Consider the following 72,089-nt stretch of genomic DNA (forward strand, 5'->3'; position numbering starts at 1 on the left):
TGCACAATATGAATGATTTTACGGACACGAGAGCCCAGAAAATTATCTCTTCTTACTTGCACATTCGGGGATGCAGTGCCCCATGTGTGCAGTTAAGAAGGTGATATGGACCTTCCGGCTTCCCGTGACAAAAGACGAGACCAACATACAATGCATGCGTGATGACATGATGCAGATGCACAAAAGCGCAACAGGGGGATGTACACAGCATGGCAATATCCTCAAATAATCATACAACAAAGGCGTACATGAAATTTAGGTTATATGCATGCCAGTGTTTAAAAGGCATGCATCGTGTTCACTTCGTGCCCCTATTTTAGGGACCTAAACGGGAGGAACTAAAAGGCTTTTAGTGATAATTCTCAAGGTGGTCATATCTCTCTTGATGGTTTCTAGAGGTATCATCCCCTTCAAAAAAACATATTGCGGTAGTAGGGACTACCAGCAACAACATGCTATCAAAGAGAAAAACTCTAGATGAGGGTTCACTGTTATCAAGCCAGTTGGAGACCTAGCATGACCACATATTCACCTCCACTCCTTATGTTCCCATGGACCCAGGTATATGGCCCCTTTTCAACTCATCGTGTGTACAAATAGTGTTGGTGTTTGTGTGCATCAAATGAATAAATATCTATCTCATGCATACATTTCAAAAACACACTAAAAGCATCAAAGAGTTACATACAAGAACGTATGAGAAATAAAAGGGAACCGACAAAAGAGGAAGTCATGATATTGCACGAGATTAGAAGGCCTAACTCTCTAAAAACAGTCCCCAGTGGAGTCGCCAACTGTCGCAACCTACCCTTCGGCGGGAGGGCGACGCGGGGCTCACAGTGCATCATCCAAGGGAGGAAGGGGCGCGGAGTCGCCACCAACGTTTATTCGAGGAAAACGTCAGAAAAACAAGAAAGGTGTGGTCTATGAACTTTAAGTGTGAAAGGTTCGGGAGTTGTTTTTACGCACGGGGAAGGTATTAGCACCCCACGCGTCTGTTAAAAAGGACGGCAGCCTTTAACAAAGTGTGCAGTATCATGTCTTCGATTGGTTTTATTTTCCCTTTTTTACGTTTTTATGTCTTTTTATGCCTTTTGTATTTTTTTTATCTTTTTGTGGTCGACAAGGGTGTTTCCTTCGCTCCTACGTATCCTCAATTGCGATGAGGAAATCAGACCTACGTAGTTCTTTAGAACTAAGTGTTGGTTAATTTGTTTTTATCCTTTTTTTTTTTGCAAGATATATTTTAATTGAACAAAGGTCATTTAAGGTGTTGGACGATTAAACGATCTCTTGTTTTTGAAAGGAGAGGAACGTTAAGGCATTAGACCATTAACGATCTCTTGTTTTTTAAAGGAGAGAAATGTTAAGGCGTTGGACCATTAATGATCTCTTGTTTTTGAAAGGAGAGAAACGTTTAAGGTGTTGGACCATTAACGATCTCTTGGGGTGGTCGAAAAAAGCGGGGCTTTTGCTCCTATGTATCCTCAATTGTAATGAGGAAATCTGACCTACGTAGTTCTTGCAAAAGCGGTAAAGTTACATGTTGATTTTATGCTTTTGAACGGTCCATGTTAACCGATAAAAGCAAAGAGGACCGTTTAAGGCGTTGGACCTTAAAACGGTCTTTAGTGATTTTTGCGGAAAAAAGCTTGATTTGTGAGTTGATTTTAGCCTTAGTTTCACTTTGGTTATTAATCAATTCATTCAAGGAAACTTCCAAAGAAAGACGTCCGATGGATTTTTTTGATTATTTTATTCAAAGATATTTTGATTATTTTATTATTATTTTTTCAATATATTTTGATTATTTTATTATTATTTTACCTTTTTTGGTTTAATCGTTGTTACAGCGTGAACGATCGGTTAGATTTTGTTTTAGCAGTGATTAAACGAGATTACAACACAAATGATCGGTTGAAATTCATTTTTCATTTATTAGGTGAGAAAACGGCTTAAATAAACTGTTAAAAGCTCGTTAAAGCAGAAGAAAAGAAAACTGAAAGTAAGCGAAATTAAAGTGAAAGTACACAAAACAAGTAGGGACCACTAAGGGTGCATATAATGAATTGAAAGATTCGATTTCGGGAACTTACCAGTTGAAGACTGAATAACGACGAAGAACGAACGAAGAGTGGTGAAGAACGATGAAGAATTTCCACAGAATCGCTTACAGAAGCGTTACGGAAGCACTTCGACTCGATTTTTCTTCACGAAAACGTGTTTTTTGCCCAAAATAGCCGGAATGCATAGCTTAGGGGTCATGAATATTTTTGAAACAGCCCCCCTCCCCTATTTATAGGGAAAAAGAGAGGTGTTTGCTGCCCAGAGGCTTCTTGAGGAAGATTTCTAAGCGCACCCCAATTACTAAGTTCAGCCCCCTTTTCATACTTTACGGAAAAGTTACGGAAGCCTTATGGAAGTGTTTCGGATTTGATTTTCATCTTTTTTTATCTTCCCTTTCACCAATGTTAAGTGAAATATGTTTACCCAAGGTTTTCGGAAATTTTATGGAAGCATTACGAAAGCCACAGAAGTCCCGGAAACCATTTTTCAACAACGTGGAGGAGCTTGCCGCCCAGTTGCTTCCTCCTTAAGCAATCCAATTTCCAAAACGTTCCCGAAGGGCCTAGATTCAAATTGCTATTTACACCCCTATCTTGATAAGTTGACCCCCATTTTTGTGTTTTTGGTCGTTTTCTTTCTAAAATCTCACGAAACTTTATAGATTCCATCTTGATGAGTGTTAAGCCTTCCGAAGCGATCAAAAATGGTCCTTGGATGAAATTAGAGTGTAACAGTTTATTTACACACACCCCACTTTGCTAAATACACTCTCGTTTTCGTATTTTTGACCGGTTTCTTCTCGAAACATCTCAGAACTTTACGGATTCCACAACGATGGGTGTTAAACATTTTGAGGTGGTCAAGCGAAAGTCGCATGCCAACAAAAAATGGTCCCTGGACGAAATTAGGGTATGGCAATAGTAATGAGGACTTGGTATGTAAACTAAAGAGGTCAATCTATGGCTTGAAACAAGCTTTTAGGCAATGGTACCTGAAATTTGATGAAATAGTGGCCTCCATGGGATTTAAGGAGAATAAGGTAGATCAATGCATATACCTCAAAGTCAGTGGGAGCAAATTTATCTTCCTTGTGCTATATCTGGAGGATTTATTGTTGGCTTCTAATGACCTTGGCATGCTGTATAAGACAAAGCATATGCTAACGACATCTTTTGACATGAAGGATCTTGGTGAGGCCACTTTTGTGTTGGGGATTGAGATTCATAGATATAGATCACGTCATTGACCTGGGTTATTTCAAAAGGCTTACATTGATAAAGTCAGAGAGATTCAATATGCAAAATTGTAAACGTGGAAATGTTCCAGTTGTCAAAGGTGATAAATTCGACAAGGACCAATGTCCTAAGATTGAGATTGAGCAAGTAAAGATTAATGACATACCTTTTGAGAGTTCTCTGGGCAGCCTCATGTATGCTTAGGTATGCACTAGGCATGACATTGCTTTCATAGTTGGCATTCTTGGTAGATACTAACCGAACCATGGAAATTATCATTGGATAACTACTAAGAAGGTGATTAGGTACTTGTAGGAGACTAAGGAGTATATGCTTGTGTATAGGAGAGTTGACAACTTGGAGGTTGTGGGGTACACATTCAAATCTTGGTGGGTTCCCTAATGATAGGAGATCGACTTCTAGATACATATTTATGATGGTTGGGGGTGCAATATCCTTGAAGAGTTAGAAACTAACTCTTGTTGCCTCTTTTACTATGCAAGTAGAGTTCATTGCTTGTTTTTGTTTTCTCTACTTATGTTGTTTGGTTGAGGAATCTATAGAAGCATATAAGATATGAAGTTTTGATGATGCCAAAGATGAGCGCGATTCAAGTCAAGAATCCAGAAATTCAAGAAGAACGACATACTTAGTTCCTAAGATCTTAGAAAGAATTCCTTAATTGATGCTGCACAGGTTTGGCTAAAGGATATTTTACAAAAGATTTTTGAGATTTAAAAATATGATATTTTTCTCTCTGGTAATTGATTACCAAAGGATGTGATGCAATCCTCCCTAGGAAAGGACCAGTTACCGGAGCCATGAGCAAGAGGCTCCAAGAGGATTGGGCTAGAGTTGATAAAGAAGGCCTTAGGGTTCTCATGAACCTTAGGGTAGATTTTTGAGCCCATGGGCCAAGGTTGGGTCCACTCTTCTCTGTAAATAGTAGAATAGGTTGTTTTCTTCTTTTGGGCCTTGTATTTTGGCCATTCTAGTAGTATAGGGTTTTAGCCTTGTATTTCAGGGCATTTTGAGTAGTCTTTGTAGTAGGATTTTTTTTGTATTTTCATGTTTTTTTGTCATGGGGGTGAGCTTAGCTATTATAGGGGTGTGTAGCCAAGATCTAGCTTCTCAAGGAGGTGAGCTTAGTTTTTAGATGGGTGTGTGTAGCTAAGCTCTAGCTTCTCAAGGAAGCTTCTCAAGGAGGTGAGCTTAGTTTTTAGATGGGTGTGTGTAGCTAAACTCTAGCTTCTCAAGGAAGTTTTCTCAAAGAAGCTTCTCAAGGAAGTTTTCTTAAGAAAGCTTCTCAAGGAAGTTTTCTTAAGAAAGCTTCTCAAGGAAGCTACCTAGTCTATAAATAGAAGCATGTGTAACACTTGTTGTAACTTTGATGAATGAAAGTATTATGAGATACACTTCAAAGTTCCACTTCTTTCCCTCTTTTATTCCTTCAATTTCGTGCTCCCCCCTTCTCTCTTTCTTTTCCTCCATTAAAGCATCCTCTTCAAGCTTCTTATCCAAGGCAATTCTTGGTGGTGAAGCTCCTTCTTCCATGGCTTATTCCTTAATGGATGGTGCCTCCCCTATCCTCTTCTCCTTTGCCTTCCGCTGCATCTCCATGGTGAAAAATCACCATTGAAGGACCTCATTGAAGCTCAAAGATCCAGCCTCCATAGAAGCTCCACAAGCAAGCTTCCATCAGGATGTAATTGATTACCAGTGGCCAAATTGATTTCTGAAACAGTTTTACAAATTTTGAATTTGATTTTAAAAGGCTGTAATCGATTACACACAGTATGTAATCAATTACCAGAAGTTAAAACTGTTTGTAACAGCTTTTAGAAATTTGAATTTAAATTTTAAAATCCTGTAATCGATTACAACATTTGTGTAATCGATTACCAGACATAAAAATTCAAATTTCAAGTCTGAAGAGTCACAACTCTTCATAAACTAACTGTGTAATCGATTACCACATTTATGTAATCGATTACCAGTAAGGAATCTTCGAAAATAACTCTCAAGAGTCACAACTGTTCAAGAAGTTTTTGAATGGCCATCAAAGGCCTATAAATAGGTGACTTGGGATACGAAATTCCTTAGAGTTTTTCTGAACAACATTGTCTTATCCTCTCAAAACCAAATTGCCTTATAACTCTCAAAATATTCCTTGGCCAAAACACTTGCAAATTCAATAAGGAATCTTGAGCGATCTTCCATTGTAATATTTTTCTCTTAAAGAGAGAAAAATCTTCTTCTTCTTATTCAAAGAGATCTATTTAAGAGACCGAGGGTCTCTTAAGTTATAAGGATATCTGAGCACAAGGGAAGGGTGTCCTTGTGTGGTTCAGAGTTTGTAAAAAGCTTTTTACAAGATAGTGAAAATCTCAACCAGGTTGCTTGGGGACTGGACGTAGGCACAGGGCGTGACCGGACCAGTATAAATTCTGAGTTTGCATTCTCACTTTCCTTAAACTTCTTTTATTTATTGTTATTTATCTTTTGCTTTAAAGAAGTTTATTTTTGAATTTTCTTTTGAGTAATTCATATTAAGGGTGCATTTTTAATTCAAAAAGAGAGTTAAATTTTAATTGGGAATAATTTTTATATCTTAATTCAACCCCTCTTCTTAAGATAACTGAGGCCACTTGTCCAACAGAATCTTGTGATAGGACTTCGCATTATGGACTCCATTGCTAGGCTACTAAAGATTTTCTGTGATAACAACATTATTGTGTTTTACACAAAGAATAATAGGACTTCTAGAGTATTTAAGCACTTGGAGTTAAAGTACTTGACTGTTAAATATCTTATGAAAGATGGTTCCATAGCGGTGGATCATGTGGACATAGATTCCATGTTGGTTGATCCCTTGAAAAAAATTGGAGCTGAGGTATAATGATATTAAATCTCGGTGTAGTTAGGATCACTATGTCTATCATCGACACCAGGATTGGAGTTGAGGCATTGATAAACCATGTAATTTCTCTGCCTTTCAAGCACTTGAGAGAAATTGAGGTCTGACAAAGGAAATGGCGGTGTGACTTTTTAAGCACATTAGTATGCCATTTCTTGCTACACTCTACATTGATGACTAGTCGACGAAGTTGATAATATTTGTAACCATGGAAGGTGTTGCACCAATGAGAGATGTATTACCACCATGATTCGGTGTTACATGGCTTTTGTTGGATGGAGTCTTAATTAGGTGTTGTATCTTGGAATCATTTGTTTTGTGGCCACAGTATGTTATTAACCTAAAAGCCATTTTCAAAAACATTTTTAAAATTAAAAATGCACAATTAATTTTGCCTAAGTGGGAGAATGTTATAATTTTTCCATATATTCTTGTGGGCTACAATTAATTGTAATATTTTATTTTACCAACAACAAGCTAATATTATGATTCATTTGGTGATACTTAAGCCTACTAATAATGTGATTAATTGTTTAGGGACTTTAGATACCTAATTCTGGTTAGTGTGGGTCTAACCACTGAGCCCATAATGGGAGGTGCCTAGGTTTAATAAATAGCAAGGTTAGGTCCCCTTTGTCGTCATGTTATCAATTGCTCTTAAGGGTTTGCCCCATTGAAAAATCTAGAATAAAGAGAGTGTGATCAGGCAAAGGAAGACTTGACTTTTGGATTTCTACAAGTCGCACTACGTACAAACAATTCTCATATTCTTGATTATGTCTTCAAGAAGTAAGTGTTATGTTGATGTTTTAAACTCATATAAATTCGTTCTTTGTAAATTTATTTATCCTACATAATACATATTTTCAAATTTTAAAAAATCATATATCTTTTGTATCTATAAATAGGATCCTCTCGGAAAGAATAGACACAATTTTCATTCTCTCAACTTTTTTCTTCTCTACCTTCTCTCTATTATTATCTTTTGAGTTATATTATATTTAACATGTTATCAACACGATTTCCTTTCTTCCTTGAGTTATTGACAAATGGTATTGCAACTTACAAGAAGAAGTCATGAAAAGAATTTGATCAGAGAAAACTGCTCTTTTAAATTCGTATTGCATGGTTAGATTTTTCCTTTCTCTAATTTCATTATCCATACTATGTGTGTTCTATTTACATAATTAAGGTTATGAGGATGTTGGAAGATCCATTTGACATAATTATATATTTTGGTTCCAAAAGATCTCAGGTATCTAAAATTAGTGAAAATAAAGAGATTTTATATTATGTCATAAATGGAATACATTGGAACCAAAATAAAGTCAACGTCGATAATGTATTTGCATATAATGTAGCGATAAATGTAATAAATGATAATAAGAATCAAGAACCAAAGTCTATAAAGGGTTGTAGACAAAGAAATAATTGGTCACAATAGAAAGGTTCAATTAAGACAAAATTAGACTCGTTTCTCAAAGTGAATGATATTAGGACCTACAGTCTATACAATTGAAGATGTAAAACACGGTTAGGTATTTGGACATGTAGTCCATACACCTGAAAATGAAAAGCTGGTTAGATTTTTGGACATGTAGTCCATTTTGAACAAGTGGTCTCAATAACTTAAAAGGGAGGGGGGGTGAATTAAGTTTTAGAGGATTTTTTCTATTAACAAGTTTTAATTCCCTTTTTAAAATATTTGTGATAGGTTTGAAATATAAAAGATGAAGAAGCAATTAATTCAATAATGTTCTTCAATTATGCAAGACAAAATAAGTGCAATAAAAATAACCAAGACAAGGAAGAGAGAATTGCAAACTCATTTTATCTTGATTCGACCACTTCCCGTGCCTACGTCCAGTCCTCAAGCAACTCACTTGATATTTTCCACTATCTTTGTAAACTCTTTACAACTTTTGAACACACCTTGGGATCCCTCACCCTTGTGTTCAAGATTCTCACTAGTCAAGAGACAAACAGTCTCTTGACTACAACTGTGTTTATAAGATGTACAGAAAAATTTCTCTCCTTTAAAGCAGATGATACAAATTGAAGATCTTAGAAAAATTCTCAATTCATTTGCAAGTATTTGGCCAAATAGTAGTTTTTGAGAGAATTTGACAGTTAGCTTCTACTTTTTTAAAATCTCTGAATATTTTCAAAGTCAAGACACACATATATATAGGCCCTTTGGTGGCTGTTCAAAAACAATTTTGAAGAGATGTTTCTTTTCAAAATATTTTCTGAAATTCTTTCACTAGCAATTGATTACAGCTCTGGTAATCGATTACACAATTAAATTTTGAAGAGTCGTGACTTTTGAAAGGATTTTCTGAAGTCTCGTTGCTGGTAATCGATTACAAGAATTTGAAAATTCAAATTTCCAAAACTTTTGAAAAGCCATGTGCAATTTGTCTCTAGTAATCGATTACTAGTTCAAAAATACTTATTTTGAACTGATCAATCTTGGTTTTAAAAACATTTCAAAAATAAACTGAGGCCAAAACTTATATCAATCAATATGATATTCAATTAACATATGGACTAAGGCCTTATCTTTTCTTGATCTTGTTTACTTGACCTTGAATCAATCGAAGCTTATTAAGTGAATACTTTGGCATCATCAAAACCTGTATACTTATATTCACATTCTCCCCCTTTTTTATGATGACAACCATCTGTAGGAAAGGAGTAAAGAAAGTATCCATTTGTGTTCCCCCTAAATTTTTAAATGATTGCATAGTTGAATAAAAATATGTTCAGAATATATTTCCAAATAATTCCAACAAAAAATTCCCTTACCTTTTAGCTATTTCTCCCCCTTTGGCAACATAAGAAACAAGGAAGGAGCAAAAAAATCATACACAAGACTTTAAAGCAAATAATTTAAAGTTCCAAGTCCTAAACAAATAATATAGCAATACCATAATGGGATTAATAATAATTAAAAGTACCAAGTCCTAAACATTCAAACAAAATAATTTAAAGGCAACATAACAGAAACTAAAATGTACCAAAGTCTAAATAATCATAGGCATGAAGTCTGAAATGCTAAGAAACATAAATTTATAAAGTGCTAAAAATGATGATATTGGATAAACTCTAAGGATCAGCCGGAGGATCAAAGCAACGACGAATAAAGCTCATATCGTCCGCAAGTCGCGTAATACGTGAATCCATACACGAAGGTCCCAAAGCTCACTAAGAACATCATTCATCAATGAAGAGGAGGGATCCCTTGGTGGTGGAGATGGAGTGCGTTCATTCGAAGCATTAGGTGGAAGGTCTTGTTTACAAACCCATTGACCAATCAGATCCTTCCTATACCCAAAGGATGCAACAACAATGGCTCCAATGGCAAAGGAACGTTTAACCTTAACAAAAGGTTCATTAACCAGAGGAATGTTGAAGTGCCGTAAAATTAGAGTAACAAGGTGGGGATAAGGGAGAGGTGCATTTGCCCATAATGCCTTATGCATACGGTAGCGAACAAGATGGGCCCAGTCAATTTGACGACCAGTTTGCAGGGCCCATAACAGGATTAAATCTTCCTCGGAGGCTTGAGCAAGATTTGCAGAACGAGGAAGCAAGACTTGACATAAAATATAATGCATGATGCAACACTCAAAGGTAAAAGAACCAGCAAGCAAACGACCAGTCATATCATCATTTTCAACACAGACTGTTTTTCGAGTATCATGACTAGAATAAATGGATTTCCAATCATCAACTAAGGTTCCCTCAAAAGGTACACCTTGACTACTTAATTTAGTCAGAGAATAGAATAGTGACTTATCAACAACAATAGGTATTTTGTGTACCTCAGAGAATATGACTCCATCACAAATTTTCAAATTATTATAGAAGAGTCAAACTAATTCAGGAAAATAAGTAAATTTTAGAGTCATATAATTTACTAATTCAAAGTTTTGGAATACTTGATAACAGTCGAAGGTTTCTCCCTCAAAGAAATCAAAATCTAGAAATTTAGGATCAAGAATGACACGATTTGAAAAGGAGGAGTAATGCCTTTGACGTTGATCATTGGAGGAAAATAGAGTTAGTGGGCATGGTGAGGAAAGGGAAGGATTTGGTGGTGCTGGAGAGTCACCAGAAGCACCATGGCGGCGTTGGCCTACAGTGGTGGTGGAGGAAAATGAACCCTTGCGTTTCTTGGATGATTTTTCCATTTCGTGAATTTTCTGAAGATTTTGATTGGTGAAGTTTGTGGAGAATTGAAAATGATGAATTTCACACTTTGTTTGATGCGATTTGGTGAAGAAATGAGAAAGTTATGAGGTTTGGAAGATTTGAGAAGAAGGGGCGTCGTTAGAAAGAGGGGGAAGTTGGAGGTTCTGCAATTAGAGAGAGAAAATGTTGTTTTTATAGGCAGGGATGAGTTGTAATTGATTACGGCCTTCTGTAATCGATTACAGAGGTGAGAAGAAACTGCCTAATTGCCTCTAGTAATCGATTACAACAATTTTATTCTATGGTAATTGATTACATGTGTTGGAAATCGATTACCAGACCCTAAAAACATGAAATATTCAAGACAAAAAACATCATAGGCAATTAAATGGATTAGGAATCTAAGTCATATAGGTCCATAAGTCCTAATTCTCTTCTAATAGCAAAGAAAATTTCTTTGGGAAGAAGTTTCGTAAAGATATCAGTCAATTGATTCTTTATGTCAACAAACTCTAATATGCAATCCCCCTTTTGAACATGATCTCTAAGGAAGTGATGCCTTATTTCAATATGTTTTGTTCTAGAATGCAAGATAGGATTTTTTGATAGGTTGATTGCACTTGTATTGTCACAACGGATAGGTATATGATCAAGCATTAAGCCATAATCAGAAAGTTGTTGTCTCATCCAAAGGATTTGTGCACAACAACTTCCAGCAGAAATATATTCCGCTTCTGCAATTGATAAGGCAACATTATTTTGTTTCTTGTTATGCCATGATACTAGTGCAGAACCAATAAAGTGACAAGTCCCACTAGTGCTTTTTCTATCGGTTTTGCATCCAGCAAAATCAGAATCAGAGTATCCTACTAAGTTTTATGAAGAATTCTTAGGATACCATAATCCTAGAGTTATAGTGTGATATGAACCTTCATTGCTCAAAGGTTGACTTAGGATCGTCTAGGATTAAACCTTGATGGAAAATGCAGAAATTGATTAAGTAAAGGATGGAAAATTGGCAAGATTTAAGGGTTAGGCGGTGGCTAAAAAGGTAGTTCTTGGCATAAAATGGAAGAATGAGATGATAAAACGTAGGTTAAGTGGTGGCTGGACAAAAATATAGAAATGACAATAACTCAAGCTACATGGCTCCAAATGAGGTGATTCCAAAACGAGGTGAAAGATCTCGTTTTGAAATTCAATTTAGGCTCAAGAATCACTTAATTTGAGCACGTAAAATGGGAGTTATGTCCATGAGATAATTCTGGGTAGAAGTGGATTTTCTGGAATTGTGGTTTGAAATAACAAGGTTGAAGATGAAAGGAAGGAAAGAATCACTCTTTCCGGCGAGGGAAACACACAAAGGTTGTGAAAGTCCTTTGATATAGACAGGGTGTTCTTGAATCACTCAAGAACTTAGGAGAATCACTCTCACTAACATAAAAGAGATAAAATCTAATTTTTTGAATAAAACTCAACTTGTGTTTATTGATAAAATGGTTCAGCTTATATAGAAGCTTTACATCAGATTTTAGTAATGATCCACTAACCTAGAATTAAAAGAACTTAATGTCACTAACCTAGGGAATTAAAAGAACTTAATGGCTGAGTGTAACTGAAATTGTGACAACCAAAAGTCACCCCCAACAGCCATCAAGCCAGCCACCATTTGGTCTCCCAAAAGGCCGATGCCTAGGTTGCCAATTGGGCCCTTATTACAACTTGAACTAAACCAAACTAAAGCCCTTTTGGTTGATTAACCCAAAACATATTTTTGGTCAGCCAACTTTACAAGGATTGGGCCATTATTTAGACAAACTAAACACTCTAAAGTTGAGACAAAGTGGTGTCATTTAGTCCTCCTCCATTTGGGCCATGATACAACTCACAACCTTGAACTTTTCTCCTTGAAACTTGGGCTTGTATTCAAATAGTATGGACAACACTTGTTGAAGAGCTTCCTTGGCTTTCCTTGCTCTAGCCCTTGTCATAGGTCCTCCAAGTCCTTCAAGTGGATCCTTGCCCTTGCTCTTGGTCATGTCCTCATCATAGTGCCTAATAAATATTTCATTATTCTTTTAATGGTACTTAGGTGAGATTATTTGGGATTGGCTTGATATCTAGTACACATACAAACACTAAACATGATATTAGGTCTACTTACTAATAAATAAAGAAGAGATTCGATCATTCCTCTATATTTCTTTATGTCTACTGATTCACCGGCTTCATCTTTATCCAAATAGCAAGTAGTGCTCATAGGGGTGGCCATTTGTTTAGCATTTTCCATACCAAACATGTTAAGCAATTCTTTGCAATATTTTGCTTGCTAAGAAAGATTCCATTTTTGGTTTGTTTTATTTGTAGTCCAAGAAAGAAATTCAACTCACCCATCATGGACATTTCAAATTCACTTTGCATATCTTTAGAGAATTCTTTGCACAAGGAATCATTAGTAGAACCAAAGATTATATCATCTACATAAATTTGAACTACCAGAATATCATGCATTTTTCCTTTAATGAAAAGTGTGGTATCAACATTTCTCCTTGTAAAGCCCTTTTCTAAAAGAAATTTGCTCAATCATTCATACCAAGCACTAGGGGCTTGTTTTAAACCATAAAGAGCCTTTTTCAATTTAAAAATATGATTGGAAAAATCTGAATTTTTAAATCGAGGAGGTTGATCAACATACACTTCTTCTTGAATAAAACCATTTAAAAATGCACTTTTAACATCCATTTGATAAAGTTTGAAATCCATTATGGATTCAAAGGCTAGTTACATTCTAATGGCTTCTAATCTAGCCCCTAGAGCATAAGTTTCTTCATAATCTATTCCTTCTTGGTTATATCCTTTAGCCACTAATCTAGCCTTATTTCTAATAACTATTAATTCCATGTTCATCCAATTTGTTTCTAAATACCCATTTAGTTCCAATAATTGGATGATCATTAGGTCTATCAACTAATTCCCAAACTTGATTTCTTTCAAATTGATTTAATTCCTCTTGCATAGCAATAATCCAATGTTCATCAGTTATGACTTCATTTATGTTTTTAGGTTTAATTAAAGAGACAAAAGCCATATTATTGCATGCATCTTTAAGAGAGTGTCGAGTTGTTACCTCTTTTGAGATGTCAACTATGATATTATCAAGAGGATGATACATTGAAGTTCTCCACTCCTTTGGAAGATCCATATTTGTTTGATTTTCTTTGAATTGAGAGTCTTTATTATTTCCATCTTCTTTGCCTTTGTGAACTTTTCATGAATATGCATATCTTCTAAAGAATTTGGAATATCATCAAGTATTTCCTTTCTTGGCCTTATAGGGTTAGTCTCATAAAAAACAACATGAATTGATTCTTCAATAATCATAGTTCTTTTATTATATATTCTAAAATTTTTACTATTCAAAGAATAGCCAAGAAATATACCTTCATCTGATTTTGCATCAAACTTGCCCAAGTTGTCTTTCCCATTATTTAACACAACATTTACATCCAAAAATATGATGGGAAATATTTGGTTTTCTTCATTTGTATAGTTCATATGGTGTTTTCTTTAAGATATATCTAATTAATGCTCTATTCATTATATAACATTGCAGTATTAACATCTTTGACCCAAAAATATTTAGGAAGATTTATATCATTAAGTAAAGTTCTGGCTAATTCTTCTAATAATTTGTTTTTCCTCTCAACTATTCCATTTTGTTGAGGAGTTCTAGGTGCAGAAAAATTATGTTCTATCCTATTTTCATCACAAAATAATTCAAAATCTTTATTTTCAAATTCTCCTCCATGATAACTTCTAATGGATGCAATGTTGAGATTTTTCTTATTTTGAATGATTTTAGCAAGTTTCTTAAAAGCATGAAATGCATCTCTTTTGGGAGTAAGAAATAAAGTCCATGTGAATCTAGAATAATCATCTACTATGACGAGAGCATAATAGTTTCTACCAAAACTCATAGTTCTAGAAGGACCAAAGAGGTCCATGTGCAAAAGTTGTAAGGGTCAAGTGGTAGAAACAATATTATTTGATTTGAAAGAGACCTTTACTTGTTTTCCCTTTTGACATGCATCAGATAATCTATCCTTTTCAAATCTGAGTTTTGGAAATCCAATTACTAAATCTTTTGAAATTAATTTATTTAAATGTTTCATAGTTATATAAGCAATTCTCCTATGCCACAACCATGATTCATCCTCTTTGCTTAGAAATCATTGAGCATGATTTAGGGTTTTATCTAGATTTATCATGAATACATTATTAGTTCTATGTCCTACATGTTTTATTTTCTTGTCATGTTTACTTTCAATAAAGAAATTGTGAGAATCAAATGACACCAAAAAGCCTTTATCACATAATTGACTAACACTTAGTAACTTATGCTTAAGACCATCAACAAGTAAAACATTTTCTATGGAGAAAGAAGGATCCGTACCTATTTTTCCAACTCCAAGAATTTTACCTTTGTTGTTGTCTCCATAGGTCACATGTCCACTACTCTTAGGAGAAATATGAGTAAACCTTGATGCATCTATTCGAACCCGACAAGTGCACTGGATCGCGCAAGTAGTATAAAATGGTAAGAACCGAGTATCAAACTCTCAGGGAACTTGTGTTACTTGGTAAAACTATATTCAGTTAATAGGTGTCTAGTCGGAAAAGATATGTGTGGACTATGAACAGGTATGTAAACTAACTATTAAAAGGAAAATCACGTGAGTAATGATGTGTAAAGACAAGTAGACAACATGTTGGTCTTCCTATTAGGTGCCTGATGTTATAAGAATATTCTCTACTTAACAATGCACATGTGTTCTATGGTGTCTCCTGAAATGCTAAACCTTGATTCCTCATGATAGTCTAGCCTAATCCTAATCAAGCATCATCCTCAGATTCCTCTTGTTGGACTAAACTCAACTAGAACTGCATTAAGACAAACATACAAACAACTAGGTTACCGTACCTCAATCCCTCGTGATAATACGATAAACTAACCCTGTCCTATCAAGTTCTAAGAATCAGACCAGTTTCCACTATTGAATGATCCTAATAAAGCATGCATCTACGTGATCAAGGCAAAAGCACACTGAAATGACGTACTGATAGCACAGAGAACACATAAAACATCATTAAATAGATATACAGGTATTTACATCAAGTACCTACCAGGAAGAACCAACAGAGGATTTAGCTCTCCATATCTGGGAAGCTTCCTTTACAACAAAAAGAAGAGAAAAATGAAGGATTGAAGAAATACAATTAGTGGGGATGTCTCCTCCACCTCTAGAACCTCACAATCACTCACAGACTCATTTCATGCTCTCAGGATGGCTTCCTCTTCATGCTTAGTTCTCTACCGGTCTTTGCACAACAAAAGCTGTCAAAACTCTCTGGAACTTGGACTTTTCTCTCTCTAGAAATCTCTAAACATGCAAAGGCTTCAAGAATTTCCGAAACTCTCTCTCCATTTATGATTTTAGGCTTAAATAGGTGGCCTTGTTGGTGCTTGCACGCTTAGCACAACTCTGGCTCGCTTAGCGCGCATTAGTGAATTTCAGCTTAGCACGCATCTTTTCGCTCAGCGGATGGACTCAAGTGGTGCGCTTAGCGGGATGATACCTTGCTCAGCGAACATGTACAGCTCATCCTTCTTCCAGATTCTTCCTCGCGCTCAGCCAAAGAAGTGTTGCGCTCAACGGATGGCTCGCTGAGCCGGCAGATTGGCTTAGCGAGCAGATCAAAATCAGCACTTCACAAACTTGCCTAATTAACCTAAAATTGAGAGGAAATGATTATTAAATACACATAATGGGAGTACTAATTATTTATTACCTATCTTTAACAAAAAGTAATTACAACACTACAAAATAACCATAAATTGGAGGAGTTTGATACAATTTACACAGGTTTCTTACACAAAAGTTAGTCGTATTCATTGACTAACAGCATCTCCCGTCATGTGTTTAGAGCAACCGCTATCAATGTACCAATTTTTATTCAAAGAATCCTTCATTCATATAATCATATTTTTTATTTAGGTACCCAAATTTTCTTGGGTCCTTGAATGTTAGTTTTGACTAAAGATCCTTTTAGAACCTATACCATTTTTCCAATGCTACTACTATTTTTCCTAAAATAACATGTTGATGCACTATGTCCTTTCTTACCAAAGTAAAATCATGTCAAGAAAGGAGAACTAATCTTTAGAGTAGATGCAAACAAATTTTTATACATCTTTTGTTGTTTTTCAGGTTTATACCCCAATCCAGCCTTATCAAAAATGCATCTTTGTTTTCCTAGTACAAAATCTAAATTATTTTTGCCAAGACTAAATTTTGCAAGAGAATCTTTTAAATCTTTAATTTCTTCTTTAAATATGTTACAACATTTACATGAGTGAGATGCTTCATTGCTTTCTTGTATTAAACATTTAGTAGAGGATTGGTTTGTATCTATTGTTTTAATGTTTTAACTTCAGATTTAAGATTTTCTAATTCTACATTTAATTTCAAAACTTCCTTTTCTAAGTTTGAAATATTTTTCTTAGAAAATGAAACTAATTTGGCAAGTTTGACAGATTCTTTATGCAATAGTTTTAATGTTGGAATGCATCTTGAAGTTCATCAAAAGAAATAGATAAGTCATAGTTAGAAGATATTACCTCTTCTTGGCTTTCATAGTTTTTGGCCATGAGACTTAGATTTATGACTTCATTTTCTGAATCGCCTAATGAATCCATGTCATTATCTTCCCTAGTGATATAAGATTTCTTTCCTTCCTTATCTTTGAAGGTTTTCTTGTCAGATTTTTTCCATTCTTCTTTTGATCGCATTCATAGCATTTTGGAACAGAGGAGGAATATTCTCCTTTCTTATTTGGATTGAAGTTTGATCTTATTCGATTTACTTTGTTCCTTAGAAATTTATTGAATCTTTTTTACGAAGAGACTGAAATAATCATCTTCTTCTATATTGTTATGTTCATTCAAGTCCTCTTTGTCATTTTCTTCATGAATAGAAGATGAGGCTTTAAGTGCAATTCCTTTCTTCTTTTTGTAATGTTCTTCATGTTGGTTGAGTCTCATAAGTTCCATTTCATGTTCTTGAAGTTTCCCAAAAAGAGTTGCAAGAGACATGTTGGTGAGATCTTTTGATTCTGCAATTGTAATTACCTTTGGTTGTCATTGCCTGCTTAAACATCTAAACACTTTGTTAATGAGATCTTCATTAGGAAAAAAAATTCCTAATGATGCAAGATGATTAACTATATGTGTAAATCTCTTTTGCATATCTTGAATGGTCTCATTTTGATTCATTCTAAAAAGTTTATATTCATGTGTGAAGGTGTTTATTCTAGATCTTTTCACATCAGTTGTGCCTTCATGTGTTACTTGTAATGTATCCCACATTTCTTTTGCATTTCTACAATTTGAGACTCTAAAATATTCATCCATACCTAATGCAGAAGTAATTATATTTTTGGCCTTTAAATTATATTGAACCCTTCTTCTTTCATCTTCATCTCATTGTTCTTTAGGTTTTTCTATAGTTTCATTTCCTACTACCATTGTAGGGATGAAAGTACCAATTTCAATGGCTTCCCATATATATAAATCTATAGCTTCAATAAAAATTTGCATACGGGTTTTTCAATAGTGATAATGTAACACCCAGAAATATTGCTAATTATAAATCGGTGTTTAATTGTATTTATCATGTTATTTAACTATATGATTGACTTGGATGAGTTGAGGTATGGCTTGAATTAGTCATGTGTGATTTGCTTGATGTGAATGTTGAGTTATGTGGAGTTTTATTGACCTAAGTTTAAATTATGAGATTTCAAATTTTACCTAAACCTTTTTCGGTAAAACCATAATTATGGATTCTTTCACCGTTGGATCGTCTTCACTTTATTTTTTGGAGATTCGTAAGACAATTCTCCATATTTTGACCGTTCGGATTATGAAAATAACAACTTTAGATCTTTTGCTTAGTGCGAGAAGCGCACTAATTGCAATTCTAACCCGAGAGGGAATTGCACTGAGCAAGAATTGTTGCGCTTAGCGCAACGGGAGTTGCGCTTAGAGCGAATTGTCGCACTAAGAGCGAATAGTGGACTCCCGCTTAGCGAGACGAGCTCGCTAAGTGAGATCTACAGATTATAAATACGTTTTTCAGCATGAAAACCATGATTTTTTGACTCTCCTCCTCTGCAGACGCCCACCCAAACCCTAATACCTTTTTCTCCATCACCCACGACCACCGGTGGCCACCACGAGCCTCCATTGCTTGCCGCCAAACCCCCACACCAAGAGGAATGTTTTAATCGAAGCAGAATCCTCCTAATACACCTTAAGGGTTCGGTGGAGAAAATTCCCTCAATCCTTCCTTTTGTAGCTTCTCTGAGGTAATCTTGACTTCTAAGTCTTTCTCTTAGTTAGTTTGAGTTTCTCTTAGTTAGTTTGAGTTTCTCTTAGTGTCTCTTGTGTTTTGGGTACTATAATAGGGTGTTTTTACCCTTCCATGGAAAAACTCTTGAAAATGAGACGTTGTAAAAGTTATCTTTTTATAAAATTGATGTTATTTTCATGACCTTTACTGAACCCCGATCACATTGACGTGATCGAAATTTTAAAATGGCATCTCCTTTTCGTAGAATCCTAAAAAAAACCCCTTAGCCCTTTACGTTTTGGCAAGGGTAATTAATTAACCCCGAATGTTGTCATTAACTTTATTTCTGAAATCTATACTAAATTTCATTCAATTTGGTATATAGAACCTTGTTTTTGGATAGATGAACGTGAACGAGATAGGTCTCTGAGCGACACAAAGAGGAATTGACGTAGAGCTCATGATAGGTGAGGGAGGTTTATTATAATTTACGACTTTTAATACCATAGTTGGGGTTGGGGAACCTAACTATGGCAATGTATGCATGTCCCTGTTGCATGTTTGTTTTTAAGAAAAACAATGTTTTCGATTAATGGGATGCGATACGTCTATTATTGATAAATGACATTGTTGTTTTTATTAGAGTTGTGTTGTCTGAAGACCTGGGGAGTGTGAACCTCAAGCATGAATTATATATGTATGTATATGCGAAATGTGACTTAATGATGATATTGTTATTGATGATATTAATTGATATGAGGTGATGTTGATGTTTATGATAATGTTGATATAGAGAAAGATGTTGTTATTAGAGATGATATTGATAATAATTGGTATGAGACTATGTTGGGTTTTATGATAATATTGATATGAGATGACGTTGTTATTAATGATTATGTTGATATGAGATGTTGTTACTGATGATTATGTTAATATGAGATGATGACGTTGTTGTTGTTGATAATGTCATTGAGATGAGATGTTGGTGATGTTGAAAATGTCATTGTGATGATGTATGTTGTGTATGTGCATGAGGGGTGTAGTGACCTCATTGTATCCCTGGTAGGCTGGTAGGGGAAATAGAGTGGTTAAAGAGTTTTAAGCATCTCTAAAGGGTGGTGGCATAGAATCTTTAATTATTCACGGTCAATGCATTGATGGTGCCCATGTTTCATACTTCATATTGCATTGAAATAGTATAAACGTCCGTAAGTATTTGTAGTTTCTCATGAGGAGGAATACTTGTTGATGTGATCCTTACTAGGAGCGGATCGCTTGATATAGGTTACAGAGTTTTGGATGATGCCACTTCCAGTGAAGGAAGATAAGTTAGGGTAGATGCCACAAGGATTACCTTGATAAGTCTGAGATTGGTTCAATAAGGAACTCAAAGAGAAACTCTCACCAAATTTTTATCAAATGCCAAAAATCCCTTTATTGAAAACGAAAACCAATACATATAGTGTATCTGAACAAAAAGATGAAAATAGACGTGGACCTTCAAATTAGTCTGAGCCTTCAACAACAATTAATAGTCTTGGTAGTGCTTCTGCCTCTGGGCCTTCATCCTTCTCCACTTGGACCTTGTTAAGTATGCCTACTACCATTTGTTGGAGGGTATCCACTGACTTTTTGGTCCTACTCCTGGTCATAGGTCTCTGTATTTGGGTAGTTTTAGGATTCTCATCATTCCCTCCTTCTTGGAAAGCATTTGACCTCAAATGTCCAAGATCATCATCGGGTTCAAGTACCACTTCCTTCCTGTTCTTGTTGGCTTGCTTGGCACAGCTTTCATTCTTCTTTGCAATTTACACCTTCACTTGGTCATACAATCTTTTCACATACTCAACTTTGGCATGTGCATCCTTATGCTGAGTCTTTTGGGGATTGCTTTTGTAAGCTGGCCTGTTAGGCAATGCAGCTTCTGGAAGGAGATCAATTTGATGTTCTATGTCTCTTGAAGGTGGCAATTCATGAGGAATCTCCTTGGGAAAGACATCTTTAAATTCCTGCAATAAGAGTTCAACACTAGGAGAAACATAAATAGTTAACTCATTAGAATTGTCAGTAGAAATTTTATTGTCTTTGCAATACAGTAGATAGAGTGGTTCATGAGCAAGTAACATTTTCCTTATTTCACTCGCCTCTGGAAAACAATTAAAATTTCCCTCATGTGTATCACTCTTCTTCTCATATGTATCACTCTTTCTCTCAGGTGTATCACTCTTCTTTTTCCTATTCCTTTGTGGTGCCTCACTATTTTCTTTCTCTTGTTCTCTCTTTTCTCTCATTCTGATTTAGTCATCACACACTTCTCTAGGGGATAGAGGTTTTAGAATAATTTTATGGTCATGGTGCTGAAAAGAAATCTTGTTGGTGAAGCCATCATACACTGCTTTGGTGTCTTCTCCAATGTTGCCCCTCACTAGTGTCATCTCCATCTCCTTGTAGTACTCCTCCACACTCAAATTTCCCTGGGACAACCTCTGGAGTTTCTATCGCATGGTTCTACTGTAGCTAGTTGGAGCATACCTTTTTCGCATAACCCTTCTCATCTCAGTCCATGTATTTATCTCCCTCCCTTCTTCTCTCTTCATCTCTCTTTGATTTTTCTTCCACCAAACAAGGGCATAGTCTAAGAATTTAGTTGTTGCTAACTTCACCTATCGCTCTTCAGGATAATCATTGCAGGAGAATGCATGCTGAATCTTCATCTCCGAGTCAAGGTAGGCGTCTAGGTCACTCCTGCCTTTAAAAGATGGTACATGGAGTTTTACTCCTTCAATTCTATCCTACCCCTCTATTCGGTTTGGTCCATCATTGACCCTTCTGTTGCCACCATAAGGTCTCCCAGCATTTGGATTCATTTAGTGCTCTAATCCTTCTATTCGTCTGTAGAGCTTTTCATTGTTACGGTTTAGCAAACGTTGCATTTGTGTAGTCATCACGTCCAGTAATAAGCATCGAGATTCGTCCAGTTGATGATATTCACCACCACCGTCATTAACTCCTACCATGATTAAGGAACAAACAATTCTACAGTAATTTAAACAAAGATTACAGGACCTCACCACACTCTACTCATGTGTTTCTCTCTTTGATGGTATTTCACTCGTGTTTAATACTCTCAATATAGGCTTTTGTCTGATTTTTTTTTTACTCTTGCCTTTTACCACTCAATCCTTCTTAAATTCTTGGGTGAATCAAATTAGACACACAAGGTAATATAACAGGAAATACAATTTAATCATCACAAATTCAGTAATAGATTTGGATAACAGATATCATAACAAATAAGATAACAGATAGGATAACAAATAAGATAACAAATAGAATAAAAGATTTGAATAACAGATTTGGATAACATATTTGAATAACAGATTTGGATAACATATTTGATGGAAGCTTGCTTGTGGAGCTTCTATGGAGGCTGGATCTTTGAACTTCAATGAGGTCCTTTAATGGTGGTTTTCCACCATGGAGATGCAGCGGAAGACAAAAGAGAAGAGGTGAGAGGAGGCGCCATCCACTAGGGAATAAGCCATGAAAGAAGGAGCTTCGCCACCAAGATGAGCCTTGGATAAGAAGCTTGGAGAGGAGGCTTCAATGGTGGAAAAGAAAGAGGGAGAGAAAGAGAGAGGGGGGAGCACGAAAGTGAAGGAAGAAAAAGGGAGAGAAGTTGAACTTTGAGTTATGTCTCACAAGACTCTCATTCATCAAAGTTACAACAAGTGTTACACATGTTTCTATTTATAGACTAGGTAGCTTCCTTGAGAAGCTTTCTTGAGAAAACTTCCTTGAGAAGCTTCTTTCAGAAAACTTCCTTGAGAAGCTAGAGCTTAGCTACACACACCCCTCTAATAACTAAGCTCACCTCCTTGAGAAGCTTCCTTGAAAAGATTCCTAAAGAAGCTAGAGCTTAGCTACACACACCTCTCTAATAGCTAAGCTCACCTCCTTGAGATAAGAAGCTAGAACTTAGCTACACACCCCCTATAATAGCTAAGCTCACCCCCATGACAAAATACATGAAAATACAAAAAAAGTCCATACTACAAAGACTACTCAAAATGCCTCGAAATACATGGCTAAAACCCTATACTACTAGAATGGCCAAAATACAAGGCCTAAACGAAGGAAAAAAAACCTATTCTAATATTTACAAAGATAAGCGGGCTCATACTTAGCCCATGGGCTCAAAATCTACCCTAAGGCTCATAAGAACCCTAGGGTCTTCCCTTGGATCTCTGGCCCAATCTACTTGGAGTCTTCTATCCAATGCCCTTGCGGGGTAGGATTGCATCAATATTTGCCAAAAAGTGCCTCTAACTGCCTCAAATTTGCATTCAAAGATCAAACACCCATTTGTTTTTCAAACTTTCTGTGGTTTTTTTATTTCTTTTTCAAAATTCTTCTAGGATAATAGACTGTTTTTCACTCAATCAATTTCACTGGTCCAAATTCAATAGGCAATTGGGCAATTCATTCAATAGTCAAACAAACAAATATGAGATATTCAATGGCCTACTAAACCCTAAACCCCCTAAATTCTTCTGGTAAGCCAAATTGTCTCCAAACAGAATTTGTAACAGATTTTGTTGGTAACAAAATTTGTAACAAACATTGTAACAGAATTATTTTTTTTGTTGACACAAAATCTGAAAGAAACAAGAACAAGAACAAAAATAAGAATGAAAACAAGAACACAAACAAGAACAAAAACAAGAACACAAACAAGAACACAAATAAGAACGTAACAAGAACGAAATAAGATGCAAACAAGAAACTAAGACACAGATTACAAAGGAGAAAAAAATGGATAGGATAGAACCTATAACAAGAGTCAAAGCTCTGATACCAGATGATGTGATCCTTATTAGGAGCGGATTGCTTGATACAAGTTACAGAGTTTTGAATGACGCCACTTCCAGTGAAGGAAGATAAGTCAAGGTAGACGCCGTAAGGATTACCTTGATAAGTCTGAGATTGGTTCAACAAGGAACCCAGAGAAAAACTCTCACCAAATTTTTATCAAATGCCAAAAGTCTCTTTATTGAAAACGAAAACCAATACATATAGTGTATCTGAACAAAAAGATAAAAATAGACATGGGCCTTCAAAACAGTTTGGGCCAAAATTACAACGACAAAAATTATAAATAAATAAAAGAATATATTTGGCATGGGCCTTCAAATTAGTCTGGGCCTTCAGTAACAATTAATAGTCTTGGTAGTGCCTCCACTTGGGCCTTCATCCTTCTCCACTTGGACCTTATTAAGTATGCCTACTACCATTTGTTGGAGGGTATCCACTGACTGTTTGGTCATACTCCTGGTCATAGGTCCTTGTATTTGGGCAGTTTTAGGATTCTCATCACTTGTACTTGGGGGCATGTCACTAGGTTTGGAACTCCCTTGAGACTTAGGTTGATTACTGAGGGGGGGAGTTGCCTGTGCACGACAGGGTGACCTCAACACTTACTGCCTAGTTTTCCTAAGTGAGAGTGTCATGTGGACACGCTTAGGCTATTTCCTGGAGGATGGTACCATATTGCATTTGATAGTTGAGGTCAAGTGCATGCATCATATTGAGCATGATTAACTGGAATTATGGATGGATGATGACTACTTGTTGAATGTATGTTGGACTAATGAATGTTTATGTATGCTTATGATATTTGTTAATATTTTCTTACTAATTGTGGTTATTTGATTTTCTTTTTGTATTAATTTCTTTTATAATAAACTCACCCCTCACAATTTTTGTATCGTGTAGTTGGTACCTGTGATGATCGCGAACCTTTGTTCATGGGAGCAGAATGACAATAGTAGAGTATGTGAAGTGAGATTCTTTTGTGGAGCCGCCAAGCCGACGTTGGGATTATTTTGGGAGAGAGTCATGTTTTGTTAATCAACTCTCCCGTAGTTGGTTCCATAATTCTTTTTTTGAATTGAGGATGTAAATTACAAATTTAATTATATGTACAAACAAATTTACTTTCCATTATGTGAATAATGTGTACTGAGTTACTATACATATATATATGTGTGTGTGTGTGTGTGTGTGTATTCATTTAAGTAATGATGCATTGTTTGGTGATTGTATATTGTGAAAAATTTACTTTCATTTTTCATAAGCAAATAAATGGAGTTTTCAATTAAAAATTTAAATTTTTGCGGTTTAGAGTGGTGATATTGTAGCGACGAGGCGGATCGTTAGAGATAACCCTCACCATTAAAAATAGGAGGCCTATTAATGGAGTTTCCCTCTGGAAATAGAAAGTCTGATGAGGCCATAACTATTCTTGAAGTTTTTAAACTTTAGACAAGAATCCTTCTCTAATACCACTTGTTGAACAAGTGCCCTCAATAACTTAAGTGGGGGGGGGGGGGGGGTGAATTAAGTTTTAAAGGATTTTTTCTATTAAAAAGTTTTAATTCCCTTTTTAAAATATTTGTGATAGGTTTAGAATATAAAATATGAAGAAGCAATTAATTTGATAATGTTCTTCAATTATGCAAGACAAAATAAGTGCATTAAAAATAACCAAGATAAGGAAAGAGAGAATATCAAACTCGATTTATCCTGGTTCAGCCACTTCCCGTGCCTACGTCCAGTCCTCAAGCAACCCACTTGAGATTTTTCACTATCTTTGTAAAGTCTTTATAACTTTTGAACACACCTTGGGATCCCTTACCCTCGTGTTCAGGATTCTCACTAGCCATGAGACGAACAGTCTCTTGATTACAATTGTATTTATAAGATGTACAGAAAGATTTCTCTCCTTTAGAGCAGATGATACAAATTGAAGATCTTAGAACAATTCTCAATTCATTTGCAAGTGTTTGGCCAAATAGTAGGTTTCAAGAGAATTTAACAGTTAGATTCTACTTTTTGAAAATCTCTGAATATTTTCGAAGTCAAGACACACACATATATAGGCCATTTGGTGGCTGTTCAAAAACAATTTTAAAGAAATGTGTCTTTTCAAAATATTTTCTGAAATTATTTCACTGGTAATCGATTACACAATTAAATTTTGAAGAGTCATGACTTTTTAAAGGATTTTTTGAAATCTTGTTGCTGGTAATCGATTACTGAAACTTGGTAATCGATTACAAGAATTTAAAAATTCAAATTTCAAAAACTTTTGAAAAGCCATGTGCAATCTGTCTCTGATAATTGATTACTAGTTCAAAAATACTTATTTTGAATTGATCAATCTTTGTTTTAAAAACATTTCAAAAATAAACTTTGAGGCCAAAACTTATATCAATCAATATGATATTCTTTTAACAAATGGACTAAGGCCTTATCTTTTCTTGATCTTGTTTGCTTGACCTTGAATCAATCGGAGCTTATTAAGTGAATACTTTGGCATCATCAAAACCTATATACTTATATTCACAATCCATATACTTGAAGATGTAAAGCTAGTTAGGTTTTTGGACTTGCATTCCATATACTTGAAGATGTAAAATCAATTATGTTTTTGGACCCGTAAGTTATGTACACTTGAAGACGTAAAACCAGTTGGATGCAAATAGATTTTTGTGCAAAAACAAAATGAGAACAATGAAATTGAGCGATAGAAAACATGACTTGACATTAATTTTGAAGACATATATTCTCACCTATAGTAGATGTGAGTACTTTTGATACTTAATGACTTTCGTAGAACATGAAGGACTTAGTTTACATCTAATTGATATTGTTTCAGCTTACTTATATGATGCTCTTGATAATGATATTTGCATGAAACTCCCTAAAAGATATAATTTGTCCAATAATGCATATTTTCGAGAAGAATACTCTTTATGAACTAAAGCAATCAAGTTGCACATGTATAATCGACTTAGTGAGTACTTGTTAAAAGGAAAGATATAAAAATGATCCTATCTGTCCATGTCTTTTTCATCAAAATCTGAAAATAGATTTTCCATAATTTTTGGTTATGCATATGGCGTAAATATTGTTGGAACTCTTTAAGAGCTTCCAAAAGAATAGAAATTTTGAGCACCAAAGAAATAATTTGAAATGAAAGACCTAAGAAGCACAAAGTTTTGTTCGGAAAATTCAATATTCAAAGAATAGAAATTTTGAGCCCCAAGAAGCTTATATAGCAAAGGTGCGTAAAAGGTTTTATATCAGAAATCACATTCATTGTACAATCCAATGATTGAAGGTCTTTAGACGAGAACTAAGATCCTTCTAGATCTTGAAATGAAGAAGTATTTAGTCCTGAAGTACCATGTTTTTGTGTTATTGAAATACCAAGGTATCTTACTATGCATACACAACCTCATATATCATTTCCCACTTATTCACTAGCAAAATATAATTATTCATCAATACGAAGACATTTAAGCATGTACTTTGTTATTTTAGAGGTTGTTTGTCAAATCCTCATAATGATATATCTTAAGTTTACATGAGGTGATACAACAATTCCATGACAATATGTGAAACAAGCCAAAATAGGCATATAAGCTAATGATGCATAAATTTTAGCCCAACATGAAAGAAAATGACATCAACGACCATATGTGAAGACAATGTTACATGTATCATGGTTGGTCCAATGATAAACGAGGCCTAAAGTAAATTTTAAAAGAAATTTTTTACTTTAAATAGTTGGGTCTTTTTACTAGCATGTGTCATTTTTATCAACATATGAGACTTTTTCACTTTATAAATACTAATAGCAATTTTTTTTTTTGCTGGTGGGCCTAAAGCATAAGCTTTAGTTGCTTTCTCTTTGGGCCAACTCTATAGTTATTGCTCAGTTGAGAGAATGATACATCAAAGGAGATAGAACAAAACATATTTTACCAAAGTTCTTTTTCACTCATGATCTTCAAAAGAATGGTGATATAAATGTTCAATAAGTTCATTTGTGTGAGAATCTAGTTAATCTCTTTACAAAGTCATTGCCAAGGAAGACTTTTGAGCAATTGGTTGACAAGACTGAAATTCGTCGTCTTAAAGATAATTATCTGCATGAGGGGAAGAAATAAGACATTATGCACTCTTTTTCCCTTAGCCATAGTTTTGTCTCATTGAGTCTTCCTGACAAAGTTTTTAATGAGGTAGGTGATAACGTATTAAAGAATGATGTACTCTTTTTTCTTCACTAGATTTTTATCCCACACGATGATTTTTTAGTAAGGTTTTAACGAGACACATTCTCAAATAACAAACATTCAAGGGAGAGTGTTATAAATAATTTATTTGTGCTTGTCCATATTTTTATCTCTTATGATTTATCATTATTTCTATTTATCTTTTAATTGTAACTTCTCAGTTATCATTTTATATCTATAAATAAAATATTTCTCTTAAAAAGAATACACACAATTATCACTCTAAACACTATTCTTTTCCACCTCTTCTCCCTATTATATTTAACATAAATGAATATTTTAGGCTATTTTTGACTAAGAGATGTTTCAAGTTAAGCAACATTATTTAATAAAATTTATCACTAGAATAAATATTTTTTTTTGCAAGTTTAAAGGAGATAATATGTCATTACTTATATAAGTATTATTGTTTAGCCAATTCTAAATAATAAAAAATATATATCTTAGGTTCGTTTAAACAACTTATTTAATATTTATCATTGAAAAAAAATAATATAAATTCTTGAATATGAAGTGAAGCGTTGTAGAAAAAAAAATCTTAAACAAGTAACAACTCAATAAATTAGAAATTTTGCTAAAGCCTCCAACGTCTTTGTTCCGACAAAACAAGCGACCCACTTAAATCATTTTTTAAAGTTTTTCTCTTCCAAATTTGCCCTTACACGTCTCATTCATACTTCAGTTGTGTTTTTATTTTTCTCACACATTCAGTTATTCCACCCTAAAATGGCACCGTTTGCATCTCACAAGATGCTCTTTGTGTTCCTGTGGGTGGCCACGGTGTTGGTGTTGGTGTCGCAGAGGAGCACGATCAGAGGGTTTCTGGTGTTGGGCGGCGTGCCGGTGAGGCTACCGTCGAGCTACGGCCGATGGTGTTCTATCTGACGGAGTTCGACATCGGCGTTATTCTCAACACTGAATGTGCCACCTGGGCGTTGGTTTACTGCACCGTTTAATCTCACTAGTCATGATTCGCGTGAAACAAACGATAAATTTGGAAAGAAGAAATATTTTAAAATATTAACTAAATGAATATTTTATTATAAAAAGTTACTAGCTGTCACGTTTTAATAGGATACGAAAGGTGTTGGAAGCTAGCATTTCTCACTTGTAAATTACACAAATGAAATTTTTAGTCATTTATTTTTTTCAAATTAGTAATTTTAATTATCTTATTTTTTAATTATCTTATTTTTTAATTAAAGATTCTATTTTTATTTTTAAAAATTTTATGATTTTAGTCTCATTTTTTAATTAAGATATTTTATTATTTATTTTTTTAAAATTCATAATTTTAGTTTATTTAACCAATTTTAAATGTTATTCATGTATTATGTAAATATTGATTGATTGTGCTTATTAACTATTTACATGATAAATATTTTTTTTAAAAATTATTTAATTACCAACAAGTTTAATTTATAAAAAAATACATAATTAAGCTTAAAATTGACAAATGATATTAAAATTACAATTTTTAAAATAATGGAAAACATAATATCTCATTTAAAAAAAACTAAAATAATAGATATTTTAAAAATAGAATATAAAATATCTCAACTAAAAATAAAAAAATTATAAATTATAAATTTATAAAAATTGGGAGATGAAAATTATATTTTAGTTGATAAATTAATATATACAACTTAAACATTGACTTTGAAGAGTCAACGTGGATTACGACTCATGCGCAACGGTGCAAGGGATGGCTTCCTATCAGCGGCGTCTATAGAAAAGTGGATGGATTATCTCAGATTAATTTCCTTTTTCTTTGTGTTTTTTTTCCCTACTTTTCCTTGGTATAGCAGTGTCTTGATTATATTATAATAACGAACTTCTAGGTTTAAGACTTATCATTCAAAGACTTTCTAGATTCAGAAAAAGTATTTTACATGATGTATCGACGTACCAACCAAGCTTAAAGGTACGGAAAGTATTATTAGTATACTTTATGATATATTTTTTTATAGAATTTTTGTTATTGATTAAAAATTATTAAAAATTATAAAACTTTTTTAATTTATACTTTTATTTATTAAATCTCACTTACAATTTTATAATTTTAATTGATGATAAAAAGTGAGTTAAAAAATGTATTTTATTTACCAGCAAAACTAACTTTATTAATATATTCAATGTTGTACAAGATGTACCACAATTGGAAGTAGGTTAAAACGAATGTGTTAAAATATATTACTAATAATTCTATAAATTTCATAAATTAATTAGACTTTTTGGGCTTTGGTTTTTACGAAAAAAATAATTAAGAATTTAAAAAAAATTAATAAGGTTAAATTAGTTTTTAAGTCTTTTAATTTATTTTTTAGATTTAATTTATTTATCATTTTTTTTTGCTTAACTTCATCCTTTAATTTTTAAAATCAATTTAATTTGATCTTTTAATTTTTCTTAGGTTCAATTTGGTCCTTTAATTTTAAAAACAATTCACTTTTTGAGAAATATGTATTTTGTGACAATTTAAAATCACTTTGTAAGAGATTTGTACCATCACAAAGTTTGATTTCTTATAATGTTTATTAAAAGATCAAATTGAATCTATTTAAAAAATTAGAGGATAAAATTTATCCAAAAAAATTAAATTACTAAATTGAACCTAAGTAATAAATTAGAATATTAAAAAATTAATTTAACCAATTAATAATGACAATAGTCCATATATAAAATAAGAGGAAATAATAGATACATTTTAATTTCTTAAAAAATATATTTACATGTTTTAAAGAGATAATTTTTTTCTTAAATTACATCTATCTTGTATGGGAGACAATTTTGTTCCAGCAAGATAGAATCACAATAAACAATAAAATCATTTCTCCAAGTATTTAACTCAATTATGTATCCTCCAAGATTTGAATATAAAACTTATCAAGATGAAACAATTCTATATACTCAATTTTACATTCGAGAAAAAAACTTAAGTAATATTACTTAAAGTGACTCATATAAACATTTCATTGGTGATGGTCTAATAATATATCCCGGTATTATATAGTGAGTGTACATTATTATTATTTTTTAAGTACTCCTAAAAAAATCAATATATACCATATTTTTGTTTATTTTAACAGTATAAATCAATATCATCATGTCCATGAGCGAAAGAATTTTATTGATGAAACTCTGGTAATTCAAGTTCAACCACGCTTTATATGTAAATCATTCTGCATATAAAACTCATCGATTCTGGCATTACCTTTCCTTGTCGAAGTTCATGAGGATATACCGATAAAAACATAGTACTATATCGATAAAAACTGATGTTTGAATAAGCTATTAATTTTAGTTATTATATGATAAATTAACAACGAAGAAAAAAGTTTTAAAAAATTGAAATATAGAATCGCTAGAAGGAGGGCTTGAACCTCCGACCTTGTGGTTAACAGCCACACGCTCTAACCAACTGAGCTATTCCAGCTTCTGTTGGTTACCATTCATAATGTTTGATATATATTAAAACAGTTCCTAACAAGCTATGAATCCACGTGATTCTAGTAATCCTTGACGCACACCACACGTGTGATTCTAGTAAGAAAACATTACCTGCATGAACAAATCTTTCACACAGGCTTAGATAATGGTTTTCTAATGAGATGCTGGAATGACAGGTAAAGTAACTTCACCTGTTTGGATAATCTTGTGCGCTGGATTTAAAGGATGATTTTTTTTTTAATTAAAGTTAGAGTGTAAAAGGAGTGAGTCCAAAAAAAAAAAATATAATTTTTTTATAATATTATTTTCTTTTTCCCTATCAAACACACCATAAAAATACTAAAAAGAGAAGAAAATAAAAATAAAAAAATGAAATGAATTTTTTCATAGATTAAAATTAGTTTTTCATCAATTAATCTTTAACTAATTTATAAAAGTTATTTCATTTGTGTGTTTGGTTTGGGAGAAGAGAAAAAAAATGGAAGAGAAATTAAAAGAAATATTTAAAAAGAAATAAAGAGAAAAATGTGAGACTCATGTTATTTTTTGAGAATTTTTCATTTCTTCTCATCCTAAAAAAATGAGAAAGTATCTATAAATTAAGTAACCATTAATTAATGGAGAGTTAATTTTAACTTATGAAAAAATTCTATTCATTTTTTTTTCTTATTTTCTTCTCCTAAAATTTTTTCAAGAGAAGCATATCATATCAAAACAGTTATTTTCATTCTTCAACATTTTAATGTGTATGCATAGAGAGGAAGTTAGCTTCAAATGACCTAAGTTTTTTTTTTTACAGTAGCAAACTTAATTCAATTCCATTGCATCATAAATGGAAATACATTGTGGCATACAAGAAAAAATATGATGGCTAGGATTAATAACAGATGTCCTAACAAACTGAATTTTGAAGCCGGGATAAATTCCAAGAATATCTCTCATATGATCAATAAGAATGTCACATTCAGAAAATTTCTGATTAGTAGAAAAAATCTGGTTTACCAGCAGCTTGCAATCTGTCTCAAAAATAACAGATTGGAATCTCGACTCAGGAATCAACACCAATGGTTGAAAAGAAGCAAAAGCTTCTCCTTCTTGCCCCCAAATGGCCAGTACAAGGGATTTATAAGCAATGTTTTTAGAACAGGACTGATCATCGAACCCGAACCAAGCATTTGTTAAGAGTGAATCATTCAACTAGAATTGAATCGATTTTAATAAAATATATTTTTTAATATTTTAAGATAATATCCTAATAATATTGAAAAAAAATATTATAAATTATAATGTTTCTTTCTTTTTTTTAAGCAAAACAACTTCATTTTGAAAGTTAAAAAAAAAAAAATTAACGAAACCGATTACCGGTTCAGTGGCTCGGTTTAAGGATGCACTTGTTTTTATGAAGACATGTGACCGGTTCCGGTCGAACCTGCCAGTCCAGTCTGGATTTCAAAACAGTGGTTATACGAACAAAGCCTAATAAAAATAAAGCGAAATGGAATAGAAAGACCCCTCATATTATGGCATTTCCATTGCAGATTTCAAGTGATTAGAATCACAAAATGGAAAAGCAAAATCATATTAAGAGAATCCAATCTATCTACGGTTTTTAGACAATAGTAGACAACCATACGTCCTCAGCCATTACAATATTTTGTTTCATTCTAAACTATAAATTAAAACAATACAAAATTCTCTGCCTAAGTCTCTTAATTGTCTGCAATCAGCATTTATATGCAGTCAGCAATTCAAACCATTAGATGAAGATCCAGTCACTCATGTTATCTAATAAATCAGAATTTAAACGCATTTTGGCATCTCTGAATCATCCGATGTTTATCACATAGTTTACTAATCAGTGATCGTGTGAGTGCATGACTACACTAATATGGGTTCAACAGGCTCTAGCAAGGTATGGTGGCAGACTATTTGGTGCTCGGTAGTGTTCTGCATTTGGAAGAAGAGAAATGCAGTTATCTTTAATCAACAAGATATTGATAGCAGAAGTTTAATTGATGATATCACTTTTGTATCATGGTCTTGGCTTAAGCAATTCGACTCGGCATTTCGTTTCTCTTTTGTTCAGTGGATGAGTAACACAAGTGCATGTTTGAATGGGCCTACTAGTGCTTAATCATCTTGTCATTGGTACGATGGAGTATACTTTGTAATTCAAATTCTGCAGTTTTGTTACTAGTGTATGCGGGGCAAAGCTTTGACAGAGGTTGAGTTCATTAGGATGGAAGTATCCTTTTTATTAGCCTTGTGTAACTACTATTGGTGGTGGGTTTGTTTTCAAGGGTTATTGAGTATTTGTAGCTGTTTAGTTATAAATATTCTATAACCCCTAATGTATGCCGATCCTTGGTTGGTTACTTGTATCATGTTGTTGTAGGTACTTCTGGTACCATATATATATATATTCATTTTGCCGATTAAAATATATCATAAAACATGTTGACAGGTAACTTTAAAATTTTATGTTGTACCGAGTGATAAGTAAAGTGGAAATGACAAATTAAATTAAAGAACCTCAGCTGAAATTATTTCACTACGGTAATTAGTAATCAAGCCAAACTTGAAGAAAGTCAATTCTAGCTCTACTCTCAAGACTAAATAGAAACACAACTATGTGAAGGCTTTTCACTACAATACTTAAGTGTTATACCATCCCACACCAAACCAATTTTTTGATTGATGAATGTTATCATAGTCACATAACAAATTACTCGCTGCACTGGATCCATTTACCCTAACATAAACCTTTGTTGACTGGTAACTTCAAATACTCGGTATAATTAGTGGAAATGGCAAACAAAAATAGTGAAACTTAGAAGGCTTTATTCCATTATAGTAATGAGTAACTGCTAAGATCAAATCAATCAATTGTTATCTGGCATGCAATAATTTTCTACACAACCAACAATATTTGTAGCAGCTTAAGAAGTTTTTCAAATGAATTCCTTTTCAATAACTTATTCCCTTTTGGTTTAAGTAAACAAGAAACAACATGGGCTAAAGTCATCTCCAATCACTAAAAGATTAACCATTTTAGCCTTACCTAATGACCAAACAAGCTAAGAGGCTAAGGAACAAACTAATGGTGTTTGATATCCCAAATTAAGGGCAACTGCAGGTCCACTTTGTGTCAGATTTTATCGCAGTCAGACATGTTGACTATCAAGGCCTGCAAAGGTAAAAAAAATTCAGTAAACAGTAGTTTAGATCAAAATTATGAAGAATACACAATGAACTTGATTACCTTGTACATTCAAATTTTTATTGGTGCTTACTTGTAGTTCATTTGAAGACCTATTAAATAAAGATACAAAGAATGTTAGATACAAGCATTAAATAACAAAGAAGGAATTGCAACATTAAATAGAAAAAATACCTTGAACTTGAAGCATTATCTTTGGAATCAGTTAGACCTATAGGGTCAAAAAAATCTTCGAAACTGGTTCCTTGGAGTGACCAGTCCAAGTTTGAAAAATCAATGTCAGATATGACAACTCCCTTGTCCAACTCAGATGTAGAAACCTCATTAGCCAATGATTTGTCCAAGCTCTCAGGCATATTAGAGGCATCGAAGTTCAGTTTGCCCCTTACATCATCCTTCTTACTTGTTTTTCCTGTATCTGCTTCGATAGGAGAATTGCAATGACTGCTCTCTTTATAAGCCATTTGTTTTTCAGGGTCAAACATAACTCTATCGGTTGAAATCGTAGTGCAACAAGAAAATTAGTAGGGGATACATATGTATCACAGTGAGAGGATTGTGTTCTAGGAGGTGTCTCTAGAATTTGTGAATGGTTTGGAACGAAAAACAGAGGGTGATTGAATGAGCCTTTGGCAACATTGGATCCTTGAACCTGTGATCCGTTGGGTGCACAGATCCCAGATGGTGGTAGAGTTGAAGAAGAAGATTGCCAAGAAACTACTTGATTGTTGACAACATTACTTGATTGAGGCAGTGTGTTTTGACCTAAACGTGAAGATAGACTAAAAATCCAATTGATGAATAATGAAAGCTTAGCATATACTTAATAGATGCACAGAAAATTATACCTTGGACTTGATTTTTCCTCCCAGGTGGTCTACCACGAGGTTTCTTTCCTACTGCAGGCCCATTTACTATTTCAGTATCTTTTCTCTTCTTGTCAGACGCACTAATCATTGGTGTTGAGAAGTTCCCAAATGTGTTTTGCATGGCAGAACCAATACTTGCAATAGAAGAAACACTTAACAAAAAAGCAAAGCAACGCCAAACACATCATTTATATAACAAAAACATTCACAATGAAGATTGCTACCACAACAAAAACAAGAACCTCTCAAAAGCTCTTCTAGCATCTATCCAAACTAGTCCTATAATTTCAATGGGATTAAATAAGGGGCTGAATGGGTTGTGGGCTATGGACTCAATGACAAGAGGGAGTAGCCTCCCCATTACATGTTGCAACCGGAGAAATCTTAGGAGGAGATACGTATGTATGATCGCCAGATGGATGTGTTGTAAGAGGTGTCCTTGAGACTGGTGTTGGTTGGAACAAGAAATTATGGCTGATTTAATAGGCCTTTGGTAACACTAGGTCCTTGAACCTGTGATACACTGGGTACACAATTCCCATATGATGGCCAAGAAACTACTTGATTGATTATTGATAGCATTACTTGGCGGTGACAATGTCAGTTAAGTGATGACACAACATCATTCCAATAAAAGCAAAGCAAGACAAAGTCAATACATCATTAATTGAATTCCACACGTTAGGAAAAAAATGTTGTACCTGAAGGAGTTTCATTACAAAGCCTCCATTGAGGAACCACTGCAGAATTTGTGCTCATCCCTACGACATTCAATGAGAGTGGCTTCTGAAAAGTATTTATAACATTTTTCAGGCCTTGCACAAACATTTGAAGTCGGTATTTCTCTTGAATCACCATGACCCGTTGTTGATGCAACATCTCCTTTTGCTTTTTCAAACACATATACTCATCCAATATTTGCACCAAGCCCAGCATAGTCTTTGACAACTAAAAAAAAATTCAAAATTTGCATAAAAGACAAAGAATGATCCACATGCAATAATCCAAATGAAAAGAGAAAATGACCAAAAATATCTCGTTTTAAAGATGGTTGGAATTGCTGAACACATCTTTATAATATATTGCACTAATCATCTATTAATGGGTTATTTAATACCATTTGGTAAAACCAGCACCGTCCCTCAGATTTTTAGTGTCAGGGCCGGAAAAAAAATTGTTTTTATAATCATTTTAAATATTATTCTCCTTATATTTTTTATAAAAAAAAATTAACAAGTAATTAATAAAATTTTAATAATTTCATCATCTGTACGGGTACGAGAATGGGTATGGGACGGGTAGTGACATCCTCGTCCCCGATCCCGATCCCAATTAAAAAAGTCGGATAATCCCCGAACCCGAATTCGTACCTGGTCAATTCGAGTATTCCCCATCAAAATCGAAACGTGTTTGGACGGATACCCAAGTATGAGTTTCATTGTCATTGGGTTTCATTGTCATGCCTAAAAAAACACTTGCTAACCAGACCATTGGAAGAAGGGGTTGAGAAAGAATTAAAAGGGATGAACCTGGTTGGTCGACGAATCAGTGAAGAGGGAGGAAGCCTCGTTCAGGAAGATAGAAGACGTTTGAGAAAAATGATTGTCTCTGAGGTACTGGTGGACCATGAGGGCCACAAGAGCAGGGTTGATTTTGTCCATTCGGAACGACTCTGTCGTGTTGGGTTCGATTTCGACGACGTTTTGGAATCTCCAGCAACGAAAAAGAGAAGAAGGAGTGTGATGATAGATCAATGAGAGTAGCTCACTTTAGAAGAGGTAAGGAGTATAGAGGCCGGTACTTCTGGCGCGGGAAAGTTTCCTTTTTTCTCATTTGTTTAGATGCTTTTATAAAATAGTTACCGCGCACTCTTTATTTTTTATCTTTTATTTTAAATTTAAATTTTATTTCAACTAGAACTATTTTTTATTCAACCTAAAACTTTTTTTATGCGTTAATCTAATATGCAGAATCGTGTGATGCTTTCACACATTCATTCATAATACTATAGGTGTTTAAATAATTTTAATTTGGTATACTTCTTTTTTAATAATTAATGAACGACATCAAACTTTGAGGTAAAAAAAGGATAAAAGATTACAATAATGAATTACCGTCATACTTTCAAAGTTTGAACACTTTATTTTCAGATTTTTGCTTATTAATAGTTATAGTAATTATTAATACTTTGGGGTGCTTATTAACACGTTTTCAAATTTATTAACTAATAGTTATAGTAATTATTAAATATAAAAATTTATTAACTAAACCAATTAGAATGGTTTGAACAATACGTTTCCACATCCATGGTTTTGATGCTTGATTTTTAATTATAATATTTAGTCTGTTAATTTTACATATTATCAATTTTGATTCATTTGTTAAATTATTAACTAATAATTATGATTAGTAGAATTATGAAGTAAATTATAAATTAACTTTTTTTTATCAAATTTAATTATAAATGAATTAAAAACATTATTTATTAAAAAAAATAACTTATAATTAACTTAATAACTCTACTAATCATAATTATTAATTAATAATTTAAAAGATAAATCAAAACTGTTACTTTGTAAAATTAGAAGGATCAAATGTTATAATTAAGAAAATCAAAATTATAAATTTAAAAAAATTAGAAGAATCAAAATTACAATTTAACTATTTTTTTATTATGAAAACTGAACAAATTAACTCGAATTGGATTATTTCACTAGAATTCTTATATGCATGGTTTCAAGACAAAAGAAGCACAAGATCTCCGAGAGTAACATATCTTGTCGGGAAGTTCAATTAATATTCATGTTTAATTTTATACAACAATTTATTGATTATAGCATTTCCCAACATTCGTGTTTAACAGTCTATTTATAAGTTTTTGGTTCTGGTATTTGGGAAAAAGACAAATCATAATTTTTATATGCAGGGGAAAGGTTATAATAAGACATAATAAGATAAAGGATAAAGACTACAAAGGATGAATTAGCATATGAATGTGAATCAATTATATTGCAATGATAATTCTTTGGATAATTTGGTGGGTGTCTAGATCCTGTGAAGGTGCAGATAGGTAATGGTTGGAGAATAATGTATTGTGTTAGTTAAGGTGTAAGCGGTTGGAGTTAAATTTTGTCTATATTTTTATTCAATTTAATTAAACTTAATTGAATTGAATTAACGGTTGGAGTTAAATTTTGTCTATATTTTTATTCAATTTAATTAAACTTAATTGAATTGAATTAAGTTTATTTTTTATTTTGTTAATTTAATCCAATTCAATTCAACTTTAATTCAATTAGATATGATTGGTTCAATTCAATTCAACTTTAATTCAATTAGATATGATTGGTTAATAAGTTGAGTCATTAAAAAATAATAATTTTTCAGTCTTTACAAAATTAAAGAAATTTTTAAATTCAAAAATAATAAAGATATTTTCTTTTTTACAAAATAGTGAGAGTATTTTAAAAAATTAATCTGAATAAAATATTATCCTATTCATATAATAAACAGAAGAAAAATCATAAATATATATTCATAATAATATTCATAAAAATTATATCAACTTACAATAAAATATAAAAAATAAACTCTAAAATAATATATTACCTCGTAATTAATTTAAGATTTCTATTAATAGTTTGATTGTAAGTGAGTTAGGTTGAGTTTTGGTTGTCCAAACCTATAACCCAATTTAATTATAATTAGATTAATTAAAATAAAATCAATCAAATCTAATATTTCAATCTAACTCATAAAGATCTAATTGGATTGATTGATTTTTTTGCATTCCATCTATTTACACCCCTTGTAATGATTAAAAAAAACTTAATTATAAATTTAGTTTTCATATTTATACCTGTTTATAAATTTGATTTTCATGTTATTTAATTCACCAATTTAATTTCCTTTCTTTATTTATTTTTTGGCAATCCCATAATTTTAATTCTGAATTCCAAATTTGAATGTTATCTATTAATTGTTTACATTTTATTCGATGTTGATTAGGTGGATGAATATTTGGCGTGTACCAACAAGTGCAAGTTCGAATCAATGGCCAACGCTCAGCTCACAGCAATAGCGTCATCGATCTCTACGGCAATACACTGCGATTAAGCCTCTGGGAGATAGAGTGCTGATAAAAATTAAGGAAGCAGAGGAGAAAACTGAGGGTGAGATTTTGCTTCCATCAACTGCTTAAACGAAGCCTCAAGGGGGTGAGGTGGTTGCTGTTGGGAAGAACAATGTAGAGATTAGTGTGAAGACTGATGCATAAGTTGTGTATTCGAAGTATCCAGATACTGAGGTGGACTTCAATGGTACAAAGCATCTTATTGTGAAGGATCCTTGAAACTAATGACATCAAGGATCTTAAACCCTTAAATGATAGAGTCCTCATAAAGGTTGTTGAAGCTGAGGAAGGCAACAGAAAACCATTGTGTATGACTCCGGGGAACACAGTTTTGTATTCCAAATATGCTAGAAATAAGAGCACGACACTGAACATAAATTTACTTAAATTTGGGATTGGAAACAAAATTACTGGTTTAAAAAAAAAAGACTCGATGAATTAAATTATAGAAAAATTAAATTTGTGAGTTAAGATAAATAAGAGGATCAAATTTATAATTAAAAAAACACTAAATTTTACTTTTAAAAAACATTTAAATATAAGTAACTTTATTTTAAAATTAATTTTAATCTATTAATTTTAAAAATCAATTTCTTTCAAAATTAATTTTGCAAATATTCACTCAATAGGTAGGATTGATTGGTGGACCAATTCTCAAAGACATTGAATAACAATTATTATTTTTTCTCATGAAAAAGATAAGTTTTGCATATGTTTAAACAAACTAGATTTTTTTTTAGTGAATTCAAATTAGAGATATCAATTCCAATGTATATAACTTAGTTGGCAACACACATTAAAGTTGTATGAAAAAAAACTTAAATTCAATTCTTATAAAATAATTTTTGAAAAAGATAAAGAATTTTAAATCAATTAGTAGGACTATACACACACAAAAAATCATTAAATATGATTAAATTTCAGACTTAGAATTAGTGTTATAATCAATCTAAGAATCAAAAAACATGTGAGAATACTTGGGTCTCATCAAGTTAAATTTTTTTAAGAAAAATAAAATTAGAAATATTGAAGAATTTAAAGTTATTTTTCCAATCATAAATTTAAAAAGTAATTTGAAGTATGTGAATAATTGTTGCTCCTTAATTAGTGTGGTTGAATTCAAGATCTTCATATGCAACTTAGTTATATACAGTATTTGAAGAAATTTTTTTAATCGCTCACAGTAAAAAAAAAAAAGTATTTACCTAAATACATGCTTACCCTTTGGACTCTAGAATACGATGTTGCCTGGTAACGAACATTTTATTGCAGAAGATGAAACACGAAGCAAAAAAGCACTGCGAAAGAAAAAAGGGACAGATGGGCCTACTCTCTTCACCAACCAGTGTGTGGCACTTGTGACCCTTCAAACTTTTGAAACCACACATTTTTTTCACTGTTTGCAGAGACAAGGCCACAAAAGGATGATAGAAGGATAAGAGAGGATACAAAGTCCAAAGGGGAAACCATGCAGCATTCTCCAACGTTCGAATTGAAACTTATCAGACCAGAAGACAAAAAAGATAGGAAGATTATTTCATTTTTTAGTTTTTTTATTTTTATTTTTTTGGTCTACATTTTACTATAGTTTCCACTTCCAAGTTCCAACTTTTGAGGAGAATGTTATCCTATTTTTCATATTTTCCAAACAATTCCACTTCAACCGGTTATCAATTTCTATTGTAACTAATATTTTAGCATATACATTACATAGGATAGTTGTTTTAATTTATATATGTAATTAAATTTTATAATGAATAAATAATTTTAATGTTTAAGTTATATTATAATTAAACTTTAAAATAGATAAATAAATAATTTTAAATATATATAAATTATATTTTATATTATAATGAAGAATTTTAATTGTGATATAAATTTTTTTTACAGAATTTTTTTTAATTATTGGTAATTTTTTAAAAGAATCTATTGAAATTTAATTTAAAAATAAAGACAAAAGAGGATAGATTATATGGAATATGTGGTTAAGAAGATAAGTATATAAATAAAATAAAATAAAATAATTTGAGATTGTTAATAGATAACTTTTAGCCAATTGCAGAATTAGTGTATAAAATGCATATTGAAAAGAAAAATATTAAAAATATTTAATTGACAGAGTGAGAATTTCACTTTTCAATATATTATAATTTATAATATATATATATATATATATATATAATTTTTCCATTTTCTTTTATATATATATATATATATATATATATATATATATAATAATTTTTCCATTTTCTATTCTCCAATTAATGGATATGCATTTCCACATGTCTCATAGGATAGTCCTCGGTAATTTAAGTAGGTGATTAAATTCACAGTGGAACATTCAAAATCATGTTGAAAAACCGACTAATGTGACCCTAGATTATGTTTAGATGTTTTATTTTATATTCAGGAATTGATTTTGAGTCTGTAATTAACTTTGAGTTGAAGAAATTTTTATATGTGTTGATAAATATTTGTATATTAAGTTTTATTACTAATTTCTTTTTAAAAGAAAAACATTGAAACACATAATTACATTCCTTTAAAATTAATTCTAATTAAAATAAATTTTACAAAATAAATTTCAAATACTCACACAAAATCACAGGCCTCAATGTTTTTCAACAACTCAAGTTGCTAAGCTTTTGATTTTCATCGTATGTAAATTGAGCATTTGATTAGTATTTTGACCTCAAATTCTTATGCATCATTAGGATTATCTCATTTAAAATTAATCTATTTTAGTGCATGATGGACTGTAATAGTTTTATATTTGCTAAAAATATCTTAATAGATTAAGTTAAGAAAAGAATGTGTTCTTATTATCAAAAAAAAGGAAAAATATATTTATAAATTATCCTTAACCTCAATTTTTAAGTGTTTATGAAAATTTTGGCATATTGAAACAATTGAAATCTAAAATTGAGTGAAATTTAAAATGAAACATTGATCACTAAATATAAACAATTTGACTGGTTAGAGGAAATTGATGCTCATGAGATTACTACCTGGCATTACATTTTCTTGGTTTTTTTTTTTTACCAAATGTACACGTTCTCTTTTCAGAAAATTTTCAATCTACACCGGTTTGTAGTTTATATCCCAAAGTGCACCCTTTTAGGCTTCATTGAGAAGTTGGAATTTGCCAACCCAACTTCTAAACGGTGGTTTTTTTTAATTTAAATTTATTTTTAATTTTTAATTTATGTTTTAGTTTAAATTAATAAAAATATTTTAAATTTAAATTTTCATACTTTTATTTTAAATTTAAAAATAATCTATTTTAGTGCATGATGGATTGTAATAGTTTTATATTTACTAAAAAATGTCTTAATAGATTAAGAAAAGAATGTGTTCTTATTATAAAAAAAGGAAAAATATATTTATAAATTATCCTTAACCTCAATTTTTAAGTGTTTGTGAAAATTTTAGCATATTGAAACAATTGAAATCTAAAATTGAGTGAAATTTAAAATGAAACATTGCTCATGAGACTGATATCTAGCATTACATTTTCTTGATTTTTTTTTTACCAATGTACATGTTCTCTTTTTAGAAAATTTCCAATCTACACCAGTTACGATAGTTTATATCCCAAAGTATACTACTTATTGGCTTCATTAAGAAGTCGGGATTTGCCAATCCAACTTCTAAATGATGGTTTTTTTTAATTTAAATTTTAATTTTAATTTTTAATTTATGTTTTAGTTTAAATTATTAAAAATATTTTAAATTTAAACTTCCGTACTTTTATTTTAAATATTATATTATATAAAAAAATATTTTTAATTGATTTTAAAAATAATATTTTATTAAATAATTTTTGTTTGTTTAAGAAAATGATGTTATTAAATATAATTTTTTTCTTATATTATTTAATTTATACAAGACTTAATTGATAATAAACTTTGTTTGATAATATTTTTTATATAAATTATATTTAGTAAAATAATAATATTAAAAAAATTCATGTTTGTTTTAAAAAAATTAAAAAGTTAACTAAAAAAGTCTTATATAAATTAAATACTATCATACTAAGTTTTATATAAATTAAATAATATAAGAAAAAAATATTTAATAACATCATCTTCTTAAATAAATAAAAATTATTTTAATAAATTATTTTTAAAATTAATTGAATATATTTTTTATATAATATAATATTTAAAATAAAAATACCGAAGTTTAAATTTAAAATATTTTAATAATTTAAATTAAAAAAAAACTGTTTAGAGGTCGGGTTGGTAATGGGTGTTGCTAGGTGCATCCAACATCACTTGATAATGCCAAAAATGCCTCTCCACTAGTAATACGTGCGGATCAGGGTGATCCGTAAAACACCCGCGGATCAACTTGATCTGCGAAAGTCTCATGCGGATCAAGTTGATTCGTGTAATACTTGCAGATCAAGTTGATCCATGTAATACATGCCGATCAAGTTGATCCGTGTAATACGTGCCGATCAAGTTGATCCGTGTAAGACTCGCGGACCAAATGCGAATCAAGTTGATCCGTAAACCTTTTACAAATCAACTTGATCTGTAAACCTTGTACGGATCAATTTGAAGGACTTACGGATCAAGGGTATTTTAGTTCTTGGTTCAGGAACTCTTCTTCATCACTGTGGTTGAAAAAATCGAAGCCTCTCTCTCTGCAATAAAGTGAAACGCATCAGAGAAATTTAATTCAATTCAATGGATGCGAATCGCGAGCAAAATGTTGTTGACGTTGGATCGCTGGCGGAAGCCGTTTCTACTGACGACGGTCACGCTCCTCTCTACAACATCGAAAGTCTCTGTATGCGTTGTCATGAAAATGTAAACGTTTTTCTCCTTTAATGTTTTTTCAATTAATTCACTGTGTCGGTTTCTTCTTTTTCGCGCCTGCGTTTTGTAACTGAACTATTCAATTTTCCTTTTTTTTTCCTCTTTTACATTTAATTCGTATTTAAAGCACCATTTTTTTCCTCTTCTGCATTTAATTCGTATTCAATGCACCATTTTTTAAAACTCTTCTTTTTCCTTCCTAATTGCTCCCTCAACGTTTATGAAGTTTTAAACATTGAGCTTTGTGTTTTTTTTTTCCTTCCAAAGTCAAATGCATTTGATTCGTATTCAATACTTGATTTTTTTTACTCTTCTTTTCTTCTTTCTTAATTTACTCGGTGAACGTTTCTGAGGTTTATTAAGCTTTGTCTTTTTTTTCTTCCAAAGTCAATGCGTATTCCATACTCAATTTTATCTACTTTGTTTTTTTCTCCCCCCTTAATTGCTCAGTGAAAAAGTTTGTAGTTTAAAGGCCTTATTTTTTTCTTCCCAAGTCAATGCTTTAAGGTTGATGTTCGGTGCTTACGGATCAAGTTGATATGTAAAGCTTCTACATATCAATTTGATCCGTAATAAATTTACGGATTAAGTTGATCCGTGAGCAACTTGTGGATCAACTTGATCCTTAACAAACTTGCAGATCAACAAAACCATATGTGGATCACATTATCACATACGCAGATCAAGCATAATGAGTTGGGTGCACAAAAAATACTTTAAATATACCCGAAGATATTTTTGTCTTTGCACATAGGGTGTTGGGTACACCAGCAATAATGCTGGGTGCACCTAACAACACCCTAATTCGTGACTTCTCAAGCATAAAAGTGGGGCACTTTGGGATGTAAGTCATAAATTGGTGTAGATTGGGAATTTTCTAGAGAGAAAGCGTCTACATTGGTTAAAAAAAACCCATTTTCTTTGTTTTTCGTCCAGCATGAAAAGTTATAGGGAGTGACGTAGAAAAGTATGGCAAAAATAAAATAAAATAAACTCTCCTAGAAAGTGTAGAATCTAAAGGTATTTTGCTTTGACCAATTAAGGGCAGTTCATACGATTTTCAATCATATGGCCAACTTTAATACACGTATAAAAAAATATAAAATAGTATTTGGAGTTTTGACACTCGAAAGACTTTCTCTTGAATCCTTATCATTCTTCGTCAAACCACATGGGCTATGTATGTGAGAGTGAACCTTTATCATTCAGATCATCATTGATGGTGGTCTAGTACTATTTATTTATTTGTATTGGAGGCCTTTCTAATCCAGATTCCTTAAATTCTTAAGGGTGTCAATTTATCATGAGATGTGAAATTTTGATTCTTAATATTCTCCATAGTGTGGTAATTAATTATGCCCCCAGAAAAAGCATGATCTTCGTTTGATTCTAACTTCTTTTTTTGCTATTGTTTGTGTACAAAGAAAGTAAAGAAAGAAATTATTTGATTGAGAAATATGTAAAACTGTTCAACGTGCACACTAAGTCACTAACTTAGGTCGGCCATAAATATCACTTGCATAAACATGCTAACCAATATGACATGACATTGAACCAATTATCATTAACTTCTAATACACCTATATAACATTATGAGCACAAATAACATTTAAAATTGACTTTTAAACAGACAGAAAGAAACATAACCAAGTAGTTTTAAATCTTGCTTTGTTTAGACAAAGTATTTGTATTCTTAATTAGGTTATTGCTTTAAAAAAGTAACACACATAACATTTCTTAATTAAAAATTTGAAAGATACTTGTACAGAGAAGGAGAGAACAATCATAAAAAAATTCATGCAAATAAATGATAGAATTTTTTTCCTCTACCAAGGGAACATATTGAATGTTATAAGAAGAATAGGTAGGCTTCCAACATTAACCAATCACACCAATTCCGATTAAATTGCAATTCAAATTAATTGGCATGCTATAATATGATTATTTAAATATAATTATTGACAATAATGCTGCAACACACAAAGTCCTGGCCCTACGCCAAACACATGTGCTTTCATTTGACATTCGACGCAAACATGTGTCAAGAGCAACACCCTGATCGGTTGGGACCAAACGAGAAACACTTGAAGACAAGGAAAAAACAGAGTCAAGAAGTATCTTTACTATTTTTGAATGAATGAGGATTGGAAATAAGTTTAATGTTTTTAATATTAACTCTTACATGTAGTTTTAAAAAGTTTAATCTAAATTTGTCATTGGTGTACAATTTTTTGCATAATCACATATTCATATATCACTTTAAAAAAAGGTATTTTTCTGGCTGTTTAGGTGTCGTTGTCTCAATAAACTATCAGAAATATTGTAGTTTTTGGCAAATAAATTAACCGTCACAACCAATGCGCGCGTGTCACTTAATTAATTCTTAATTTCTAAGCATTCGTTACCATTTTAGTAATTGTTTAATTTCTAAACATTGTTAATATCAAAACTTTTATTGTAAAAAAAATATACAATTTTTATATGCAGTCAACTAATTAGAAATTATAATCAATAAAAAATTAAAATTATAATAAATATAATTTTTAAAATATTTATTATAAAAATCAATAAACTTATTATATATTATATATGTTAATCTATAATTACATTATATTTAGGTTGTTTTCTCAATTGTCTATATTCGTTGCAAACAAGATCATTTAGTAATACAGGTACAATAACACATACATGATATAATAATAAAATAATTGAACTGATTTTTTTTTTATCTTTCATGTTAGATTTTAGTTTAAAATTAATTAATAAGCAAAAATTAAAATATGTTATAAAATCTGATATTTAGATTATTTGAAGTTATAATCAATTAATATTAAATAAAGTTATCCGATAAATATATAAGTTATAAAATAAACTGAAGGATGGGGCTTCCTAACATTTCACATGTTAAGTACATTCTGGTTATCTGTGCATGTGAACGCGGCAGTTCAAATGTTACAGCATACTTATAATTAAATAGTATTTGCAATTTGCAACAAATTATATATAAAAAACATGCATGATTAATCATACGAATAAATTTGTAGATGCCATTTTCTTGAGGAATAAAATAAAATCCATACACCAAACACTTGAAGCACGACAAGGTGTAGGTGAATGAAAATGTCACAGTAACTAAAATAATTCTTTGTTGAGTTAAAAGAACAAGACAAGAAGCCACGCGAGATTAGTTCGAAACGTGAGCTTCGTTTGTTCTCCCATGCCAAAGTGGGCACGACGCACAAGCACAACTCACCCCCACCCACTTTCCTTGTCTAACGCAAAACGAGAAAGTGTCTCGTGATGTGGCGTGGAGGTGGAGGGTGTAAACAAGATCAAATACATATGAATATGAGCCCATTAGGCAAAATGGAAACAATTTACGAAATGTTTGGCATTTGTCAACCTCTCACAAGTCACAACCTTTTAATATTTCCAAATAAACACCAACATGTTCTCTCGTATCATATATAAAAAAAAAATTATCTTATAAGAAAATTTCAATTTATTTTATTTTATTTAATATTATTATTTCTAAAATATCTTTAATTCAAATATTAATTTCAATCACTTTTCTTATCTTTGATATCAAATTTCATTCAAGGATAAATTGAAAAAAATATTTTTTTTTAAATTGAAATTAATATTATTAATTGTGATTAACTAATTTTCTTTGTTTGTGTGTTATTTTTTTTTCCTTAAATATAATATCGGAGGGAGTAAAGTGACATGACGACAGATAATATTATCTCATGTGGTTAAATATTTTATTTTTGGTCCGTATGAGAAAATATTTATTGAAAGAGATTAATCCCATAAATAAATATAAGTACTTAAGAGATTAATCACCAAAAAGAAAATTTCAAATAAATAATTACTTGCAATTTACTACATTTACATTTTGATAATAACAAGCTCGTAATAATATGAAGTGAGAAAATAAAATCCTTAGAAGTGTGGATATATACTTTTATGAGTGATGTAATACAATTAATTGGATATACCAGAAGGATATTTGGCTAACCGAATAGCCAAACACCCAAACAAAACTTTAATCTCGAGATTGTATTATTGAAAAATGTCTGAGTATTTGACTGGCTGAATACACTCCTAGACGAATTGACCTAAGACATCCAGATATTCATGTCACTAAGCATCAAGATGGGATCTCAATTATTCAACTGACCGAATAGCCCGACACATCCTTCCATGACCAAATACTTTATACAATCCAACACATAATGACAAACCGGAAGTCATTATAATCAAGTTTATCCATACAATCATAATTGTAATAATTATTAAGAATAGATTACGAAAAAAAATTGGTAATTAAGACTAAACTAATGACATCTCCATTCCTTCATTGGACATTGTTCATTTGTTCTCATGTTTTTCACTTTTCCCTTATAAAATACTAGAATTCTACTCCATAGTCCATACTTTTACACCGAGTAACCCATAAATTTTTGTTTGAGGCAAGCCTAATAGCCATGCAAACCTCGTCTACATTTTTGCTACTTTTATACAACAGAACCAAAATTTAATATTGGATTTGAGCCATGCATTGATTTGCTCTCATTATACCATAACATGCCCTGTTTGCTTCAATTTTGCTGTCTTTCACTCGTTTTGTTGTTTTTTTAATCCCCATGGCCATGACTGTGCTATTTATTAAAGTATGTAAAATATGAAATAATATGCTATAATAAGATCCACAAAACAGCAAATTTAAGCAACTTTAAGGGAGATTCATATACGGTTATATTAGCCAGCTAGAACAAGGAATCTACCTCTAGTCTTCTACGATCTTACACCACAAGACCAAAAATTAAAAGCACATTCACAATTAATGGAGTGGTCCACAATGAACCCAAAATTTAAAAAATCAAATACAACTTAAAAGTTAAACCAGTTATTTGTGATTTTATCTAAGGTTGTGAGTTCACATGAAGAATATTGCAAAAGGAAAGACTCAAACTGCAAAAAATAATAATAATAATAAAAAAAAGATAGCTTTAGTTTTTTCATGTTTTTGGTTACAAAAATTGCTTCTTTTTTTTTTATATTCCCTTGGTCATCTGGCACTGAGAAAAAGTGAACCACCAAGTTGCAGAATCAAGTAAAATGTATTAAATTTTCACAACATCCAACCCAACTTCCCCAATATTTCTTTACTTTCTTTCTTCTTCTGCTTTCTTCCCTCACCCCTCTAAAAATCACAAAGATTCTACCTTTTGATGCAAATGGGATCAACCCACCAACCCTAGGGTCACATACCAGCAAGATTCATTCTTTCATTCAATCTCAAACCAAACAACCCCCATTTCAATTATGGCACCATTTCCCACTTCCCATTACTTCAGGGCCTTCACTTTCTCCATTTTGTTCCTCAAAACCCTAGCTTTTGACCCAATTCCTCTGTTTTCCTATGCTGGCTTTGGAAAAGATCTGAAATTTAAGCCCAACGTGGCCCTTTTTGGTAATGCAAAGGTTCTCAATGAAGGGTCTGGGATTCATTTCTCTGGCTTTGGGAGTTCAAGAGGCACTGGGAGAATCATGTACAAGAAACCCATCAAGCTTTCTCAAGGTAAACCAAGGCAATTAGTGTCTTTTTCTACTTACTTTGCATTTTCAGTGTCCTTGGAAGATGGGGGTGGCTTGGCTTTTGTTATGGCTCCAAAGGGTTCTCAAGGTAATGTGTTTTATCAAAGTTCTTCTTCTGGGTTGAATGATGGAAAATTTGAAGTTGTTGGTGTTGAGTTTAGTGCCTCAAAGAGTGGTAGAAAAGGGGTTTCTTCTAGTTGTGATGTGAACATGAATATTGGTGGTTCTGTTGTTGCTAAAAAAAGTAACACCTCTATTGGAGAAAAGTTGCATGTTTGGATTGACTATGAAGCTAGTTCGAGGCGCTTAGAAGTGAGATTGAGTCAGCATGGTAAAGCAAGGCCATCATATCCATTGATGTGGCATTCAATTGACTTGTCAAACGTGTTGAAGGAGAATGAAATGTTTGTGGGGTTTAGTTCTGTAAAGGGGAATAATGATTCTCAAGCATGCGATCTCTATTCATGGAGCTTTGTTCTGAGAAATTTTCCACATTCAATGCATTCAGAGCCTCTGGATCCAAAGGTCTTTGTCAAAAACACTGAAAGTCCAGTGGCTAAACAAAGGAGTGATTGCTTTTTGAGTGTTCTTGCTGCAATGATATTTGGTACTGGATGTGGAGCTTTAACAGCATTTATTGTGCTTTACTTGTGGACCATCTTTGGCAACAATAAACGTGCAGTGGTGCCAGAGGAGTCTCTTGTGGAACCTGTAGATGTTGATTATAGGAAAAAAGTCAAAATTGTTGTAGATAAAACCATCGAAGATGGTAAGAAGTAGAAGAACCTCGTGAGGGAAGAAGAGGTTGGAGGAAGCTTGTGTTTGTAAATTTATTTAGTTTGTCTTGTATTTAGGTTTTGCTCTATTGTAGTAGTAGTAGTAGTAGTCTTGGTAAAGGGCTATGTACTTGGTTTTCCTGACGTTGTCTATTGTTTATCAAATTGAGATTGAGATCCAACTGTGTTAAAAGATTGCTTACTTTTTTGAAACATGCCAAATTGGGGTTATTACTTATTAATGTACTATATGATGTTGTTACATAGATTTCATTGTATGAAGATAACCACTATCAACCCATATTAATGAATTGGTTACTTATAATATAAAAAAAATGAATTGGTTACTTACGACCTATGGTTCTTTCCATTTAAGAGAAAATTGTAAAGTTTATGGAAATATGACTCCCCTATATATTGCCCCTTCTATTACATATAAAAGCTACAAAAAAAAAGCCTTGTGTTACTGTATTTTAAGGAACTTGAATATCTTTAAAAGAAATGAAGTGTCACACGTTTATATATCTGGTTTATCCGTCGTTGTCTATTGTTTATCCATATCCAAGAGAAAACTGTAAACTCTGGAAATGTGATCCCCTCCAAATATTTTCTCTTCCATACATAAATTGCTTTAGTGTTGAATCCTCCCCAGCTCTATTCCTTTGATCCATTATGTAGCCTACGTCTAAATCTTTAAATCTGTTATCAGTATGGAACTGTTATTTTAAGAATCTCGAATATCCTTTAAATCTGTTATCCTACGTCTAAATCTGCCTAAATGCTACAAACAGCTTTGTGGAACTGTTATTTTAAGAATCTCGAATACCCCTTTAAACGACAAATTATGGAGAACTCCTTGTGCTTAGTCGAAAGGAGGTAAAAAAAACGGCATCATCTTGTGCACCTAAGTCTTGGTGCTTCGTTGAAAAGTCATTTCATAGCTGTCAGGAAATTCAATCACACGCAAGCTTTTTCTCCCAGGAAACTCAATACGGGCTAGCCTTTTTCTATCAAAATTGACTTGACAAATACTTTGATTAACGCTCCAACTTGCTACTTATATCCTTCAAGTTGGTTGAATAATCTGAGTTAGTTGAATTATTATTCTTTTACTTCAAACTAAAACAACACTTGGGATATGAAATAAATTAGATTAGATGAGAAATACTCATCTTCTATACGCTTATAATTTTCAACAAAAATTAATCATCATTTTCTATACGCTTACCATTTTCGACAAAAATTAATCATCTTCTAATAAAAACTAATTTGTACCAACTTACATGCGATTGATTTGGTTGAATAAATTTCTTTTCAGGATATGCATATAGAGAGCAAGGCGTTATAAAAAGAACACTGATCATCGAGCATTTAGATGGATCAAACATTTAGAGCTTTAAATAATAGCAGTTTTATATTGTCTTCCCTACCAACAGGTTATACATAAAAACGGAAACAAACCAGAATCAGTTTTATAGAACAGTAATAGAAACTAGATCTAGCCGGAACAAAACCATCCCCTCAAAAGAGACAATCATCAACCGGCAACAGGAAGTTGCAGCTTGTTATCCATCTTCTTGTCTAAAGCCACCGCAATACACCACACCCAAGTTCAAATTCACATATCATGTTGGGCAAACTCCTCCTCTTCCTCTTCATACTCATCCTCATCAGCAGTGGCATCCTGGTACTGCTGATACTCCGACACGAGATCGTTCATGTTGCTCTCAGCCTCTGTGAACTCCATCTCGTCCATGCCTTCCCCGGTATACCAATGCAAGAAAGCCTTCCTCCTAAACATAGCAGTGAATTGCTCACTCACTCTACGGAACATTTCCTGAATGGAGGTAGAGTTACCAATGAATGTTGAAGCCATCTTCAAGCCAGTTGGGGGAATGTCACAGACTGTGGATTTCACGTTGTGAGGAATCCACTCAACAAAGTAGGAGGAGTTCTTGTTCTGCACATTGATCATCTGTTCGTCGACTTCCTTGGTGCTCATCTTGCCTCTAAACATGGCTGAGGCAGTGAGGTAGCGGCCATGTCGAGGGTCAGCAGCACACATCATGTTCTTTGAATCCCACATTTGCTGTGTCAGCTCTGGAACACTCAAGGCCCTGTATTGCTGAGAGCCACGAGATGTCAAAGGAGCAAATCCAACCATGAAGAAGTGGAGGCGAGGGAAGGGAATAAGGTTCACTGCAAGCTTTCGCAGATCAGAGTTAAGTTGACCAGGGAACCTCAAACAACAAGTGACACCAGACATTGTAGCTGAGATCAAATGGTTCAAGTCACCAACTGCACACAAAAATGAAACACAATCAATATTATCCTCATTGAACAATCTTACAGCCCAAAATTGAGAAGTCTTAAATTGAAAAGGGGCTATAAATGTGATTTGTAAAAGCTTACAGCTTGGGGTGGTTAGCTTGAGGGTACGGAAGCAAATGTCATACAAAGCTTCATTGTCAAGCACCATGCACTCGTCTGCGTTTTCAACAAGCTGGTGAACAGAGAGAGTAGCATTGTAGGGTTCCACAACAGTGTCCGAAACCTTTGGAGAAGGAAAAACAGAGAAAGTAAGCATCATCCTATCTGGGTACTCTTCCCTGATCTTAGAAATCAACAAGGTACCCATTCCTGATCCAGTTCCTCCTCCCAGGGAATGGCACACTTGAAAACCTGCAACAAGAAGAAACATCTCAAAATCAACCACAAAACAAACACCTAAATAAAAATACACCCATAAAACCCTCCAAATAAACACCTCCAGTTCAAAACTCAACCACAACATAAACTTCTCATCTCAGAAATCAACCTCAAAGCCCTTAAACACCTCCATTTCCAAAATAAAACATAAACATCTCATCTCAAAAATCAACCACAGAACCCTTCAGGCAAACTAAACACCTCCATTTCCAAAGTGAACAACAATACAAGAGTCTCAGTTCAGATTTCAATACCACCCACAAATCAAGCTTGGCCTTTAAAGATATGTATCAAAATCGGCCACAGAACACATCCAAGGCTATATGTATCAAAATCGGCCACAGAACACATCCAAGGCTACAATCCTATAGAAAAGCACATGCAAACCCAAAATCACCGAAAAAAAACCCTAAAAACACACTCCCTCACACACCCAATTCTAAAACACCCACAAAACCCTAAAAAGCTTCCACCTTTATTAAAAGGCACTGATGCTCAATCAGGCACCACCCACAAAAACCCTCCATCTTTCACTTTCCCAACAAATCCACACAGACCCAATCCAAAACCACCAACCCCACACCCTAAATTCAAAAACCAAAACCCCCCACAAAACCCTAAAAAAGCCTCAACCTTTACACCCAAAACTCCCATACCTTGCAAGCAATCGCAGTTCTCAGCCTCCTTGCGCACCACATCGAGAACAGAATCAATGAGTTCAGCACCCTCAGTGTAGTGCCCCTTGGCCCAGTTGTTTCCTGCCCCGGACTGCCCGAACACAAAGTTGTCGGGCCTGAAGATCTGCCCGTACGGCCCGGACCGGACGCTGTCCATGGTGCCCGGTTCGAGGTCCATGAGAACCGCGCGCGGCACGAACCGGCCGCAGCTGGCTTCGTTGTAGTAGACATTGATCCTCTCGAGCTGAAGCTCTGAGTCCCCACCGTACCTTCCAGTGGGGTCGATCCCGTGCTCCGCGCAAACCACCTCCCAGAACTTGGCGCCGATCTGGTTGCCGCATTGGCCACCCTGGATGTGAAGGATCTCACGCATTTTGAAAATTTGTTTGAAGAGAAAAAATGAAAATTAGGTTTTGGAAGAGAGAGAAAGAGAGGGTTTTTTTTTGGGTTTGAGTGGGGTAAGAAAGGGTGAGAAGCGTTGTTTTATATAGAAAAAAAGTTGGTGGCTTTTTGTTGCAACGGTTGGATTTTGAATTGGGGTGGGGGAAACGGATGTGAGCTGTGAATCCTTTTTTATTTTATTTTATTTTTATTTGATGAGAGAGGATTATTTTGAAATTTGAATTTTTTTGAATGTACAGCTGGAGAGTACTGTTTTTGTGGGACCCTATTGTGTGGGGGGAAAACGGGTGAGTCTTTCTCTCTCTGTTGGGATGGGTGTCACTGTGGCAGTCAAAACTCAAACGGACGAGTTTTTATTAAGATTTGAAACTTTTGTCTTAAGAATTTAATTTAAAATGTTGGCGAATTTAATATTGTGATTTGTTTCAAAGAGGTTTAAAAAGTGTTTAATGATAAGTATGCTCCTCTAATTTTGCGGGATGCGAGTGAGCTTGATTAAGATAGTGTCGGTCCAAGTGATTCACGTACTTAATGTGTATGAATTAAAATTGAATTATTAGAATTTATTTTTTGATGAAAATAATTTTTATTTTATTTATTTATTGAATTTTGGATTAATTAAAATTCATTATTTTTAATAAGCTTGAGGGTTAAGAAAATAATAATAAAACCTTTTTAAATTAAATTTATTGTTTAAATTGATTAAAGAAATTTGACTAAGATAGATAAGTTAATCAAGTGGTGTATGATGGACTAAGATGTGTAGATCATTTTATTTAATGTAAATTAGTGGATGGTGGGTGGGGGTTGTTCACTTGGTATTCTTTTGAGATCTTTTGAGACCGTCTTTTGTTATTTTATGTTTTTTAATGTTAAATAAGTTTTTTGGTTTTTTAATTTATTTTTTAGAATTAGTTTTGTCTTTTAGTTTTATGAAATGTAATTTGGTCATCTAATTTTTTAAAATAATTTAATTTGATCTTATCGTCAAAATTATATCAATGGTGGTTAGAAAATCATAATTTGTGACGGTTTAAAATTATCATTAAGTGATTTTAAATCGACACAAATTCACATTTTCTATTAGTTTAATTTAGACGAAAAGACTAAATTAAATCTATTTTTAAAATTAGAAAACCAAATTGAACTCGAAAAAAATACAAAACCAAATCAAACCTAAATAATAAATTAGATGACTGAAAAACTAATTTAACTTTTTTTATTTTGAAATTGAGTTTACTAAAATGTCCTATTTTATATGGGTGTAAAAAAAAATTGGTTTGGACTAAATCAATTGAAATGAAACTTGAGCTAAACTGGTTTGCACTCGAACCAGTTTGACAAAAAAAACTAAACATCTTTAAAAGCTTGAAGCGAATTGCTTCTTCCAAAGAGGTTTGATTCACTAATAGTTGAATCTTTATTTTATAACACGCAATTGATTCTCTCACATTCAATGTGTCTCTCGAGTCTCGACTTTGACTGAGGCAAAGTCAAAGGCTTTCAAATGAGTCAACTTTTTTATCATATCTTCTAATTGAAGCCAAAATCTCAATGAGCGAACCCTATTTACAATTCCCAGCTTCAAATCACAATCTTGTCTAAGTGTCTCTTCACATCGCAATCTCACAAATTCATAATATTGAACCTTAAATCCCAAATTTTGCATATGACTCTAAGTGTATAGAGGTACTCTCTAATCCATTTTCCCACACTTTTTGAATTCTTCTTAAGTATACTTTTAAATTTACCCTAGTTGATCTATTAGAAGTTTTTATTCGGATTTGACACTGCATGATGCATTTTTGTCTATAGTCACAGGTTCATTTTGATATTTCATAATCTAATCTTATATATTTACTTGGTTTAGTTCAACAACAAAGGGGGTCATATAACTTGTTGTTTACCTCATACAAGAGGATAGTCACAAAATCTTCTACTTCGTCCCCTACAAAAAAGGGGTTGAGTTGTGTTTTTAGAAATTTTTAACTTTACTTTGATAAAAAAAAAAAAAAACATGTTTATCGTCTAATGTGGATATTATTGAAAATAAAAAAAGATCTTTTGAGAAAAACTCTATCAGACAATGGAAAAACAATTTTGTTAACAAATATAAGAACTAAAAACAAATTCAAACTATTTGTGAGTCAACACAAAGAAAAATAGTAAAGAATAACATAAGTTATATTGGTCTGTCTCTATCTCAAGACTACTCTCATTCTTGGCAACCCACCAAGTTTCTATTAACTTATCAAAAGTTATAAAGTATTATTCACTGCTACTTTTGGCTCTTACAAAGACAAGCTCTATCCCAAACTTGACTTAACTTAGTATTCTTTATCCTACCAAACTACTCTTACAAAGACAAGCTCTATCTCAAACTTGACTTAACTTAGTATTCTTTTCCTACCAAACTACTACTGGCTCTAAACAAATCAATAAAATTTGTTGAAAATCTGCACAATGACTAATATGTGATCGTCTCGTCTTACAAATGAATATATCACTCAACACTTTAGTATTTTCTCTCAAGGTTTACAAGGTATTTTAAGAGCTTAATATCAATATAGAAATTTATAGAAAACTTTTATAATAAATAATGAATGAATAATTCATAAGTAGGTTTGTGCCTTGTTTCTTCAAAGTTTATTCTATATATACTTTTTCATCATTGCATCCTCCCAATTTATGATGTTTTTACTTTTCTTTATTGTATGATAAATTCAATTATGCTTACTACATACATACATACACAGAGTTAAAGCTTGTAATGCATGAATTGTTGCACTCTTCCTTGTTTCTTATACTTGCTTTTGCATCTTGGTTGACTATAGTAGACTTCATATAATCTTTATGCGAAATCAGACTAATATTCATTGGTAATTTGTTCTAGTACATTAAATATGTAATTTAATTGTTTGCATTTTGAGATCAAATTACATGTTATTATGTCTGATATTTATGTTTCTCTTTAGAATGAAAAAGAATGTGAACATTTCTACTAACTTTTAGTTGGTATGCTCTTATGTCTTTTGTGACACCCTCTACCCTAACATACATATAAATAAGAAAAACATATAAAAATATAGAATGAACTAAAATAGTTTTATTTAATTAACATAAAGGAGCTTATGTGAGCAAAAGGGTCACATTCGCTTTAATATTACCAAATAAAACTTATTAAAAACATATCCGGCTGAGAACAAGGTTGCCAAAGTTTACAAAAGATTTTTTGTTAAATCAGTGAGGTAAAATAAAATAAAATAACATCATGCAATTAAAAATAAAAAATCATCCCCAATGCCACATCTTATCAGAGCATTGTATCCTAGCGTCTTCTAGCGCGAGGTTCTTTAAAGTCATCCACCTAATCATCTGCTTCCAAGAACACAAGGTTCGAGATCATCACGGGATCCAAACACAAATAGCACACACGGAGTGAGTTATCACATTTCTAAAAAAATACAAATAAACAAAGACGTAGTCAAAATAAATTATGGAAGTATTTATAGCATAGCTCAACTTAATACAATCACTGATCACATTACACATGAATCACACACTCGGGTCAAGATGTAATAACACTCATCAGTTTCATAATAAACAATTAGCAAACGTTATGCAACAATTATACCAAGACTCAAGCCTATATGCAATGTGGTACCATGTCAATGAAAAACCACACTCGGGTGCTTAGGAGTACATAACAAGACACACCACATAATGGGTATGCCAGGTCACTCTCACTAAGTAAAATCATAAGGTGGCCAGTCAGGATCACTATGTTTTGCGAGAATGCTCCAATCATATGGGGTCAAATTTGGGGAAAAATCGAGTTCATCGGGGTCGAATTTGGCTTCGGGTTTTCCTTGATTGAGAAAGTTGGATTCGAAGATCGGATCGGGTATGTTGGTCCACGCCTTGCCCTAGCCTCAATGCTATTCTAATATAATAAATATTTTAAATTACTATCATAACCTTACAATACCCTAGTTTCTATTATCAATTTTAATGGATTAATGTTTGTTTTATCCATGGATTTATTGTTTTTCCTTATACTTGTGTACAATTTTTACTTAATTTTATGTTGAGCTCAAAAAATAAATGAGAGCAAGCAATTTTTACTTAGTTTGTTGTTAAGCACTTGGAATTTCAACCTTGATAAATAAGGTGTCATGATCACTATTTCTTTAAACTATCCAGAAATAAATGAGATCAGATAATTTTTACTTGAAATTTCAATTTAACATGCTTTAATAGATTCAGTCTAATTACAAAAAAAAATTGTCATGTTTTCTCCATTTTTTATGAATAAAAAAACAAGATAGGATCAAGCAAGGCGGGATAAGGAAACCCAATTCCCACACGAGGACAAAAATTAGTCTAATTTTTGGACCTCGATGGTAATTGGGGGCAGGAGAGGACTTGGGGAGTGGGGGGAGGAGGGGGATAGGATGAGGAGACTAAACCCACCGCCACCCCACCCCATTGTCATGCCTGACAATGAGGATATAAATATTCATATAATTTTAAATGAGTTTACCATTTCAATATTATATAAATACTAAAATAATTTAGTATATAATATATATCATTATTAATATATTTAATAGCAACAAATAACTTTATATTCAATAAAAAATTATTGAAATTAATTATAAAATATTTATGTATGACATATTCACTCTATAACATAATGAAGAATATTTTTTTTGTTTAATAATTTTAATATTGTAAATAATATAAATTTAAAATAACTTTTTTGTTACTATTAAATGTTTAAATGATTAAACATATTATATTGATTTTTTTATGCTAGAGAAAGGAAATAGAAAATTACAGTCTAAATATCATATTGGATTTAATATTACACTTAAATTTTAATGTTATTATAACTTTTATATATAAATTGATAAAAATAACTCAACCATTATACAATGCTATTTAAAAAATGTTATTTTCATAATATTTTAAAGTTTAAATAAACACTTTTGGATTTGACTATATAAACAATATTTTGAATGATTTAAAACATAAAAGTAAAATAAATGAAATGTAAACTTTTAAAATAAATTATTATTTAAATAAATTATCATTTTAATCTTTAATATCCAATTTACACTTCATTAGTGCTTTTATAAGATGTTTTTTTTACAAGAAGATGAGTTGTTATATAGGTATTTAATATTATCTTGTAGTTTAGATTACAAAATGCAGTGACTATTTCTCTAAACACAGATATTCGTTTTTAGTTCTTAATATAATTGTGCAAAATTACTTAATAATAAAAAAGTTTATTATTTGAAATAAATAATTAAAAGAGTGATATTATTTCAAATATTTGAATTACTTTTCCATTAATGATATTAAATGATAATTAGTTCATATTATATATCACAAGTATGTTAAAATTGACATAATATAAAATAAATATAAAAATAAAATATTTTAATTTATAGAAAAATTTTATATTTCAAATAAAGTGTAATTTAATATGATATGCATAATTATGACGGTACACAAGTTTAATAATTCATTTTTTATTTTTATAAAAAGATTTAAAATAAATACTTTCATTTTATTTACTTTTGATTTTAATCTCTAATAGACAATTTATATTTCATTAGCACTTTTGTATGCTGAGTTGCTATAAAGGAAATTTGGGTACAAATAATTCCATTATTTTTATAAATGGTAACTTCTATCATAATTAATCTTTTTTTAATTTTAATGAATACTAATTACCATTAGAAATGGGTATATAATTTGATTATTTTTGTAAATGGTAAGTTCTATTATAATTAATTCCTAATAAATTTTAATTAATATTGATTACTATTAAAAAAAGGTAAGGCGAAAAAATTTCGGTGCATCTCTCTTACATTCATACCAAAACCAAACACGACCAGGGATAAAGGTGAAAAAAAATTTGTGCATTATCTTATCTCAGAGAAATATAATAATAGAAAAAAATTGTATCTCATATAAAGATAATAATAGAAAAAAGTACACTTCATTCTTAGACTCTATACTCGTTAATCGACAGAAACAAGAATGAATAGGGAGGGGTTGAGTGTTCACGAAACTGGGTATGATAATAAGATGAGTCTGAGTGACAAAATCCTCTTTCTCTTCTCTTCAAAATTCTCTCTCTCTTTTCTTTATTTCTTTCTAAAAGAACACAATTGTGTTTCTCTTGTAGCTGAAGGAGTGCAACTTTTTTAAGTGAAAGGTAGCAATTGGAAGTTGTTCTGGGAGACCAAGGTAGACAATTTTTTGTTGTGTTTCTCTTTTTTAGGGTTTAGAGGATCAGAGATGGTTTGTGTGTTTCGTTGGGGTTTTTGATGCAAATTTTCTATTGTGCTTCACTTTTTTTAGGGTTTAGGGGATCTAAAATGCAGTTTTCATTTTTTGGTTGGGGTTTCTTGATGGAGTTTGTGAAAAAGGTTGGGTTGTTGTACGGTGTTCTTGGAAGTTACTGAAATATCTTTTATTCTATTTCATCTACTTCTTATTTTCTATAGCTTCTTATAGTAGATGGGTACCTTTGTTATCTTTTATTCTAAGGATTAAATGAGAAACTAAATAGCTAGACATCCACTTTGATACTGGTGGCAACCCACTATGATTGCATACAAATTTGTTATCTTTGTTAAGTATTTTAATTTGGTTAAGATTTTTTTGCATTGCATGTTATAAATGTAGAAGAAAAGCTTCATGATGAATCAAAAGTGATTCAAAGATGTTTTGATGATAACAAAGATGATAACAAAAGATGATGACAAAGGTGATGACAAAAAGCTCAAAGATCAATCAAGAACAATTCAAGAGTTCAAGATAAGAATCAAGAAGAATTCAAGACTCAAGAAGAAAGTTTAGAGTCAAGAATCAAGATTCGAGGTTCAAGATCTCAAGAATCAAGATCAAGATTCAAGACTCAAGATTCAAGAATCAAGATAAGGCTTAATCAAGATAAGTATGAAAAGTTTTTCTCAAAAATTGAGTAGCACATGATTTTTCTCAAAACATGTTTACCAAAGAGTTTTTTACTCTCTGGTAATCGATTACCAGATTGTTGTAATCGATTACCAGTAGCAAAATTGTTTTTGAAAAAGTTTTCAAATTGAATTTACAACGTTCCAATTAATTTCAAAAAGTTGTAATCGATTACAATGTTTTGGTAATCGATTACCAGTGCCTTTGAACGTTGAAATTCAAATTCAAATGTGAAGAGTCACATCCTTTCACATAAAAGTCTTGTGTAATCGATTACACTGATTTGGTAATCGATTACTAGTGACTGTTTCTAAATAAATCAAAAGATGTAACTCTTCAAAAGGTTTTTGACTTTTTCAAATTGATTTTAAGTTTTTCTAAAAGTTATAACTCTTCTAAATGGTTGTCTTGACCAGACATGAAGAGTCTATAAAAGCAAGGCTTTGTTTTACATTTCAAGGAATCTTGAACACTTATTCATACAATCCTTTACAAGCCTTGAATCTCTTTAAACTTCTTCTTCTTCTTTGTACCAAAAACTTTCCAAAGTTTTCTGGTTTTCTAAACGTTGAAAACTTGTGCTATTCATCTTTTCATTCTCTTCTCCCTCTGCCAAAAAGAATTCGCCAAGGACTAACCGCCTGAATTCTTTTTGTGTCTCTCTTCTCCCTTTTCCAAAAGAACAAAGGACTAATCGCCTGAATTCTTTTGTGTCTCCCTTTTCAAAGAATTCAAAACGACACAGTCTGAGAATTCTTTTGATTCTTTCCTTTCCCTAATACAAAAGTGTTCAAAGGACTAACCGCCTGAAAATTCTTTTGTATCCCCATTCACAAAGTATCAAAGGTTTAACAGCCTGAGATCTTTGTCTTAATACATTGGAGGGTACATCCTTTGTGGTACAAGTAGAGGGTACATCTACTTGGGTTTGACTGAGAACAAGAGAGGGTACATCTCTTGTGGATCAGTTCTAGTGGAGGGTACATCCACTAGGGTTTCAAAGAGAACAAGGGAGGGTACATCCCTTGTGGATCTTTGCTTGTAAAAGGATTTTTACAAGGTTGAAAGAAATCTCAAGGACCGCAGGTCGCTTGGGAACTGGATGTAGGCACGGGTTGTTGCCGAACCAGTATAAAAACTCTTGTGTGTTTGTTTCCTTCTTTCCTACTCTTTTAATTTCCGTTGTGCATTTAATTTCCGCTTTTAATTTATGTTAAGTTTTCATTGAATATCATATTTTTATTCCATAGGATACACACAATTGCACTCCAAATAATTCTTCACCTTGCTTGTGATTTTTTTTTTCCAAATAAAAACATATGTTGCCAATAATGCATAATTACCGAGGCATGTAACACAATTTTGAATTTTCAACCATGTATCAAAGAAATTACCATTAATGCTAATATAAAACCAAATATGTTAGTTGAACATTTGTTTTTTACATGTCTCAAACTTGATTGCAAGTTTGTCGAAGTGACAAATTTTCAAGCATGTGTAACTATTGATTTAATCAATATTGCGCTTAAGACATGCATAATCTTGCAAGACCATGCAACCTATGCCTAGGTGGGCTATCATTCAATAGACTTGATTAATCTGATCTTGATATTGTTGGAGATTTTTTAAATTAAGTTCTTGGTTGAATGCATTGACTCTCTAAATTAGTTCATCCAATTATTGCTTCTTATCTTTAAGTTCATTTAACCTGGTGAGAACAATTTACTTACCCTCAACTAATTTTTCAATTGTCTCATCCAAAAAAATTGGTTTATCATATCAATTAGAAAACTACTTATTCTGAAAACATCTTAAAGGCTAAAAAATAAGCCCATATTTTCATTTTACCCTAATTCAAATATTACATGATTCTTATTTTCTTGCTAGTGCAATAAGTAATGACTTAACAAGCATAACCCTATGAGTGATTTGGAACATGAATTTATAACCTATTTTTTCAAGTTTATCCTTCACATAATTGTTGTCTAACTGGCTTATAAAGATTTTCTCTCAGTTGGACATTTGAAATTGGATCAATGCTTTGGAAATAAAACACTTGTCAATGATAAAAGAGAATAAATACTACCAACATTGTATTGGGCAACTAATTAAAAAATAACAATTCTTGTGCATGTACATTTTGAAGGATTTTGCTACCCCCATCCAAGTGGACCAATATATTAAAAACATTTTATTTGATGAGGACATGTCATGGTTTTGTGAAAAAATCAAATTGCAATTTAGTCATTTCTCTTTAAAATTATAACTAAATTGTTAAAATTAATATTAATGGAGAATTTTAGATGAGAAATCATATGAAATAAGATTTTTGTAAACAAACAACAATAGCACCAGAAAAATTCCAAAAAAAACCAAGTCCCAAGTTTAGGGATTTAGTAAATCATATTAATTATTTGGACATTTAGTAGAAATTGAATTTTAAATACACATTTATTATTATTTATTCGGGGGTGGGGGGTAATATATCTTAATAGTATCATTAATGAATATTTAAATTCATGCATTTATTAATTGGTTATTTTAGATTCATTAGCAAATTAGAGAAACCTCCCATAGGTTTGTTCTATTTACACATGTTTTTCCTTCTTTTAAAATCATTACATTAGCAACCGTAATGGTGTTGTGCCGTTGTTTGAAAATTAAAAGATATTTACATTAAAATTTAATTCATGTTTAGAAAAAACTTGGAATTGTTTCTGATTTTTAAGTGATCCATAACAAAGAGAAAGATTTGTCTCGTGCTATAGTGCTAGGTCTTCTTCTCTGCGCAATCAAAGGGAACTAGCGCTTTCTGTGTTCATTGTCGTTGCGCCTTCCATGTTTGTCGACGTTATGCCATGTTGTATCTTACGCAGTTCTATTTGCATCTTGCGATGGTGCAAGGTGTTGCGCATTTCTCCTTCACCTCTTATTTCCTTTCGCATTTCTATTTGCATCTCACATGGCATGTGTATCCCTTGATGTTTTAAAAATATTACACGTATATCCCTTGAGTTGTAAAAATATTACACATGCATCTCTTGTGTTTTACAAATAATACACGTGCCCCTCACTCTTTTACAAAAATTACACTCGATACCTTTATTCTCTCTCACTCGCTGGAATGTAAAAGAAATGTAGCAAAATAGTTCAACATCATCAAAACTGAAAAAGAAAATCAACACTATGAATATTAACTCACGAGAACAAACTAATAGCAGCTTCACCACACACAACAACAATGGTGTCTCGTAAAGGTTCAACAATAGTGTACCAAAGATGGTAGTTTTAAATGAAGGAAGGAGATGGGAATAATTTCAGGATTAATATTTTAATAAAAGTCGTGTGCCTACCATGTAATCTAAAAATAAATGAAGTTAACACCGTTAATGATGGAAGGGGTGCAAGTATAATGAGATCACAAAAGTTAGGGAGTTTGGTGTAGTGTCAAAAAAGGAAGGGAGACGTGTAAATAGTGCATATCTCTGGGGAGATTGTTATAATTTGCTCTACATTCATACATTCATGAAAACTTTGATAATATTTTTAAGGCTAAATGTCGTTTTTAGTCTATTATGTTTTAGGATTTTTTTATTTTAGTACATTAAATTTTAAAAGTTTAAATTTAGTCCTTTAAATTTTCAAAATGTATCATTTTGATCATTTTTTATGATTTCCATTTGAAACTTTAGTATTTTTTTAACTTTTGAATTTGAAAATAATTAATGTAAAATCTTAAAAAGTATTTAGTAAACTCTAAAAGCCGCCACTATCTTTATTTTATTAAAAAAATTATAAACATATTTCAACCATTCATCTTCTTCTTTGAGTTCAACAAGGGAGATATCTCCCACCTTCTCCCTAATTCAACAAAGAATTAAAATACACTTTATTCAAAGATTGGTTATTGTAGCTCTTTCTTATTCAATTGGTTATTGTATGATTACATTGTATTCCTTATTCATCTTTTTTTGACACCTATGCATCCCTTCACATCAAGGACCAATGCGTGAATTAAAACAAGGATCACATGTTAAGAATTTTAATAAACATTATAAAATACCAAATGAGTACCAAAATACATTACGTCATATTATCAAGAGGTTTTAAGGAATACCTGGATCCATAGAGCTTGATCAACACGCAGTGGAATCTTATAACGGTCACGAATAATTGATTTAATGACCTTCCTCAACCAAATCACCTTCTTCCTTATGGGACATTCGTTTTCTCTTCAGATGGGGAGAGAAGAAACTGTTTCTTGATTTGGTGTATTAGGGACCATAACCATGCCTTAGGCTTTAACCTATTAGGGTTCTCATTATCCTCTAATGGGCCAAACTGGTTTCCGCTTATTAAGCCCATATCTATTTTTTGTTGATAGTCTAATGGGCTCATTGAATTATATCACTTTATATTAAACCCATCTAAATGTAAATAACTAATATAAATGTTATAATATAATATGTAGCTCATATTACTTAATTAGGAATTATAAAATTCTTAACAATCTCCCACTTGGGCTTCATATTAACCTTAGACATTTATATCAAAAAAAATTTTAGGTGCGCAACTGTATGTTATTTACTTTTAGACTCCTTTTATACAATCTGATCCATCTCATATAGCAACAGGAAACCACTGTAATTTTCATCACAATTCAACGTGACTAAGCCACAATGATCACCATTGTTACTCATACTCGATGACATAGATCAAATATGGATAAGTGGCATGGAAATCACATACAATGTGATCTTAATCATGTATATTTCCAACTAGTCCAAACTTTATTCTTTATAGAGATCAATCCAAAGTGCAATACAAATATTGCACACAAAACAAACTCAGAATAAAATGATAAACATCAACTTTATTTCTGCAGAAAATCCAAACAATACAAATATCTGGGAAATATAAGATATAAAACATAAATGGGACTCCCACTAAACTAAGGTATTGTTAGGAACTACACCCATATGAGCAGTGTGCTCATGAAAAACTCTAGGTACCAAACCTTTAGTAAGTGGGTCAACTAGCATGGAATCAATCTCTATATATTCTATAGAAATCTGCCTATTCTGAACTCTTTCCTTCTCAACCAGAAACTTGATGTCAATGAATTTTGACTTGGTTGTACTCCTATTGTTGTTGGAGTAAAGAACTGCATAGTTATTGTCACAATAAATTTTCAATGGTCTTTCAATGCCATTGACCACACACAAACAAGTGACAAAGTTTCGCAGCCATATCCTGTGATTAGATGTCTCAAAACAAGCAATGAACTCCCCAAAGTGACTCTAGCAAAGAAGAATGACTAACCATACTTCTCACCATATCCTTAAGAGTTTGGTTTCTTCGTTCTGCTACACCATTCATGCTAGGTTTGCCCGACATAGTGTATTGCGGAACAATTCCACACTCCTTGAGGAAAAGCACAAAAGGTCCTGGATGTTCTCCTGATCCATCATATCTGCCATAGTACTCACCACCACGGTCAGATTTGACAGCCTTAATTTTCTTTCCAAGTTGAAGTTCAACCTCAGCCTTGAAAGTCTTAAAAACGTCTAGGGATTGGGACTTCTCATGTATCAAATATAGGTAACCGTATCTAGAGTAGTCATCTATGAACGCAATTGTTGTCCATTCCAAGAAGTTGTAGGAAAAGGACCACAAATGTTTGTATGCACTAGTTCTAAGATGTCTTTAACTCTTTCGGTACCTAATTTTCTTATGTTTGTTCGTTTTCCCTTTATGCATTCAACACAGACCTCAAAGTCCGATAAATCCAAAGGGTCAAGAATTTCATCCAACACAAGTCTTTGAATTCTCTGTTTAGAGATACGGCCTAAATGCTTATGCCATAAGGTGGTTGAATTCTCATTCAACTTTCATTTTGTACCACGTGAACTTATTTGCAGTATTTCATTATAGGAACTAACAACATCAAGCATGTAAAGGTTATCAATTAAAGAACCAGAACCAACCATATTTGAATTTTGGTTGAGACTAACTTTATTATTTCCAAATGAACAAGAAAATCCAAATTTGTCCAAACTAGAAATAGAAATCAAATTCCGTCTAAAAGATGGTACAACAAAAGTCTCAAATAAATCCAAATAAAATATAGTTTTAACTGTAATCTAAAAGTTCCAATAGCTTCCACTGCAACCTTCTTGTCATCACCCACAAAGATGAACATTTCATCATCACTTGGCGGTCGGCTCCACAGGCAACCCTGCATAGTCATACTTGTGTGAGTAGTAGCACCAGAATCTACCCACCAAGTATCTTTAGGTTCAAAAGCCAAATTAACTTCAGAACAAACTAGAGTAAGAAATTTATCCTTCTTCACACGTCATGCGGCATACTTGGGACATTATTTCTTCATGTGTCCCGACTTCTTGCAGAAGTAACAGGTAAATTCCTCATCCTTCTTTTGTTTCTTTTGCTGAGAAGTCCCTTCCGCAGCACCGTTATCTTCTTCCTTTTCTTATTCTGAGAGGTCGAAGTCAAGTGAGCACTTTCAGTCCTATCTCTCTGCAGCCTCTCGTCCTCTTGCACACAGTGAGATATAAGCTCATTGAGGGACCATTTGTCCTTCTGAGTGTTATAGCTCACTTTGAATTTCCCAAAGTGTGCAGGAAGCGAGATCAAAACCAAGTGCACGAGCAGGTCTTCACCAAGCTCTAACTTAAGTGACTTGAGTTTTGATGCAAGATTGCACATCTCCATAATGTACTCCCTTATGTTCCATTTGTCTTTATACTTCATGGAGATGAGTTTAGCCAAAAGGTTACTCGTCTTCGCTTTTTCATTTTTGACAAAGTATTGCTCAATTTCCTCATAAGGTACATTCAGTTGGACCGATCCCACTTCTCAATTTTTACCTCATTAACTATGTGTTTGGATGAGGAATTTAAAGATTTCTAGGAAATTCAAATTCACAGCATTTTGATTGCCTTGATTTAAATTTCTTTCATTTTGTAAATATTTTGTTTGGATGAGGCAATTCAATTTCTTATATTTTAATTTTCTTGTTTGGATAAAGTAATTCAATCTCAATGAAATTCAAATTTTCATTTTTAAATATTTATTTAAAAATTAAAATTTCAATATTGAATGAAAATAAACATGAGTCATTTTTTAAATAGTTAAATATTCAAAATAAATTTAATGTTATAAAATATATAATAATAAAATTTTTTAATACTTAATAATTAAATAATAAAAATAATTTTAATGCTGAACAATTTTGAATCTTATACAATATTTTTGTAGTAACACAAAAAAACTTGGATTAAACAATATTGCAAAATTAAAAGATGAATGATATGTAATTCTTTATTCTTGTTTAAAAAATTAATTACCTAGTCTTGCAATAATTTTAAAAAACATATTAAAATTAAATAATTATGTAATTTAAGGACAATTATCTCGTACAAAATTCAAATGATATTAATTTCATTGTTCGTACGGGAAGAAAATTCAAATTGTTAATAACGCATCAAATTGTTAATAACGCACTAACGCATAAACACGAATCAACACAAGTATTACAAGGTCCTAATTAATCAAGTTCCAAACAAAGATCTTAAACAAGAATTACAAGGTCCAAATTAAAAAACAAAATGTTCTTCATTCCATAATCTTCATTCATCATCAAGTGTAAAACGTCAAGGAACCTGAATAATTAACATCCAATGCTGTCATTTAGGGGAGAAGAAACAAGATATATAAGTCACAAGAGGAAAGACAAATAACTATAGTGAAAATATGAGCTCAATTAGGCATAAAAAAGACACAAATTTATAATTTGAAAATTGAAATTGGAAATGTAGACAAAAGGTTACTCACCAAGTTTCATTCTCCAAGATGTGTTAAAACATAATTGTCTTTTGGTGAATTGGAAGGGCTCTCACAATAGCTAATTGTTTTGGATCGTCAGCTAACCATTTAATAGCTTAGCTTTAGCTCATTGTTGTCTATTAAGATCTGGTATCAAAGCTGCCTCACGTAATACTTCTTGAATATCTTCATCATCAACTTTACCATCCATTTTTTCCACCATTCGGTTAAAAGAGTTCGTCATTTTATCCAAAGAAGTTGTTATTCCTTCTTTTTCTCCCATCTTTCTCTTGTGAGGATGTGTGCCAGAAGAAGTCGAACCTTGTCTTTTTCCTTTTGTATTAGAGTTTGGTTCTTCTAAATCTATGGCAGTAGCACCTAACCCCATGAATTCCACTTCATTTGTTTCTCTACTCATCGCTTCATCAGCATCCATAGCAGTTTCAGCTCCATGACCGGTGGCTCTATCTTTAGCACACAAATCCACTATATCATCCCAATTTTGAAGCACCTTGTATCGAAACGGTTTAGCCGATTTATGCGACTGGAAAACAAAGAAAAAGTCAAATCCAATCTTCTTTGAATAACAAATAGCAACATATTAAAGAATACTTACAGTGCAATATTCATTCCAAGCATTTTCATTCTCAACTGTGATCATGTGCTTAGTGCCATCCCAATCAAATCCACTTTGGCCAAGGATGTCACTTACAATACCATACCACGATCTCCATAATTTGATACGGTTTTTGACATTATCTGATGTGACATTAACATTGAAGCTTGTAGATAACACTGCGGCTGCAACATTCAATGCTGACCTTTTCCAACCTTCGTCACCCTTGTTGCCCAAATTCCTTTGATCTCTAAGTACATCAGCCAATACATGTTCCATTTCCAAATTCCATGTAAAATAACTTCTTGTTTCCTCATTATTTTTTCCTAAAACTTTTCTTTTGTCTGTCATCTTTTCATTAGATGACTCCATTGAAGTTAATGTCACTTATTCAACATGCACATAACAAATAGTAGATATGACCTACTTTATTCATTTGACTAGTCCACTGCACAATCATAGAAAATATTTCAAGCAAAGTTTTTATGCAATAGCTAAGTACATAAAAGTCTATCTTCAATAGAAAAGTACAATAGTAACAAAGCACACAAAGTTTGTCAGCAATAACAAATTACATTTTAAAAAGAACTATCCCTAAGCAAAGTTTCTCCTAACTTGATAGTTAGCAAACATATTCATAGCTAATGTATCTCGAAATCTTGTCCATTCCTCGGTAGCTTGAATAGTTGTGATATCATCTATGACATTATTTTGAACTTGTTCCCTTGATTGATGGACTAACTCTTCATCAACAACAGATCAAAATTCTAAGTCTTGAACTTCTAAAAGTTGATCAGTTTGTTGTTCGTCTCTTATGAAATTGTGTAACACAAAACAAGCATTGATAATTCTTATTTGTGTCTTTATATCAAAAAATGAAGGAGTTCTTAATATACTCCATCTTTTTTTCAAGATCCCAAATGACCTTTCTATTGCATTTCGGGCACTTGCATGACGAAGATTAAATAACTCCTTATAACTTTGAGGGGTGTTTCCAATCCACTCATTGAGATGATATCTAGTCCCTCGATATGGTGCTAAAAATCTCGGACCATTGGTATATCCCGCATCCACAAGAAAATACTTACCTACAATGTTTAAAATAACAAACATAGACTTAAACTAGACCAAAAAAAAAGAAAAAAAATTATTTCTAAGAAATATTACCAGTTGGAATTTCAAGTTTGTTTTGACGACGTAACGCATCTCGTAATACTTGAGAATCTCCTGCAGACCCTTCCCACCCAGGTAACACATGAATAAACTTTAAATCTGGACCACAAGCAGCTAACACATTTGTAGAGACATCACCCTTTCTATTACGATATCTAGGTCTCTCATCAGGAGAAACTGTAACCGGAATATGAGTCCCATCAAGTGCTCCAATACATCTCTACAAACAAGACAATTTTTTTAGATTCTAAGAAAATTTTATAATTAACTAATTTCTCCTAACAATTGATAAACTTACCTCAAACCATCTCCACTTGTTTGCTTCCGCACCTTCTAAAGTACAGGGTTGAAAATTCAAATAGTCTTTGCTCACTTTCATTACCGCTCTCAAGACATCATTGAATTGCCTACTTATGGTTTCTTTAGATGTACAATAACTAAATTGCACTACCCTATATTTTAGGTTGTGAGCAAGGATATGTAAAAACATTGCTATTGCTTCAGTTGTTGGAACATTTCTTGTTCTTACTAATCCATTCTTGTAAAATTCTACAAAGGTTAAAAAATGCATTTTTACTAAGCCTCAATTGTTCAATGCAATCTTTATTTGTTCCTCTATAAAGACGATTAAGGAAGCTGTGACGTTCTAGTTCCCAATTACGGGTTGGTTCCTTAACAAAATAGTTATTATGATACCATGTCACTACACCAATGACCATATGAACAACACATGCAGCAGCTAATAAGATTATCTTCTTATACTCTTCTCTTTTACGTTTTCTTGAAGTCATTGCAGTGTCAACTATGCTATGATCCATTTC

General features: G+C 32.4%; 4 protein-coding genes and 1 non-coding gene across 5 annotated transcripts; 1 reads left to right on the forward strand and 4 right to left on the reverse strand.

Annotated features, from left to right (window-relative positions):
- Positions 1-31,332: 31,332 nt before the first annotated feature.
- Positions 31,333-31,406, reverse strand: TRNAN-GUU. Its single transcript has one exon. It is a non-coding gene; the product is annotated as a tRNA-Asn (tRNA).
- A 2,852-nt stretch (positions 31,407-34,258) lies between these two features.
- On the reverse strand, positions 34,259-37,301 carry LOC114406259. The gene is made up of 6 exons (XM_028368911.1): positions 37,039-37,301; positions 36,211-36,457; positions 35,489-35,662; positions 34,815-35,405; positions 34,683-34,732; positions 34,259-34,607 (listed from the first exon to the last, which is right to left on the reverse strand). The coding sequence occupies exons 1-4, from the start codon at positions 37,168-37,170 to the stop codon at positions 35,026-35,028; spliced, it is 933 nt and encodes a 310-aa protein (XP_028224712.1). The 5' UTR covers positions 37,171-37,301; the 3' UTR covers positions 34,259-34,607; positions 34,683-34,732; positions 34,815-35,025.
- A 12,238-nt stretch (positions 37,302-49,539) lies between these two features.
- Positions 49,540-51,089, forward strand: LOC114406260 (L-type lectin-domain containing receptor kinase VIII.2-like). The gene has a single exon (XM_028368912.1). The coding sequence runs from the start codon at positions 49,799-49,801 to the stop codon at positions 50,849-50,851; it is 1,053 nt and encodes a 350-aa protein (XP_028224713.1). The 5' UTR covers positions 49,540-49,798; the 3' UTR covers positions 50,852-51,089.
- A 1,105-nt stretch (positions 51,090-52,194) lies between these two features.
- Positions 52,195-54,706, reverse strand: LOC114406261 (tubulin beta-2 chain-like). Its single transcript, XM_028368913.1, has 3 exons — positions 54,213-54,706; positions 53,260-53,529; positions 52,195-53,145 (listed from the first exon to the last, which is right to left on the reverse strand). Exons 1-3 carry the CDS (start codon positions 54,604-54,606, stop codon positions 52,466-52,468), a joined length of 1,344 nt encoding a protein of 447 aa, XP_028224714.1. The 5' UTR covers positions 54,607-54,706; the 3' UTR covers positions 52,195-52,465.
- Positions 54,707-69,606: 14,900 nt separating this feature from the next.
- Positions 69,607-70,374, reverse strand: LOC114405014. Its single transcript, XM_028367714.1, has 2 exons — positions 70,096-70,374; positions 69,607-70,023 (listed from the first exon to the last, which is right to left on the reverse strand). Exons 1-2 carry the CDS (start codon positions 70,372-70,374, stop codon positions 69,607-69,609), a joined length of 696 nt encoding a protein of 231 aa, XP_028223515.1.
- Positions 70,375-72,089: the final 1,715 nt, after the last annotated feature.

This window comes from Glycine soja, chromosome 3 (genome assembly GCF_004193775.1).
Source record: "Glycine soja cultivar W05 chromosome 3, ASM419377v2, whole genome shotgun sequence".
In the NCBI taxonomy this organism is placed as follows: Eukaryota; Viridiplantae; Streptophyta; class Magnoliopsida; order Fabales; family Fabaceae; genus Glycine; species Glycine soja.

Coding starts and splice junctions, on each gene's coding strand:
- LOC114406261 (XM_028368913.1), bottom strand. CDS start 54,606: ATGCGTGAGATCCTTCACATCCAGGGTGGCCAATGCGGCAACCAGATC. Junction 53,530..54,212: donor GAACTGCGATTGCTTGCAAG/GTATGGGAGTTT, acceptor TTCTTGTTGCAG/GTTTTCAAGTGTGCCATTCC. Junction 53,146..53,259: donor CAAGCTAACCACCCCAAGCT/GTAAGCTTTTAC, acceptor TTTTGTGTGCAG/TTGGTGACTTGAACCATTTG.
- LOC114405014 (XM_028367714.1), bottom strand. CDS start 70,374: ATGGAACATGTATTGGCTGATGTACTTAGAGATCAAAGGAATTTGGGC. Junction 70,024..70,095: donor CTTGGAATGAATATTGCACT/GTAAGTATTCTT, acceptor TTTGTTTTCCAG/TCGCATAAATCGGCTAAACC.
- LOC114406259 (XM_028368911.1), bottom strand. CDS start 37,170: ATGGACAAAATCAACCCTGCTCTTGTGGCCCTCATGGTCCACCAGTAC. Junction 36,458..37,038: donor CTGATTCGTCGACCAACCAG/GTTCATCCCTTT, acceptor ATTTTTTTTTAG/TTGTCAAAGACTATGCTGGG. Junction 35,663..36,210: donor TTGTAATGAAACTCCTTCAG/GTACAACATTTT, acceptor CTTTTTTGTTAA/GTGTTTCTTCTATTGCAAGT.
- LOC114406260 (XM_028368912.1), top strand. CDS start 49,799: ATGGCACCATTTCCCACTTCCCATTACTTCAGGGCCTTCACTTTCTCC.